Source organism: Camellia sinensis, chromosome 3, assembly GCF_055761805.1.
Source record: "Camellia sinensis isolate YWXY chromosome 3, ASM5576180v1, whole genome shotgun sequence".
In the NCBI taxonomy this organism is placed as follows: domain Eukaryota; kingdom Viridiplantae; phylum Streptophyta; class Magnoliopsida; order Ericales; family Theaceae; genus Camellia; species Camellia sinensis.
The window spans coordinates 208,126,121-208,198,209 of NC_138963.1; the positions used below are offsets into that span (position 1 = coordinate 208,126,121).

The following is a 72,089-nucleotide window of genomic DNA, read 5'->3' on the forward strand; positions in this document are numbered from 1 at the left end:
GTAAAATACTAATTTAATAAAATAATAATAATAACATGATTGATTTTAAATAATAATTCTATAGACATAAATATTCTCACTCAAAATCAAACTAATGATGTTTGAATACATACATTTTTAAGTAAGATTTTTAATAACAATTTTAATGAATTTTACTTAAATATCCAATGATGTTTCGATTTTAAAAGTTGTAATTTGTGAGTCCTTGTACTGATTTTGGAAGATACGAAGTTTATTATGCTTCGATGGATAGTAAAGGTAAGTTTATTAAGCTGATTTGAAATATTCAATTAACCTAATTATAATGTGATCATTTTATTTCTATTTTTTTAAAAAAAATTAAAAAAATGAGCATGCGTCATTGTATCCTACTGTTTAAGAAAGATCTTTGTGAAGTCACGAGTGTATCTTCTCGTTTACACAAAATCAAATTATTTTAATGCCTATATATTATAAATACAAATTCTTTTATATTATATGATATAAATGCGAATTAAAGAATAGTGTGTGCTATTCTAACATAAAAGTTAGACTTACTTTGTAAATTCTCAATGATGTAATAGTCTATTGGAATATCTAAATTAACTCTTTCTATTATATTTTTTTTAATTATCAATCAATTTTTTATTTTTAAATATCACTTGGGCCCCGTTTGGAGACTTACTTTTTTAGCCAATTAGCCAAAAAGTTACTAAATTAGTCAAAAAGCCAACAACTCATACCAAAAAGTTAAAGATTCTCTTTTCTCCCTACTTTTTCCACATCTTTTCGTAATTAGTCAAAAAGTCATCCCAAACATACAAGTTTTTTTTACCTACCTTTTTAGCCAAATAGCCAAAAAGTTACTAAATTAAACTGTTCCCAAACGAGGCCTTAGTATAAAAAGTAAAATTGTATATTATTTTCTGTAAAATAAATAATAAATTTCACATATGTTAGATAAAATGAGATATAAATATAAACTAAAAAACAAATCAAAATCTACTCAACGTGTAAAAACTCACTACTTATCCCACATCTACACTGTAAATTTGTTCAAAATAGGTACACCTAATACGAGAAGAATCTTTAATTATAAAATTTTAACTGCTACAACATAACACAACACCACTTTCAGATTCAGAGTTTCTATGCTCTCTTTTTGCACGCAAACTACGTTGGAAGAGGCGTTTTATTCCCTTTGTAGTCTCGGACGTAGGGATGGCAATGGGGATTAATGGGGGTGGATATTAATTCATCATCCCCATTCTCTTATAATAAATTTTTCCCATTCTCCATTCCTCATTCCCCATGGGTACTACCCTTTCCATTTCTTAATGGGTTTGAATTTTTCTCAACCCACTTTAATCCCCATTTTTATTTTATTTTTATTTTTTATATTTAATGTTAACAACTTTTTTTTTTTTTTTTTTTTTTTTTTTTTTTTAAGGTTCACAACAAAAGCTAAATGTACCTTCAATTTTTTTTTTCTTTTTTAATATATTTAATGTTAACAACAATTTTTTTTTTAATTTTTATTTTAAGGTTCATAACAAAAACTAAATATACCTTCAATCTTTTTTTCTTTCTTTTTAAATATATTTAATGTTAACAACATCTTCTTCTTTTTTTTTTCTTTTTTTTTTTTTAAGGTTCACAACAAAAGTTAAATGTACCTTCAATCTTTTTTCTTTCTTTTTAAATATATTTAATGTTAACAATTTTTTTTTTTTTGGGTAAGATTCACAACAAAAGCAAATAGATTCAAAGATAATATACGAGCTGAATAAGAATAAGTTCAGAATAAGTTAAAAAATAAAAATAAAACAAATAGGAATAACTTATTTAGCTTAATATACGAGCAATAAGAATAGATTCATATTATCTTTGCTCGTATAAGAATAAGTTCAGAATAAGTTAAAAAAATAAAAATAAAACAAATAGATTCATATTATCTTTGATTTCAGAATAACTTATTCCTATAAAAATATACGAGCTGAATAAGAATAGATTCAGAATAACTTATTCTTATTAACTAGATTTGAACTTATTTTTTTTTTTGGTAATATACGAGCTGAACTTATTCTTATATAATTTAAATATAGATTTTATGTTGTATAAATTGTGTGATAACATAAAACAAATAGATTCATACTCGTTAATTGAAATTTTAGAACAAACAAACCATTCTAAAAATTACAATACATAACAAAATAAAATAATAATAAAAAAAAAGATTTGAGGTATATTTAGCTTTGGTTGTGGATTTAAAAAAAAAAAAGAAAAAAAAGAAAAAAAAAAAAGAAGAAGTTGGTTGTGAACCTGAAAAAAATAAATAAATAAATAAAAGAAAAAAGATTGAATGTATATTTAGTTTTGGTTGTGAATCTTAAAAAAAAAAAAAAAAAAAAAAAAAAAAAAAAAAAAAACATGTGGGGAAATTAGTGGGTATCCATCCCCAACCCATCCCCTGTGGATATTCAAAGAATATCACCTACCCTACCCAATGGATAAGAAAAAAGGGAAAAACCCATGTATTTGGGTTGGGTCTCCATGGATACCCACAGAGTAGGTTATCCATTGTCATCCCTACTCGGACACTGGGTTTACCAATCTATCCATTTGTTGTTTTTAAGTGTTTTATGTTTATCTCTATTCTATCTATGCAATATTTGAATAATTAGTTTATATGATTATGTTTTTTTTATCTTTTTGTATGTATGAAAGAAATTTATAGCCCCAAACAAGGGTCGGTACCATGATTTCTATATTAGTATGTTTTTTATTGTATTCCTTTTCTTTTTTGCTTTTGTTACCCATCGTTCAGACTAATTTATGTGTGTCTCAACTAATTTCGAAACTTATGCAAAGCGTCTTCTCTAAGTAGATCAGACAAATCTCAAGCATATCGCTCAGACGTAATTCCAATGAATTGATAATACTTAATGAGAGTTAAACTTGAGATTTCGAGGAATTGTCCATGCCTCAAGCTGCACCCACTAAGACTTATTTTGGCAACATGGTTAAAAGTCAGTTTTTTAACTTTTTAGTTTTTTTTAATCACATTACCTCTTTATGTTTTTGCACATTTTTTCAAAAAAAATCAAAAAAATTAAAAATTAATTTTTAACCTACTTCCTAAAATAGATCTAAGTCACATCCCAAATCTATATTCTTACCACAGTAATATATAATAACCATTAATATAACTTAACCGTTCAAATTTAACCGTCACTTATTCTATTATTTTTCTATCAATTTAATTTTAAATTTCTTAACAACTATCTAAACGATCATTAATTTCATACTTACTATCATCTTCTCTTGACAGCATCTTTATCACAATATTGTTCTCATCCTTTCTGTACCTAATGCATTATTAACTTACACTCTTGACTATTTGATATAATTGAATATTTAACATAATGTGGATGTTTGGTAGAGTTTAAATCCAGTTTATTTTAGCTTTTAACTTAAATTAAGTGATTTTTGTGTGTTTGGTGTAACTCAAGTGATCAGCTTTTAGCTTAAATTAAGTCAAAAAGGTAATTATTCTTTGAGTGGGGGAGGAGGTGCTTTTCAAATTCAGCTTAAGCGCACAGCTAGAATTTGAGGGACAAAATGACTTAAATGCCCCTCACAATTTCAAATTATTACAAGTGTGCCATGTATATAAACCAAACACACTCATTTCTGTCTCTCACACGAACCAGAAAGGCGATTTCTGGCGAAGAGAAGTGATTTTCGATGAACCAGAGCTCTCTCTCTCTCTCTCTCTCTCTCTCTCTCTCCGTTCGCGATCTCTGACGTCGCGAGATAACCTGACGGTGACAATCGTGTGACAAAACCCTAGTTCGCTCTCTCTCTCTTCACAATCGACAGCGTGACAAACCCTAGTTCTCTCTCCCTCTTCACAATTGACACCGTGACAAAACCCTAGCTCTCTCTCTTCGTGATTGCGGCTAGGGTTTTGCAAGGGGTTGCTAGCGATGAGATGATGATGATGAGGAGGAGGAGGAGAATGAGAAGAAGGGGCTGCCGACTGTGGATGAGGAGGAGGCTGTCGGCGATGGGTGAGAAGGGATTGCCGACGATGGGTTAGAAAATGAATTAATTGGTATTATTGTAATGAATTAATAAATTAAAAAAATTAATTTTATATTATTAATTGGTATTGTAATGAAAAAATATCACAATTAATAATAATAATAATAATAATAATAATAATAATAATAATAATAATAATAATAATAAAGAAAATAAATACATAAATAAATAATTAAAATGAATATAAAAATAATAATATGTAATGAAATCACAACATTAATATAAATTAGAACATGAATATTAATTGGTATTAATTTTAATGAATTAATAAATTAAAAAAAATTAACAGCAAAAAGAAGACAAGAAAAAAGAAAAGAAAGAAGAGAAAAGAAAATAAGGAGAAAAAGAAAATAAAATAAACTAAAATGAAAAAAAAGTAAAAAAAGTATTATAAATGAAATCACAAGTCTTATAAGGATAAAAAAGACATTTACACAGTAAAAAGCTATTTTATAGCTTATTCAACTAAACATTACTTTGCTGATTAAATTTATATTACCACAGTTACACCAAACAAGTTAACAGCTTATATATATATATATATATATAAAGTCATAAGTTATAATTTGCTAAGTTATAATCTATAATTATTTTTTCACAGTTACACCAAACGGGGCCAATATCATAGTTTTAATTGTTGAAAGTGTTGCATCCTTTCTTTCACAGAAAGAATTTTTAAAAATTCTTTCAACACAATTCTTAAAAAGGATATATATCATATATACTTTATTACTTATTTTTTTTAATTTGTATTATGTTATGAATTTTTGTAACATGTAATTTTATGATAAACAATGATATTTGAAATTCAAAAAAAAAAATATGTATAACACTACTATGAAATTATGTAATTTTATTTTTAAATTACAAATCATCATAATTCTATTAAAAAATTACATGGCAAAATAACATACCTATGGATTCCTAATTTTAGAGTAAATTGAGGAGAAGAAAAAAAAAATTAAATTTTGGCGACAGAGTACACGATTTCCTACCTTTCCTAGCAACAATATCTTCCATCCAATCATACTACTGTTTAATGATGTAGTCATTAGATATATAAGCGTGTGATCACCTCCGATTATTACATGAGAAATACTATGTCTTCTGTTATTAAAAAAAATGATAATTTTTACATTATATGATTTTTTTTTTTTTTTCTCTCCATAATTCATAAACAAGATTGCTAGAAGAAAACAATCACATCTCAGGACACAGTGGTCATGCTATTCCTTGAACAGATTTAGAAAGATATTTGTAATGTTAATGTTAGGGTTAGGCTTGTTTCATGTTCAGTATAAGAGAATTTAAGGGGTCGTGGAGACTACAACATTCCGTTTTGATGATTTGAGTCGTTTACTTTTTAAAACTCATTAAGTAGAATATTCATCCAAAAAATCTAAATGATCGGACATCGACGCTTGTACATGGTTGCGTTAAATTTGTATTGCAAAAAATGAATGATTATTTTTTAAATTATATTTGTTGTCCATTTTTTTAAAATAAATATGATTCAAATATATAACTACTAATATCTAATTATCTTTATTTTTTGTATAAATATTCTAGTTAACGAATTCAAAAAACATAAATGGTTCTTATCACCAGAATCAATTCTAAAATGCGTCTATTAAATTCAAACACTCTCTCAAATTAAGACGACAATTTAAAAAAAGTCAAACCCTTAATATGTACTTAGGAATCCAAAATGATTATTTGTTATGGAAAGAGTTGAAGGTCCCATGCACGTACAGTGATTTGATTACATACAGAGACATTTAATTGTGTTTTGATTTGGATTGCAGAAAAAAGTGAGGAAAAAAAATTATTTTCTTTTTTCTTTTTTCTTTTGGTGTGTGTAGCAAATTTCATTTTATTTTATGGTTTAATTTATATGCAATATATCTTGTCATTTGAAATAAGCACATAATTCATACAGTCTACGAATTACAATGAACCGTCAAGCTTTTTGTTCAAGTGACAAAAACAATTAGAAACGAACTGCATATGAAATAAGCATGGAGGTCAAAGTGAATTTTGCTTTCTAAAAAATGACAAAAAATGTTTATGATTAGCATAATGAAATTACTTATGTATTTTAATTTATTTTCAGATAAAATAAAAATTATGTGCACATGAGCTCACCGCCAGTGGGCGAAAGTAAAATTTGCCCCTTTTATTCTACCACAAATCACTCCATCCAAACACAATCTAATTATGACTTTGGAAGTCATTGTTTGGTCTCTTGTTTACCGTTAAGTATAATGAAGGAGGAGAAGAAAAGAATGTCTGTGAAGGTAGGTCACATGCATGCATGATCAGGGTATAACATATTGCAACCGTCTGATCTAAGTTGGATGGCGATGATTGAACAAGGGTTAACAGTTAGGTAAGGAGATGTATGTGTGGGTGGGTCCAGACACACGTGTACATTGTGGTCCTCAATAGTACAAATCCAGCATAGAGGAATTTTGTTTGCTTAGTTAAGGTCAAAATCTCAATCATGGAGGCATTATTTGGGTGGACAACGGACAGACTCATCTTCTCCACTCAAATAAATCATAATATTTTGTGTATCTAAAGATAAGGAAGAGAGAGAGAGAGAGAGAGAGAGAGAGAGAGAAGCAAGCAACCATTACATAAAACAAAGACTTCACAGTCATCCAGCAAAGATACCTTTGGGTGGAGAAAACTTTTTCATTTTCTGCTTTTGCCACTACACCCATCGGCCACTCAAAATCTTATTCTTTCTCCAAAAGACAGAAGAAGAGTCGTGGGAAGAAAAAAAGCACACATGCAAACATGGTATGAGACAAAAACTTTACAATCTCCCTCTTTTTTTTGTGGGTCAAGTGAATTTCCTATTCTATTTTCCAGTTTTTTGGGTTCAACTCAGAAACAAATAACACTGAATTTGAGCTAAACAATGAAAATGGAGCTTTGGAATCAATCCATCTTGGAAAAGGCAACAGCAGATATCAACTCTATGTTTCAGTATTCAAGGTACCCTTACCAACACTTCCATTTTTCTAAGAAATTAATCACATAATATCTACATATACAGAATTAAATCATAAATATACAAAACTAAATCATAAAAAAAATAATTTAAATATACACATCAATACGATGACACCCACCCCTAGTGAAAATGACAAAGATATCAATGAAGGCGAGCCCATTGTTGAGACAAGTGCATTTTTGATGTTTTTATGACTTGATTCTATCTATGTAAACTTAATCTAATTAGCAGCATAGACAAGAATAAGAAATATGAGAAACCAATCTCATGACAAACCATGCCAAAACTTGATGAGATCAAAACCTTACACAGCTACATTGAAGAAACTTACATATATTAAGATGGTTATTTTCTAAATTTTTGAAACTGCGGTTTTTTCATTCATCAATTTTGAATTACAATGCAAACAAAAATAATAATAATTTTGAATTACAGTGGTGGAAACTACAGAAACATCAGTCTGCTTCTTTTCTGAAGGTTTTGCCTAGGAACGAATTAATGTTTACATGAACAAGTTCAATATCAGAATGATCACAGAAGTTTCTCCTATGCAATGAATCCTAATAGTACACATTCAACTTCCTATAAAAGGATATTATACTGTAGAGTGAAGACTGATCTCACTTGATGTTAGCTCTAGGAAAGGGACGTACCTGTAAACAGTTGAACATATTCAGGAGGAGGAGATGATTCTCTCAGTCGTGTAACCCAGTCAAGAGTGTATCAACATCTCATATGAATCTTCCAAAGGTGGTAGGCAGGCATGAAAAACCTCCCCGAGTCAGAAACTATTTTTCAATAACACTACATCAACCTGAATCTTTGATCTTCTGACTGGGAGCAAGGAAACATTAGGAAAAAATCCCGAATGGGTCCCAACTAAAATGTCAAAATGGATTGAAATGCTCAAACCGCTCAATCAGAGACATGAGTGGAATTATATGGTGAGAAGTTCTGCCTTCCCATTTGTGATCATTCCAGGAACAATAGTTAGTGCTTAATTAATGCTTGAGAAAGGTTGACTAGTCACTTCCGCTACTATACCTTCCAGCTGTAAACACCAGAACATGAAAAACACAAAAATAAAAACAAAGCTTCGTGACAAGAGGTTTTCACAGAATAATATGATTGAGCTGACATACCTCCAGAAGGTCTCTTCCCTTCCATGGCTTCTTTCTTCTCTTGGCAACTTACGCAAAGGAAAGGGCCATCCCAAGGCCGCACTTTTCCCGAATTTGAAACACCGGCATATATTGAAATACCCTCTCCAGGTTTCATCTCTACTTGACAAACTGCACACATGAACAACTTGAACACATTGCAGATTGGGTATTTTGTGTCCAACCTGCATCCAAATATGCACCTCATTTTATTAAAAAAAAATGGTATTTATTATCAATAAAACAACGCGACCAACACAATGAACACATTCCATGATTCTAGAAATGGAAGTTTTAAATTCAGCTAACAATATTGACTTGCTCTGTACAAACCTTTCTGAAAGCATTGCAGATCCATCCTCAAATATTTCTTCTACCACATCTGGCTCACAATATTCTTTATCAATTTGAGAAGATGACTCGGAGGATTTCTTACGAAACATGGACATAAAAACTCCTTTGCCGCCCTGCTTCTTTGGAGGTGGCAAAGGGACATTTGGCTTCTCTGGAAGTCGTACATCAATCACAATACAAGTTGTATCATCTCGAAGTCCTTTCATTCCTACAGCATCCTGCAAAATGGAGCAGAAGGGTGTAACTGGATATTTGAATAAGCAACAGACAATTGAAAATCATTAATAATAAATAAATAAATAACCAAACCAAACCAAACCAAACCAAGCCAAGCCTTAAGTCCCATCAAATGGGGTCGGCTGCATAAATTCTTTTTCTCCACGCGGCCCTATCAAAGGCCATTTCGTTAGTTAAATTAAGTAAATTCATATCTTTATTTACAACGCTAACCAACGTTAATCTAGACCTACCCGGTCCCCAAACACTTCCATCTACCGTTACAGTATCGCATCTCTTCATTACTACCTCTGTTGGTCTCCGTTGAATATGACCAAACCATCTCAATTGATTCTCTCTCAGCTTATCTTCTATCGGTGCTACTCCTACCCATTCCCGAATACACTCATTCCTAATTCTGTCTTATCTAGTCTTGCCACACATCCACCTTAACATTCTCATCTCAGCCACGCTCATCTTATCTACATGTTTCTTCGTTGCCCAACACTCCGTCCCATATAACATCGCTATAGAACTTACCTTTAAGTCTAGTGGGTATTCGTTTATCACACAGTACCCCAGACGCACTTCTCCACTTGCACCATCCCGCCTTAATCCTATAGGCCACATCCGCATCAATCTCCCCTACTGTTGTGATAATCGATCCTAAATAACGAAAATGTTCACTCTTAGACAGTTTTTGATTCTCGATCTTCACTTCTCCTCTGCTTTCATTGTTACTGTTACTAAATTTACACTCCATGTACTCTGTCTTAGTTCTGCTTATCCGCAATCCTTTAGATTCAAGAGCTTTTCTCCAAACCTCCAACTTTGTATTGACTCTTTCTCTAGCACTATATCATCTACAAAAAGCATACGCCATGGCACGTCATCCTGAATATTTCTCGTCAACTCATCCATAACTAAAGCAAAAAGATAAGGATTTAAGGTAAATCCCTTGGTGTAGCCCTACAGTGATAGGAAATTCATTTGTCTCTCCAGCATACGATCTAAATGTCCCTAATCACATCAATCTAACCTTTTGTCACCCCTTTCTTCGCTAACACCCACCATATTATATCCCAGAGCACTTTATCATATGCTTTCTCAAGGTTAATAAACACCATATGAATGTCTCTCTTTTTTTCTCTATACTTTTCTATTACTCTCCTCAAAAAATAGATCGCTTCCATTGTTGACTTGCCAGGCATAAACCCAAATTGATTCTGTGACACCTCTGTTATATCTTGTAATCGGCGTTCTATTACCCTCTCCCACACTTTCATTATATGACACATTAGTTTGATTCCTCTATAGTTGTTGCAATTCTGTACATCTCCTTTATTCTTATAGATTGGCACTAAAATACTCTTCCTCCACTCATTTGGCATGTTCCTAGTCAATAAAATTTTGCTAAACAACCTAGTCAACCAAGCAACCCTTTTTTTTCCCAAACACTTTCAAGCTTCAATAGGGATATCATCTGATCCTAAAACCTTATTTGATTTCATCTTCTTAAGTACTATCTCCACTTCAAAGCTCTTAATCTTGCGATAAAACCTATAGTCTTGGTTTATCATATTACTGGCTATTTCTTCCCCTATTGCCGTAACTCCATGTTTCTCATTTAATAGTTTCTCAAAATAGTTCTTCCATCTTTCCTTAATCTCTTCATCCCTCACCAATACCTTAGAATCCTCACTCTTGATGCACTTAACTTAATTAAAATCTCTTGTTTTTCTCTCCCGTATCTTAGCAAGTTTGTATACCCTCTTCTCTCCCTCCTTACTATCTAGTCTAGTGTATAGGTCATCATAAGCTTTCAACTTAGCCTCTCTCACTACTTTCTTCATCTCCTTATTAACCAATTTATAACTCTTAAGATTTTCCTCAGTTCTATGCTTTTGTCACTTTTTAAAGCACTCTTTTTTTGCCTTAACTACCGCTTGAATCTCTTCCCTCCACCACCAAGTTTTCCTAGAACTGGGTCCCGTTCCTTTCGACTCTCACTTCCCTTGAGATTCTTCTCATACAATTGGCCATCGAGTTTCACATAGTGTTAGCATCATCTTCCAAGTCCCAAGTAACTTCCTTATCCATTTTATTCTTAAATATTTCTAATTTATCTCCTTTTAGGTCCCACCATCTCTTCCTACGACGCCCACCATCCTTCCTAGCTTGGTATTGCCCTTTAAAATATAAATCTAGTACCAAAATCCTATGTTGAGAGGTTAGGCTCTCTCTAAGAATCACCTTACAATTATTGCATTTTAGGCAGTCCACTTTTCTCACTAAGAAGTAATCTATTTGGCTCTTAACTGACCCACTCTTAAAGGTTATCAAATGCTCCTCCCTCTTCTTATACATAGTATTGGCCACCACCAGATCAGAAGCCAACGCAAAATCTAAGATACTCTCTCTAGCTTCATTTTCTATCACCAAAACCGTATCCACCATGCACTCTTTCATAGCCTAGTTTATCTATGTCTACATGGCCATTAAAATCTCCACCTATAATCAGGTTCTTCCCTACGGGTATCTCCTGTAAGATCTCATCCATTTGCTCCCAAAAATCCCTCTTAGTCTGATCATCTAATCCTACTTGAGAGGCGTATGCACTAATAGGCCCCGTTTGTTTGGGGTTATAGGGAGCGGATTGGGATTGATAGTGAGGTGGGACTACTATATGGGGTGTTTGTTTTGAGAGATGGGGAGAGGACTCCTAATCCCTTGGTATTAGTAAAGGCCTTGGAAGGGGGATTGGGATGGAGGAAGTAAAGATGGTATTAGAAAAATAGTGAGGGAATTATAAATTTTTTTATTTTTTTTATTTTTTATATATTGAGAATTTTTTTTAAATATTAATGTTTAATTTTTTATATTTTTTATTTGTTTTATTATTTTATATAAAAATAATTTAACAATTCCTACACTAACAACTATCATCAAAACAAACACAATTTACTTAATCCCCTCACTATCAATCCTCTCACTAACAATTCCCTCACTATTAATCCCCTCCATTCTGCCTCTAAAAACAAACGGGCCCCTCACTATGAATCCCCTCCATTCTACCTCTGAAAACAAATGGGGCCATAACGTTCACTATATTCCCTCCAATAACTAGTTTAACTAACATAATTCTATCCCCTTCCCTAATGACTGCCACTACATTCTCCACAAGACCCTTGGGAAAAATAAATAAATAAAGAGTAAACAAATAAAAACTTCAAGTTGTTAGCATACTTTAACAATCTGTGAAGCTGCTGCATCTGGTTGCACCCCACGACAACAATCAAATGCTGTCTCCGCAGATAATGCATCCCAAACACCATCGCTTGAGATAATAAGCCTGCCACCAGCAGTTGATAGCTGCAGAAATATCATTAGAAAATTTAATAAAAAGATTTCTAAGATGAAACTTCACATGATTTACTATAGTTAAATTCAAGCTAATACAATAATTACTAATAATCAGAAGTCATACATATTAAGTTACTAATTTTCCCAAAAGCTTAAGCTGTTAGGACATGCCACAAATAATTATATCTTGATATTATATTATCTAGGAATATATCATAATATTACATAGTTATATATGTGCATAATTTATACAAAATTAAACAATTACTTTATACCAAATGAATCTTGTATCTAATTCTCTTACATAATTTATTAGACTACTAGACCATATTAGTTAAAAATCAGACAACTTAACAAACATATACCTTATCCTCCTAAGCAATCTGCTAATACATTTACGTATCTTTTTTATTTTTCATTTAAGTTTATGTGAAACTTCTATAGGATTATTCTTAATAATTGTATGTTTTTTAAGGATATAAGACATTTGGGTCAAATTCTCAAACTTCAAAAATTGTGTTTAGCAAATGTCCAAGAAGTGTTGGTTTTTGTTTTTTTTTTTTGCTGTTATTTTTGACCAAGAAGTGATGGACACGTCACAAAATGAATCTCGGACATGTCCGAAGTTATGATTTTTTTTATTTTAAATTTTGGACACGTAAAAAAGAGTATAGGACACATGTCCAAGCATGTCCAAGGAGTGTTGGTGTCTGACATGGATATGTCAATTTCTTAGAAATGTCTGTGCTTCTTAGATATTGGGCATACCTAAATTTCTTACCCACTAGATACAAGACAGTTGAGACCCAGCGGTGAATTAAATTAATATATTTAATTTTATGTTGCTTCAAAGCCAAGCTAAAAGAAATACTCAAAGGCACTAGCAGGTTGTTCAAGTTCTAAATGTTCCGAAAAAATTCCTCAAGAAACAAAGATCTGGAGTAGCTATCAGTGGTTATTCTTCATCGCCACGTTTCCAACTGTGGTTTTCACCTTCTGTTTCCAACTGCTCATGATAGACAATTAATAACACCAAACTGAAAGAGATAATGGATAATTATTTTGAGACTTTACGTCAACCATTCAAATTTCACTCATGTTCATTATAGATTCTAGAAGTCAAATTTTAAATATAAATCCAAGTCAAATCAATCCAGAATCGATGGTCCTAGGGAATGGCAGTTCTCTCACAATTTTGTAATTTTTGTCCCATAATTAGCATGACATTTAACAACTATCAAACACTCCTTTTTTTAGCTAATTACTAGAAATCGTGATTGGAAAACTGAAAATAAATTTAATGAGTAACAAGATATATCCTCATTAGATGACTTTAAAAAAGGATAAAACTTTTTCTAGACCAGAAGCCTTTGCTTGGGAAGGTATCCTTTTTTGAGCTTGACTTCCCACACAACAATTATTTTAATACTTTTTTTATCAGCCCAACCACTCACCAAACATATGTAAAAAGTCTTAGGTTGCGTTTGGTAGAGCTTTCTAACTATGATTTGAGAATAAGAGTTGTATTTTGAATTTGTAAGTTTTAAAATTATGATTTGAGTGTGGAAAATTTGTTTGGTGAAAGAGTTTTGAAATGAGTTTTGAATTGAGTGGGAAATTTTTGATGTGACATATGATATTTGATACAAAAATTTACAATTCATAACCAAACATACAACTCAAAATTCTATTAAAACATATAAATTTTTTTTTAAAATTTGGAAATTACTTTTTTCGAATATATAAAAATTAACATACGTCAATTGCAAAAAATAAAAAAAATAATTGTACTGTTCTGGTCAACCAGCCTGACGACCGGTGAGACGTCCGGTAGGACATTCGGTGGGACGACTGGTTAGTCAAAATTTTCCCGTTTTCAACCGCGTTTTCAAAAGTGAACATGGAATTAAGTTTTGAAATTCGTAAACAAACGCCGTGTTCAAATTAAGCTCTGGAACGTTAGTTCTAGAGCCGTAACAAACACAGCCTTACATTCTTAAAAACCAATTTTTTAACAAATTGAAACAAGATGGAACTTGAGTTGAATCTAACAAGCAGAACTTCACCCATCAGAAGCTAATCATCATTCAGAATGTGGGATCAGCAACAAAAGCTTTCTTGCCAATTCAGTCCGTAACATGTAGCTCTTCAGAGAATGTCACATGCTCATGAAAATTTGTAAACTAATAGGACATCAACTTGGATTGTGCTGCTCAAGGTCCAAATATTTTAATGATAACTGAGAATATTTCACTAGGTTCCCTGCTACCAAGGAAATTAAATTCCAACCAAAAATGCCTTTACTGAAGTTTTTACCACTATAATCTTGTGTCTTGAGCATTTCCTTGACATATTATTATGATTATCAATATTTAAAGATTCAACAGAGATTTGTGTTAGGACACAACAAGAGGAATTCATCAATAATTAAAGCCCATCATACAAAACTGTGGTGAAATTATTTGAGTAAACTAAGGAGTATACAATTATGTATTCTTCTAGATATCACAATCTATATAATTGCAAGAAAATCAACCATTCCAAAAAATAAATAAATAAATTCAATCACAGTGATCATGATCAAGAAAGGTGAAGTACAACAAATTCTGTTGATAACCTTTGAATTTGAAAGATTAGCCACCTCCAAATTATTAAAAAAAATAATAATAAATACCCCAAGTTTAGTCCCTATTGGATGGAGGTCTGGGAGGGTAGATTGGATTCAAACCTATCGTTTGGCATTATTAGCACGAATGTAAATAGAAAAAGCTTTTTCCCATTTTATAACAATGGAAAATAAAAGAAACTTGAAATAGAAGCAGATAGAGAGAATTATGGCTAAACTACAAAAAAAATTGTGTAAATAAAAAAGATGAGAAACAAACCTTCACTTGTTTTACATAAGGAACAGGGACAATGTACTCGCCAACATCCAAATCTCCAATGGAACGTGAAAGGCACAAGCCACCAGGCCAACATCTTAGAGGACCGATCTAACATGAACATGCCAATACGTCAATTTTCAAAAAATGCAAGACAAGACAAGCTTGGAACACATTAATTTTTTTATATTTTTACAAATTTATTGTATGTCATACATATGAATAATTTATTCAAAGTTAATGAAAAATATACAATATAATACTAACTACATCAAGATATCATTCAAGCAACCATTACATTCTAAATAATACAAACAATTATATAATATTGTAATACACAGGATGTTTTCATCATATAAATGTTTCAAAACATATTTGGAGTGCATAAGTTGTGTTCTGAACTTAGTTGCAGGAATCATGCAACCAGGTGGCGACTCTGAGTAAGAATCGCGATTTCGCGTTTCCTAGAAAAAAACATGTAAGAATCGCGTTTCTGTGAAGAGAAAAACGCGATTCAGTCCAACATGGGATCGTAAAGGGGAGAGAGAGAGAGAGAGAGAAACCCGGTCTCGCTGTCGCCTTCTCCTTCGACATTGACGTCGACCTTCGACATCGCCTGGACCTTCTACATAGACTTCGCCTTCGATCTGCTCTCGCCTCGCGATCTGCTCACCTTCGCTCTCACCTTCGATCTTCTCGACATCGCCATCGCCATTGCCATCGCCTTCGATCTGCTCACCTTCTTCTTCTTCTTCTTCTTCTTTCTCTCTCTCTCTCTCTCTCTCTCTCTCTCTCGTCGATTTGTATTATGTCTCTCCCCCTCCCATTTTTAACATATAATAAATATAATAAATAATATAATTTGTTATATAATAATAAATCTAATTAAATCAAATATAATAAAAAAAATAAAATAAAATCTATAAAATAAATCATCCAATTTTTATCTTTTATTTATTTTAACATAGTTTATTATTCCTTATTTGTTATATTTTTTATTTATAATATATATCAATTAAAAATAAAAATAATTATATAAATAAATTAAAAATATTATCAATAAAAATAATACCTAAGATAAAAATAATAAATATATTTAAAAATAACTATTTAACTCACCTTTATATAATAAATATATTTTAAAAATAACTATTAAAAATATATATATATATTACCGCTCCCCGAGGCGCTCCCAACCTAAAAAACTTTTATCGGCTCACGTTTCCTCGCTCCCATCCCCGCTCCCGCTTCGTGCAACTTAGGTTCTGAACAATGCATAACATTGTTATTATGAACAAAGTCATCACATAGGACGTGTTCAAAGGGTTTAACAAGTGTCGCCGAAGTGTCCACAAAGTGCTAGTAAAGTGTCCAATATTATGAATTTGATTTTTTAATTAAGAGACGTCGTGTCGGACACCACACACTTCCTCTGCAGAAGTGTCCGTGCTTCTTAGTCCATAGACAATAAAGTAATAAGTACATATAAATAATAATGATCTATTACAGGGAACATAGCAAAACCATGTTTCTCATTAACTGAAGTCAAACATGTTTTTTCTCTACACTCATGGTCATCATTATATGGGAAGACATCACCTTTCCCAAATAAGTACAAATAATTGGAGAACAAAATTCATGTTAACTTGTACATTAAATATGTTTACTTAACAACATTCTGCTTTTCAGATCACATGATTTTTGGTCCACTATGTAGACATGCCAGTGTAATTAATGATTTGTGGTTCTACTTATCCATAATTTGAATACAGTTCATCAATATGGGCATTCAAGTTTGTGTACTATAAAATATTAAGTGTACAGCTAAAATGAACTAAAAGTTATACCTCTGTACCACCACCAGTATTAAGCCGACCAACCTCACCACCACTTGCAGTTATACGTTCTCTCCTGATGAAAGATTAAGAGGTAAAACCTATGTAAAACATGACTCTAACTTGTTGCTAAAGCAAAAAATATATATAACTTACTCTTCTACACTGCATTCAAGCCTATGATCTGCTGACAGATAATATATTTCACCATCAGCCGATTCAAGTACACAACGAGAATCACCAACAGATGCTACAGTTATGAACCATCCTTCAATAATCATAAAGGTGACGGTTGTTCCTGAAGTTTGTGCTGAAATGTCATCATATCGATGTGTAAATACCATATACATTTGAGAGAGAGAGAGATAGAGAGAGAGAAGAGGGCTCCTACGGAATTTCAATAAGCAATTACAATCTATGAAGCATGGGTACTTCAAAAAACAAGTTGTACCCGTACCGGGTACTTACCGGCGTATGGTACCTCGTATGGTACTTCTTCATACGTACCGGGTACACGAAACACGTACCTAAATTTTTTCTTCTTAATTTTTAGCGTATCCAGACGTACCTACTATATACTCAAGCCGTACCGTACTTCAGTTGAAATAATTTTTTCTTCTACTATAGAGATAAAACCCCTTTAACTAGACTTCTTTTTTATTTTTAGTTTTATACTTAGCATGTTTTTAAAATTAAACTATGGTTTGTAAAATATATTGACATTTAATTTTGATTTATACATTTACTTTTGGCATTAAATGTTAATTATAGGTTAAATCTTAACAAATTAAACCATTTAATTAATTTTACATTACTATAAATTAAAAATAAATATTTTTTTACAAGCGTACCAAGCCGTACCCGTACCCTACTTTTTTTGAATTTACCGTATCGACGTACCCGTATCGTACCAGTATCAGCACTCATACTCGTACCCGTGCTTCATAGATTACAATTATAAAGAAAACCAATGTTGTAAGAAAATAAAACAATTAACTAAAATAGACATATTTTTACAAAATGCTACTTCAAAAAAAAAAGAAGCTAACATGGATGTTGATGTATATGAAAGATGAACTCAAATGATAGTGGAAAAAAAAGTTTGGGAGGGAAGCTAAATAAAATGTCCTTTGCTTTCTACTTAAGCTACATGATGGCCTCTTGACCGTGACATGACCAGACCAGTAATGGAATGTTAATAAGACTTAACACAAATCCAAATCATACCTCTCTCTTGAAAATCTTTATCAGTTTTTACAAACCCCGCAACCAAAGCCCTTGGCAGTGCTGCAATCCATTCATCTCTGTTAAGGTCAGAAGGAATACAAGCCAAAACATTATTTAGGAGATTTTCCTTAGAGTATATGGCAGCCGCAGGCCCATTGTGTCCATCAAATAGCTGCAGAATAAGATTCAAACCAAAAAAAAATTTAATCTAACTATGACGAATTATGAAGTAATAGCGGCAACTAGAATCATTGATGAAGACAGCCCAAAGACACCAGTCTCCTGTGATTGCAAAAGTGGGTAACAATTCATTGGTATCCGTCAAATGAAATGCACAAGCAAAAGATAGCATCAATTCTAAATTCCTCGAGAACAGTAGAGAATATTAGTACACTTTTAACAAAAACATAAAGTGAACTGTGTTCTATGTCATTAGTACCAATTTAGTGGATCAATATAAACCTATTATACATGCATAAGATACACGGGTACTAATAAGCATACAATATTTAACAAAATTCGGTGCCATTAAAAACGTCCCTTTAAAAATATATTTCTTGTCCAAGCACAGGATGACAGAACTCATAAATTCCTATATGAAGTCTATTTAAGAATCAAGAATTTACTTGACAATTGACATCATCATGTAGAAAAATCGACTGCCTCAATATCTGCCTGAACAACACAGGGACAGAAAATTCTAGTTTACTTCTTCAATTACCAAGTCAAAGGAGTGGTTCCCTATAGGTCAAGAAAAAGAAAAAGAAAGAAAACGAGGAAGGGAGAGTATATAATAGTTGACCTCTTCTTAACAAAACAAAGTACTGCACATATATGTGTATATGGTAAGGACTAATTCCTATAGCATAGATGCCGACGAAGACTAACAAAAACACAAAGAAGAAGCTGAAAATCCCCAAGGATGGATGCAAGAGAGAGTTTTCAAGGACAATTATGGAAGGAGAACCCCTGTAAATAGATGTACAAGAAACACACAACAAGAATAAGAAAATAGATAGAAAAAAGTCAGTTAGCCTAGCCCAACCAATAAAACTCAATGTTTGACTTGTTTTGTTGAGTTAAGATAGTGGCAAAGAAATGGAAATGTCGACAGCTAGCAACAATGACCAAGCACAAATTGCACCTTTTTCCCTTTATCTTTGAACATTATAAATTTCTGCCATAGCTCACCAATCAGATCAAATTTTTTTAAAAAAAAGCATACAAACTGTAAACATGCATACCCCCAAAATTAACCCAACTAGTTAATATGAACAATTGTTCTTTCAAACACTAAAAATCAAAGCAATTGATTGTCCCCTGGCTTTATACAGGCTAAACCTGCAATATTGATACCATAAGCCTTCTTCCACCAAGGTATCATACTATACTAAAAAGCATTAAGGCACTAGAAGGAGATTTCATTGAGTTAATTCAGACAACCACAGACAAATTCTAAGCATAGATACAGGATAAAGCATAACCACATTGGTTTAAAAACACGAAAAACATACCGCGAAAACAGAATATGTAAAAACCTCATCTCCTACAACGCGTTGGCATTCGGTCTTGACAAATGTGAAGTCCTCCCCTTTCTTGCTTTGGCTAGCCTGACCATGACAAATCTCTGGATTCTCAATCTTCTCATTCGCTAATTCGCGCTTTAGCAACACCGAAAGCGGCACCGTCTGATGTTCACCCTTCGAGGACATTGTTCACCTCCTTCAAATCCAAACCAACCACTCTTTAATCCTCATTCCTCCATGCGATTTTTTTTTCAATTTCTAATCCTAAACCAAACACATCAAACAAAAACAAAATCAAACAAACAAACCTTCTCACCAAATTACATAACACAACAACAACATTGCTTGATTTGGAATCAAATTATGGGGATCTTCAAAGAAAAACAATCAATTTATCACATACATAATTAAAATCAATCTGGATCAATTGACGAAGACAATAATTTAGAGAACAGGTTGGTGAAAGTCAAGTCAATGCGGATAAAATGTTTTCACTTTATGCGAGAATCGGGAGAACAATGACCGAGAAAGAAGAACAAAAATGCGAGAAAAAAAAAAAAAAAACAAACAAACAAACCTTTATCATGAGAAGAATATGAATTGATAATTAGTTGCAGAAATCAAAAAAAAAATACGCAGATCGCGAAGTCGATGCAAAAATATCATCGAAGAGAAAGAAGGTAGAGAGAGAAAGAGTGAGGAGCGCAAATGAAGGTGTTCGTCTATTTTGTTTGTGTGCAATTTTTTTTTATTTTTGGGTTTGGGTGTTTTCCCATTGTCTTTGTCATGTCATGTGCTAGACATTGCCAAAACGCACCGTTCGTTGGGATTCGGCGTTCACTAGCCAAATCTGAGCTGGATTCAACGTGCGCCTTGGCCCTACACGCAGCTAACTTGCGCTTGTGGGCGCGCTTTGGCTGAAAAGTCCTCCACTTTTTTCCTTTTTTTTATTATTTTATTTATCCATTTTCTTTTTCTATGCAAAATTATTCTGTTCTGTTTTTTGCTACGCGAAATTGTCAGACCACTTTTCAATCGAATAGATCCCAGCACCAACTGTATGGCCCGTGTGGATTCGTTTTGAACCTATTGTGATTATTTAGGATTCGGCAGGAAGGTTTGGGTTGAATTGAGATTATTTTAGTTATAAAAAGATAAAATAAGTTAAAAAATTAATAAGATAAAATATTATATTTAAATTATAATTATTTTATTTTTTCTTTATAAAAATTTAAAAAAATCAAAAAATTTATCCAAAATGAGACTTTTTAATCCTAAGTTAAAAAAGTCGAAAAACCAAAATGCCAATTCACATTCCAAACGAAGACTTAGATATCTGAATTGTAATTAAAGATTGGTTAGGATGATTTGTTAATTTTTTTTATATTTTTTATGAAATAATGTGTAACGTAATAGAAAGGTGATAGGACCCAAAAAAAAAAAAAAAAAGTGATGTAACCAATAAGATAAAAATAAATATGCTAAAATAATACACGTCAAATAACTCCTTAATTGACATTTGTAACAATTAAGAGTGTGCGGAGTGATTTGATTTGATTGAGAATAAAATTAAAACAAAAAAGTTACCGTCCCAAACATAAGAGCCCGAAATTTTTTGGATGAGGTGTATGTGGTGGTAAAGATTAAATTAATGTAGTATGGATGTAAGTATGAAATGAATTTAAGTCACATATTGATGCTTCGGAATAAATTTGCAATAAATTTTTTTGAGATTGTAATATTATTGAAATTAAAATCAAATCGAATGACAGATTGATAAAATTATTATCGGTAATCAAATTGCCATTTAGGCAATTTTAACCCATTAATCAATTGAAGAATAACTTCAAATAATTATCATTTAGAAAATATATAACACTAGCATATACTATTTTTTAAATGTATAATACCAACTAATTTTATATCATATTCTTTTATATACATGACATTAATTTACACTAAATTCCACATTTTATATCTCTTTCATATTGGTTTTTATTTTAATATTTCATTAAAAATAAATATATATATATATATATATATATATACATGTATATTAACTATAGGGAGACGGGACGGTTTGGCGAATTATAAATTTCAAGCCGCAAATTAACTCAAACTGAAATTAACCGACGGAACAATATGAATTTGACTATTTTAGCAAATTAAGTTGTATTTTATAGGATAAGCTTCCCTTCATATTTTATGTCTCTATACTAGGGCTAAGCAAGAAATCCGTAAAATCTGTAATCCAATCCAGTTCAGTCCAATTCGATAGGTTTGGATTGGTTTTTTGAATCCGTGGCTCGGTTCTGGATTGAAGAATTAAAAATCCGTAGTCCACGGATTGGTTCTGGATTGAACCCCACAGTTCCGGATTGAAACCGATCCGGACCGTATACACAAATAGTCTATATTTTTATTATACATCATCTCCCATAGTATCTTCTCTTATTCTATATAAAATCTAAACTCAAACCTAAACCTCCTATAATATCTTCTTTTATTACTTTTATTTTTTAGTTTTTAGTTTTAATTTATAATGGTCTAAATACTTATGGTGAAACCAGTTTTTTTATGATTGTTTAAATTCTAGAACATTATGTCGCTATTATAGAAAAACATGTTGCTATTGTAGAACTAATATAGCGCTGTATTTATTTTTTTATAAAATTAAAGTGTTATATATATATATTTTTGTTATTTAATTATGTGAATCCGTGGTCCTAAACCGATCCAATCCGTGTTGAAATGGGTTGGTTCGGATTGGTTCCAAGATTTAAACGGATCGGATTGGTTCCGATTTTTCAGGAACCGTAAATAACGGATTGGTCCTAGTTTTATCTCAATCCGGTCCAATCCGGACCATGCTCACCCCTACTCTATACCCATCCACACTCCTCTTGTGGATTTCAATACAGACTTACCTTAATGATCTAAGCTGTCTATTTCATAAGCTTCATAAAAAAGTTATTTATACAAAAAATTAAATTTATTGGACAACTATAAACACAGAAATGAATTACATTGTTTTTTTTATAAAATGAATCGTTTAAGTTTACAATCTTATTTGCTACTCATTTTATAAAACAAATTATGATTTATTTTTATATTTATAGATATCTGATAAAATTTATTTTTTGTATAGATAATTTTTATTACGGAACCTATAAAGCAAATGGTTTAAATTACCAATGTGAATATGAATTTAAGCCCGTAAAAAGAATATGAATAAATATGAAGAAATGTAAATAATATGAATAAATACGGAGAAATGTAAATGTGAAGGGAAAGTAACCCGTAATAACAACCATTTCATAATATAATGTTGAACAAGTCACCAGCAACATAGATAGTTAGAAAAATAAATAATAAAATTTATGTTATTATTGTTTATTTATTGAAAATATCATATTATAGTTTAACACTGTTTAGGAGTTGTTTGGCAATAGTTTTTTGGTTAAAAAAATATAAAAGATAAAATAGACTAAGATCTTGTTTGGAGAGTAATTATTTTAGTCAAATAATCAAAAAGTTCTTATAAATTATCACATTACTCTTTTTTCTTTTCTACACATATTTTCAGAAAAAGCTAAAAAGTTATTAAAATAGTTTGTTCATAAATAAGGCCTGAATAAGTCAATAAGATAAAATATCACATCTAAATTATAATCATTTTACTTTTTTCTTACAAAAATTTAAAAAATCAAAAAAAATAAAACTAAATAAATTTTTAATCCCAAACTAAAATAGATAAAAAAAAATTAAAAAACTAACTAAAAAAAAGCCAATTATCAAGGAAATGAGGTCACTGATGTGTTAAAGGCACGTCAGTGTCAGTGACTATTGTGCCTCAATTTGAGGTGTATTATAGGTTTATTTTTATGATTCAAATCGTTATTTTGTAGGGTTTATTAAGTATTTCATGCCTAAAAAAAATTATATTAATCGGATATCAATTATTATATGATCGATAACCAAAAAAATAAAAAAATAAGTTTTTCTTTTGAGAAATAGTATAAAAATATACAATTCGATCATATAGTTATTGATATCCCATTAATATGATTTTTAATAGACATGAAGTACTCAATAAACCTTATAAAATAAACAATTTAAATCATAAAAATAAGTATATAATACATCTCAAATTAAGACATAATAATTATTGTTGTACTTTTAACACATAAATGACCCATCTCCAATTATCAAACGGTAACTTAATTAATTTTTGTTCAAGTAAAATTAGAAGAATAAGTCGTGACAAAGATTGGAGGGTGAGATGTCACCGTTTAGTAGATTTCAATGCCATTATGTCACCCACGTCTCGCTTACCTGCTTTACTACAAACATTTTTGAGACTTTGACTCCACACAAGTATTAATCATCTTACTTGTTTTCATTTTTTTAAAAAATACTTTTTAAAAGATTTTATTTTTTTATTTTTTGTGTTTTTTTGTTTTTATTAAATTTTTTAAATATTTTAAATAATTTTTATACTTTTTAGACACACCTAACATAAATACACCTAAAAAGTAAAAAAATTGTAAAAAAAATCTTTTAAAAATTCACTAAATACTAAAAATATAAAAAAAATACAATAATTCAATACATTTTTTATATTTTTATGTATTTATTAATTTTTTAAAATATTTTTTCACAAATTTTTTACTTTTTAGATATGCATCTAAAAAAGTAAAAAAAAAAATGTTTAAAATTTAAAAAATATTCACTAAAAACAAAAAAATACGAAAACCAAAAAAATCAATTTTTTAAAAATTTAATCCAAAAAACTTAAACCAAACACACTGAATTATTTTCGCACTTTAATATTAGAATTTTAAATAGAATTCTAATGAGGGAAAAGAGAGGGAGTAGAGAGAGATTGAAAGAGAAGTGCGGGTTATTTTAAAACTTTCAAACATTATTTTTATTTTTAACAAAAAAAATTGAGCTAATTGAAGCTGAATTTTTATTATACATGTTAAAAGATTACATGGCCATATATTATTATTATTTTTTATTTTCAAATTTATATAATTATTAAAAAATTTACTATTAATTGAACCTACCGTCAACATAAAATTTATAAAAAAACAGAATAATTATTCAAATTGGCAAGAGCCAATCACCGAAGTTAATTGCCACTATATTTCTTGAGCAATAAATAAATTATAGCCAATCATTAAATTATATTTCTTGACCAATCAATATAAATTCATTAAATTATTTTCAGGTTATTTTATGACGTTGGTTAAAAACTAATTTTTAATTTTTTTAGTTATTTTTGAAAAAATGTGTAAAATCTTAAATAAGTTAAAAATCAAAAAATAAATTTTTACTATCTTTTCAGAAAAAGGCTAAGTAATATAATGGGTAAATTAAAAATACACTCATAATGTTTGCTTAAAGTACATATTGCTCCTTATAATTTAAAAAATTACAAATATTTTCTTGTTAAAATTTTTTATTTAACAGAATTAATTAAAAAAAGAAATTCATAATAACTCTCCTATACAATAATAAAATTACTTATATTATTAATTGAAACATATCTATAACATCATTAAAAAATTATTAATTGACTTGATAATTTATTAATAAAAGGAACGATTTGTTATAAAATTAGAAACCTCAAAAATAAAATATAATTTTCAAAACCAAGATGAACAATTTATATTTTAATCAAATTTCAAGAAGTGTATTTATAATTTATCCTTATATAATTTGCAAATGTAGCAAAGTTGGTGGCCCACATGTATCGCACCGATTTTTTTTTTTTTGAAAAGGTTCAGCATGTCTCGTATCAAGGTCAAGATTGAATTCACCCAGTCTAATTTATGGGTTTATTTTAAAGTTTCGTTTTGATAATTTAAACCGTTTAATGTGTAAAACTTGTCGATTACTATATTTCAATAAAAATTATTTTGATCGGATATCGAAAGTTATTTGATCGGATCATATTTGTATTTAAAAAAATGAACGGTGAAAAATAAACAATTGACAGAATTCTTATCCGATCAAATAACTATCGATATCCGATCAATATGATTTTTTTACACGGATATAGTATTCGACGAGTTTTATATATTGCGGTTCGAATTATCAAAATGGGGTCCAAAACTAGACCCATGAGCCGGACTGGACATGTCCAGTCTGAAGACCCTTTTGAGAAGCCTATTGTCCAGAAACCATGAAATAATTTTCTTCCTCTTCTGGTCTGGGCTCCCAAGTCTTTCCGACAGGCTTTGACCTCCAAGTGGAGGACACGGGGCGACCCGACGATCACTTCCGTAATCCTAGCCGCGAATTGAGCCACGTGCTCATCAACTTCATCATGGAAAAAATTATAACAAAAAAATGGCTCAAATATATAAAACTCACAAAAGTTTTTAAAAAAATTAAATCGATAGTTTATTTATATTTTCTTCATCTTTTCTTTTTCTTTTCTAACCCAAATATATAATCTAAACACAATTTAAAATATAAAAAGATTAAAACTCATAACCTAAATATCTTAATTTTATTCACAATGACTTCACAAGTTATATATTACTTTTTAGGGCAAATTATAAATACCTCTCTCGAGGTTTAATTAAATTACAAATATTCCTCTCAGATTTCAAAAATTACATTCCGCCCCCTAAGGTTTGTATTTTTATAACAATTTGTCCCTTAAAGTTTATATTTCATAACAAATTACCCCCTGATTTGTTATGCAAATATAACATTTAAGGAGAAATTTGTAATTTCTCAAATCTCAGGAAAATATCTTTATTTTAGTCAAATCTCGAGAGGGGTATATGTACTTTGCCCTAATTTGTAATTTGCCATAAACTCAATTTTATATTTAAATATATTTTGAGATTTAAATTGTGAATCTCTATTATTTGGTCAGCTACACAATAGAGGCTACATGGTACATAAGCTTGATGTTAAATAAGCTCAAGCTAGACCCAGAAAAAACAAGAAGAAGAAGCTCAAGCTAGCAGTCATACTATTTCCATTTTGCAATTTGATACGGGAATACAAATCCAAATCCAACATTTGTTTGCTGCATTTTATTATAAATTAAAAGCAAAAAATATACAAGTAAAATTTAAAAACCACCTCATTTATTAAAAAACAAAAACACTGCGGCAATCACAGTTGGGATGACCGAATTTAGGCAACTGCATGGATATTACATTCAACAAACTTCTACCTCCTTATTTCTAACACATAGGGAGACCATTCTACCCACAAACTTCTACCCACAAACTCAGAAGAACTTAAAGTCATTAAGGTTGCCCTGGTAAATTAACTGTACAATTTGTGTCAGATTAGTTCAAACCACCATCAAAATGAGAAATGCACAAACCTATTATTCCCTTCATGCTCCAGCCAAAAGCATTGCTCGCAAGTAGCAACAACACGCTTCAAACAAAACGCCAAGGACCCAATAAGTAAAGATATATTATAACCTTGAGCGACGAATGCATTTAATAGGATTCATGCATTTGATAGGATTGAGAGGCGAATGCCATCTTGAAGAAGCAAATGGTGGCCTATTCAAGGAGGACGATGAACTCATATCCCAGCCTTCAACATTCTTGGGAACACATACATCAAAAAGAATTTGACCGAGAACCCCATGAGCATTAATACTTGGCGGGTTGGAAAGAGGAATTAAGCCTTCTTTATGTTCATCCTGTGTTGATCCGACAACTCTGTCCTCATGATACTCCACTGAACTGGGCACGAAGAAGTGGTCATTTAGCTCGAGAGCAACTCTCTGAAAGCTCTGATTTGAATTCATTGCTGCTCTCTTCAACTTGTAAAATGGTTTGGAAATCTCATCCTGTGTGCCGTCGAAGCCCATTCCCTCTCCCTCAAGTTGTTTAATTCTATGAGAATAAATTATGGCAGCCTTTCCAAGTAGCTCAATCACAGCAGCCCTGTAGTCGATTGGATAATGCCGATAGTGACCTGTGCGAAGGCAATGAAGCAAGTGAAGAGGTGCCAGAATGATTTACGAAGACATGTGAATTTAGCAAATAGGACATGTCATATAATGCTATAACTAGAGATTATAAAGTATAAAATCTCCAAAGCAGTGCCATCTAAGAAATAAGTAAATTGGATACAACATATATTCAAATTCAAGATTGTCAATCAATCGTGAGTATGCATAATTCACTAATAACGAGTGGGGAAGAAGAGGGGAAATATTGGTGTATCTCAACACTGGGGCAGGATGAAATCTGGGTGCTATGATACACTGACACAGACACAGACACATACACGCGGATAAGCAAATTTTCAAAAAATGAGGGACAAGACACGCTAGGAATAAGGCTGCAAATGAACCGAGCTGTTCATGAACAAGCTCGGCTCGGCTCGGCTCGTTTAGTAAACGAGCCAAGCTCGAGCTCGAATATTAAGCGAATATTAAGCTCGTTTAGTAAACGAGCCGAGCTCGAGCTCGCATAAGCTCGGCTCGTTTATCTTTATTTAAATTATATAATAAATATATTATTTATATATTAAATAATATATAAATATATATAAATACATTATTTATATATTAAAAATATATAAATATATATATAAATAATCATATAAATACATTTTTTGTATATTAAATAATATAAAAAATATTTTTTATTTAAATATTTATATTTAAATAATATAAATAATATTAAAAAAAAATTATCAAGCCGAGCCGAGCCGAGCCGAGCTCGAGTTTCATTAAAATTAACGAGACGAGCCGAGCTCGAGCCCAGTTCCTTATCGAGCCGAACTCGAGCCCAGTTCCTATCGAGCCGAGCTCGAGCTCAATAAGTAAACGAGCCGAGCTCGAGCTCGAGCTTAGCAAAGCTCGGCTCGACTCGGTTCGTTTGCAGCCCTAGCTAGGAACACGCTTAATATATATATATATTTATTTATTTCTTATATGTAAAATTAAAAATTATTTATGTTAGAATTTCCCATCTTTACCTTCACCTACTCCACTACACACTCCACTTCACCTACCTCCACTTCACCACACACTCCACTTCACCTAACCCACTATCACCTCCACCTACTACCACATTTTCTTCTATATATAGATTGTATAATCAATCTTGTAATTACATCAATCAATCAATATCAATAATACATATATTTTTACATGGTATCAGAGCAGGTTTAGAACCTAGTATTTTCGCTTCCCCGGCGGGCGGCAACCTCACCTTAGCCGCCCGCCGGACCTCAACCTAGTCCGCTAAAATTCTCTACACATACCGTCACTCTTCTTCACCAATGTCTGCAAACAATCAGATCTCTCTGAGACATTTCATCGAACACCATGTCTGCAACAATGATGGGCAAAACACACACACACACCATGCAGGGGGGACACCCTTCATTACCAAACAGAAGGCCATCTCTTCTCCAACCAATTTTTTTCTCTCTCTAGACTTCACCACCAGCCCCCCGTATGATCTGATTGTTTCTGCACAGCTGCCTTATCCAAGAAACTAAAATCTTTGGTGTGATCAATCTTGCGGCTTCCTTTGATAGCAGATTCTGTATCAGCAATCTCATACAAAAGAGTCTTATCTGCTGGAACTCTAACCCTATATTTCTTCACAGAAGCTACTAGCACCTGACAGATTCTTGTCAGAGGGCTACCTCCGGGCTTCTGGTTCCGATACAGGCGAGTACCAGAAAAGAAACTTGCTACTGCCATTGTCATGGCCACAGCTGGGATTCCACGAGGCTTACGGTGGTTCTTGATTTAGATGAGACTCTAGTGTGTGCTTATGAAACATCTAATAGACTGTATCGGCCTTCTACCATTAGCACGGAATATCGTGAGCATGTGAAGGATCTGTCTTGCCTCTCACAGGATCTCTGCCGAACAGTTATTGTTAATAACAACCCATTCAGTTTCTTATTGCCACCAGTGACTGGAATTCCATGCATCCCCTTTTCTGCAAGACAACCACATGATGATCAGCTTCTGGAGGTCCTTCTTCCACTCCTCAGACACCTCTCTCAAATCCGGGAAACACATTTTCTCTCTCACTTTACTTTTTCCACCACCCACCAAACATCATCATCGCCATGACTGGGTCTGCCCCCTGTGCTTCTTTTTCTTTTATTCTTTAACAACACCACTTAGTTGGTGAGCCCCTTTCACACATGTTTTCCACTAAACCACATACCCATCACATTTTTTTAATATTTCTACTTTTTCGTTTTTTGTTGTTTTTTTATTTTTTTATTCATCACCCCACCTGGGCATGTCTCATCCGGGTGCTTATTTTTCTTATCTCTATTTTTTTTTTATTCTCTTTGTTCCCACCATGTTTCATCCCACTAGAGTATATAAAATATATTTCTATTTTAAAAACAATTTAACATATATATATATATTGTTTTATCTATTTTTCTTTTATTTTATTTTATTTTTATTATTCCACAAAAAAAAAAAAAAAAAAAAACAAACAAACAAACAAAAACAAATCCACAATCCATTCACCACCTCGGTTTTCAACCCGATCACAATTTTACACTAGGATCAACCCCGATCCCCATTTTACAGCAAAAAAAAAAAACAAAAAAAAAAACAAAAAAAAACAAAACAACAAACACACAAAACATCCACCCACACAGTGGGTTTTTTTTCTTTTCCCTTCTCTACTCTACTGCAGGTCTCTTCTTCTTACTTTTATCTTGGGTGTCCCGTGCCAGTCCGTTCTCCGTGTTTCCTTGTCCACCGAGCACGTTCACTCCCCCATACTCCTCCACTGCAGCATATGGCGGACCTCCAAAACGGAACATCACGGTGGCCTTCCGCTTCAGTTCCTTATTTTCCGCCTTTAGCACACTTATCTCTGCTCGCGCATCCTTATACATGCGTTGGAGCAGAGCCAGCTGGGAGTTTAAATGCTGCACCTCATTTGTCCTACTCTGCAGCCGGTTCGACAAATTTGTGACCGCCGTCATGCTTTCCACACATGCCTTCAGAGTATACTGATTTGCTTCCACATCCGACTGCACTGCCATTCTTTGCTCCACAGACCGCATCGGAAAGTTCAGCGGAGTAAACTCCGGGGCACTCGGTTGAGGTTCCAGTGCTACCGCTCCAGTTCTCTCTCTTGTTGACTCGTTGAGGTCGGGAAAGAGGGTGAGCAGACTCCGAGAAGACGAGGCCATTTTCTGGGCAACAAAGTGTTACAGACTAGTTTCTGGGCAACAGAGTATTACAGACTATCTCTCTCCGCAAACGGAACTATCTTTCTCAGCAACACGAAGGATTTTTCAGAGGTTTCTCTCAGTTTTTTCTCTGCCTCAGCCTCTGCCTTCGTCTTGGTTAAATAGCCGAGGCTGCCACGCGCATCGCGCGCCTCTTGACGCCCGACAAACTGGCACGCCTTTTCATGGCACATCTTTTGATAAAGTGGACACACCTTTTGATGGCACGTCTTTTGATGGCACGCTTTTTGATGGCCCGCCTTTTTATGAATTGGGCACACCTTTTGAGGGTGCAACTTTTTAAGGGTCCGACAAGACTCTGTAAACTGTCCCGACATTGATTCCGGTTAGCTCCTTTATGGGTCCGACAAGACTCTGTAAACTGTCCCGACATTGATTCCGGTTAGCTCCTTTATGGGTCCGACAAGACTCTGTAAACTGTCCCGACATAGATTCCGGTTAGTTTCTACAAGGGTCCGACAAGACTCTGTAAACTGTCCCGACATAGATTCCGGTTAGTTTCTACAATGGTCCAGCAAGACTCCGTAAACTGTCCCAACAACTGTCACCACATTGTCTGCTATAACGGTCCGACATGACCCCGTAAACTGTCCTACTACATCGGTCCGACATGACCCCGTAAACTGTCTTCTACAACGGTCCGACATGACCCCGTAAACTGTCTTCTACAACGGTCCGACATGACCCCATAAACTGTCTTCTACAACGGTCCGACATGACCCCATAAACTGTCTTCTACATCGGTCTGACACCACCATACAGAGTCCTCTACAACGTTATGACACCCCATACAGTGTCTTCACCAACGGTCTGACACGACCATACAGTGTCTCCTATCCTTTTTTATTTTTATGTATTTTCTTGTTTTGTTACTCTCTCCAAACTCAAGTTGGTTCGTTTCTCTCCTCCTTGAGTTTGCGGGGGGCTGTTAGAATTTCCCATCTTTACCTTCACCTACTCCACTACACACTCCACTTCACCTACCTCCACTTCACCACATACTCCACTTCACCTAACCCACTATCACCTCCACCTACTACCACATTTTCTTCTATATATAGATTGTATAATCAATCTTGTAATTACATCAATCAATCAATATCAATAATACATATATTTTTACAATTTATTTTTATTTATTTACTTTAATATCAAATTTCATTTACAAATTAATTTTTTTCTACAAATAAAAATAATTTATTTTATGTATGTTTAAGTAGAGCAAACAAGAATACCCAAAAAATAAAAAATAAATAAATAAATAAATAAAAATAAAAGAGGAAAGGAAAAAAAAAGAAAGGGGTTTTTTTGTTAATATATATATATATATATATATAATATCAGGGATAGAAGGGAACAAAAAAAGAATAGAACAAAGGAGAGGAGCAAGAGAGATGGTCACGTAGAAAGAAGAGAGAGTTGAAAAGGCAGAGTCGATGAGTTCAACACAAGCGAGAGAGAGAGAGAGAGAGACGAACAAAAGAAGAAAAACGAAGAAGAAAAGAAGAAGAAAAATAGATTTGAAGAAACGAAGACAGATTCGAAGAACATACCTCGATTTAGGACTTCAACAGGTTCTTCTTCACCCTCTCTCTCTCTCTCTCTCTCTCTCTCTCTCTATTCAATTAGTTAGGGTTTTTATCTCTCTGTATTCAATGAGTTAGAGTTTCTCTCTCTGTCTCTAACGTGTCCACAACGTGTCCAAGCGTGTCGAGCTGGAAAAATTCAAAAAGAAAAAAGGGGACGCGTTAGGTAGAGTGTCTGGCACGTGTCCACTACGTGTCCGACGCGTGTCTGGGTGTATCTCAACATTTACACAAGTCCATAGAGAAATCCATGTCACCCTAGGTTTTTCTCTTTTTGGCACAAATTTTGATATATGAAAATCTTGAGGCAAAAACGAAATAAATGCCCATCAATCCGGTTTGTGTGTTTTAATGAGTTGCTGAAGCATTGCCAAAATAGTTGTGACAGGGTTTCAAATAGCCTTTTTCTCACCATTCTTGCAGCTCTCCACCAAGATCCAGTGTTCATCCTCCTAGGCCTTCCTTTCAGTCCACTTCACAACAAACCACCATTATGCCCAAAGGGAATAAAAATGAAAACTAGAGAGTAAAGGTTACTGGAAAATTCATTATTTGTAACACTCATTTCTTCAGCATTAAATTTGCATTTCAACAACATTGACAGCATAAAAAAATTCCTCATCGTCAAATACCTTCTGATATTAACACCAGTAATTGAAACCGCATAATGGGTAATGACTAATGAGGTAATAACTTACAAAAAGAATGAAAATAAAAAAAAAATAAGGTTAAGGAACAGACCTACATGAGGAGAGCTATTCCATTTCACCAGTTTGACATCTGCACCAAGGTCTTGTAGACGGTGGGCAAAATTGCAAATTATTTGATAGGGAGCAAGATCATCATCTTCTGAACACAAAATGAGATACGGAGCCCCCATGCTCTGCATAGGAATGATAATGAATAGCTTGCAGAAAAGGAAAGCAACAATTTTAAATAGCAATGCATCTGATCAATAATTACCACAGAGGAGTACAGAGTCTGCCAATACTCAGCACGTTGTGATTCAAATCTGCTAAGGCAGACGGTGTCCAAACCAGAAGCAATTCCATTTGCAATCCAAGATACTAGTCGTGGAGGATGGGACATCTTAAGGACAGTTGGGTGAAGAACAAATCGAGTGCCCAAATCACTGGTAAAATCAACTGGACTCGAATCGTAAATGTGGCCAGAAACACAGTCTCTAACCAATTGATACTCATCCTTCACAAGAAAAAAACTATAAGATGGACAAAAGTAGATGTACTGAAGTTCTTTAATCCTAATGAGAGAAACACTAAATAAATGATTCCCTGAGCCGAACACTAATTGACATCCTATTTTGGTCATTTCATGTCATATATCTTCCTAAACACCAAGTCAACGGGATAATGTGAAAAGAAGAAAAAACGTTGGATACCGGATCGAGTTGTGCTTCACACTTTCCCTCAATTATCTGCAATTAATGAGAGGGGGGGAAACTGTCATACTTAAATAAATGAACAAACAAACAAAAAAAAATGTCAACATTCGGCACATTATCATGCGAACATCCAAGCCAGAAACTTACCTGAAGAACCTTGTACATGCAAGCTTTTGGACCACCAGAAAAAGATGCAAATACAACAGGACATGGCCTAATTTTTAACTCCTTCACATAGAAGTTGAAAATGAAACATAATTAGTGACCTTAAACTCAATTAAATTTCAAACAAAGATAAAAGATTTCAACAGAGAGAGAGAGAGAGAGAGAGAGAGAGAGAAACAAAGAAAAGGTATTTCCTTTAGCATTCAAGATAGCATTGCAAAAGGGCATGGAAGCTACATCCTTATGGATCCAGGGAATGTGGAAAAGCAAAATGACAAACTACATTAAGTAATAACTCAAATTTTTAAAAATCATTTTAGACTTCTATTCAAGCCACAAGGTGTGTCAACCCTAAACAAACTTTGCATGAAAATCTAGCCCTTCCATTCAAAATATAAGAAATTGAGAGCCATCCAAGCATGGTTGGTGAACTTCATGTGACTTAGTTCCACAGGAAAATAAGAAAATTAAAGAAAAACTTCCATAGCACTGACCTCAACAAGCTCATGAAGAATTTGAAATGCCAATGCTGTGGCTTTGTCAGGGAAGAATCTGCAAATACCATTGATGTTAATCTCATAACGTCCAAATATAGATTAACTAAACTACTAAATTTTTTAAAATATTAGTAAAAATTACTAACTTGATGTTAATCTCATAACGTCGTCAATAGGAGACAAAAATGGAGTGCATTGGCGGGGAGTTAGTTCGGGAGTTGTGGGGTGGGAGATATGTGGAGTGGGTAGTTTTACCAGCTTTGGGTTCAGCTGGTGGTGTCTTAATATGTTGGGATAGTAGGGTGGTGGTGAAGGAGGGGGAAGAAGTGGGGGGATATTCTTTGTCTTGTCTGTTCCGGTGTATCGAGGATGATTTCCAGTGGATGTTCATAGGGGTGTACGGCCTAGTGAGGGGGGTGGATCGGAGTGCCTTTGGGGAGGAACTTCAGAGTATAGCTTTTTGGCAGGGGGCGCCTTGGTGTGTGGGTGGGGATTTCAATGTGGTCCAAAGTCCAAAGGAGAAGGTCGGGGCAAGGTGTGTGATGGGGCCTATGAGGGCATTCTCTTCTTTTATTGATGAGATGGAGTTGATTGATATGCCCTTACAGGGAAGGGGTTTTACATGGTCAGGAGGTTGGGCAATGTCCCAGATTGATAGATTTTTGGTTACCGGGGATTGAGAGGAGTACTTTTCTCAGATGATCCAGATGAGGTTGCAGCGTCCGATCTTGGACCATTGGCCAGTGCTATTGGATAGTGGAGGGTTCTGGCGTGGCTTAACTCTGTTTCTGTTCGAAAACATGTGGCTGCAAACAGAGGGCTTTGTTGACAAGGTTGTAGGCCGGTGGGGTAGTTATACTGTGGTGGGTTTGCCTAATTGTCGGTTAGCTCTGAAGCCGAAACTGCTCAAGTCTGATTTGAAATGGTGAAATGTGGAGGTGTTTGGTTGGTTAGAGGCTCAGAAGGCGGATACCTTGTCTGTGATACAAGAGTTGGACGGCAAGGAAGCTGAGGGAGATCTTTCTAAAGCAGACTTGGTTTGTCAGAATGGGGCTCCAAAGGAGTATGGGCATATTGCCCATATGGAGGAAATTAGTTTTCGTCAGAAGTCTAGATGTCTGTGGTTGAAGGATGGGGACCATAATACAAAATTCTTTCATCGAATGGCTAATGCTCATAGGAGGTCGAATCAAATTGGGAAAATGTGTGTTAATGGGGTGATTTTGTCTTCAGAGGAGGAAGTTAGGAGTGGTATAGTAGGTTTCTATCAGAATTTATTCGGGGATGAGGGGGAGATGTGGAGGCCGGGAATAGATGGGGTTACTTTTGATACTATCTCAGAGGTGGATGGTCAGATGATGAAGAGACCATTCACAAAGGAGGAGGTGTTGGGTGTTTTGAGGAGTATGCCTAGGGATAAGGAGCCAAGGCCTGATGCTTTTTCTATTGCATTTTTCCAACAGTGTTGGCGGGTGGTGAAAACGGACGTCATGGCCCTGTTTGAGCAGTTCTACCAGACAGGGCAGTTTTAGAAGAGTCTTCATGCAACTTTTATAGCCTTGATCCCTAAGAAAGAGGGAGAGCAGGATATTTGAGATTTTCGGCCGATTAGACTGTTGGGCTGTGTTTATAAGCTTTTAGCCAAAGTGCTGGCCAATAGACTTCGGGGTGTGCTGGAGGGGGTGGTGTCAGAGTCTCTGAATGCTTTTGTAAGGAGGCGTCAAATTTTGGATGCTGTGCTTGTAGCAAATGAGTGTGTGAACTAGCGTATTAGGTAAGGCAAGGAGGGTACTATCTGTAAGCTGACTATTGAGAAGGCTTATGATAATGTGAATTGGAAGTTTTTGCTCTATGTGTTGGAAAGAATGGGTTTTGGGGTGAAATGGAGAAACTGGATGAAGTTTTGTATATCTACGGTGCAGATGTCGATATTGGTTAATGAGAAGCCGGCTGGTTTCTTTCCTACATAGAGGGGTTTGCGGCAGGGAGACCATTTATTTCCTTTACTGTTTCTTTTGGTAATGGAGGCCTTGAGCCGAATGCTGTCTAGAGCGGTTCTAGGGGGTTTGACGTCAGAGTTTGAGGTGGGGATGAATCCTGCTACTCTAGTGGTTTCTCATCTCTTCTATGCAGATGATACGTTGATTTTCTGTGATGTGGATGCAGTTCAAGTTGGTCACTTGAGGCGTGTGTTGTTGTGTTTTAAGGCGGTGTCTGGGCTCCGAGTTAATTTGGCAATGTCAGAATTGATTCCAGTGGGTGAGGTGGTTTCTCTTCCAGGATTGGCAACCATTTTGGGCTGTAGGGTGGCTACTGTACAGGTTTCTTATTTGGGGCTTCCCTTGGGGGCTACTTTTAAGGAGAAAGGGGGGTGTGGGATGGGGTGGTAGATTGAGTGTAGCGACGTTTGGCGGGTTGGAAGCGACAGTACTCATCTAAAGGAGGGCGGATTACGTTGATTAAGAGTGTTCTTTCTAGTATACTGACATACTTTATGTCGGTACATGTGCTTCCGATGACAGTTGCTAAACGGTTAGAAAGGTTGCAACGGGACTTTTTGTGGAGTGGTGGGAGGGAGGGTTTTCATTATCACTTGGTGGCTTGGGATATTGTTGGTAGGCCCAAGGCGGGAGGAGGTTTGAGAGTTCAGAGGTTGGTTGTATTTAATTGGGCTCTTTTAGGGAAGTGGTTGTGGCGTTTTATGGAGGAGAGGGAGAGATTGTGGAGGAAGGTGGTGGCAATGTTTTAAAAACCGGACCGGTGAACGAACCGGAAAAGGCATCGGGTGGACGGGTCACCGGTTCAACCGTCGGGTTGAACTGGAATCAAACCGTGACGTAATAAATATATTAAAATTATATTTAAATAAAAATATAAGTAATAAAATTAAAAATTAAAAATATTAAAAATATTAAATTATCTTAAATATTTGTCCTAATATTTTTTTTACTGAAAAATATAATAATATATTTTAAAATATTATTAATTTCAATTTTGGAAGATGAAATCAAATATTTAATATTCCCTCCATATGATTTTAATTCAAATAATTTGATTGAAAGGAAAGCAAAAATTTTGGAGGGATATCAAAATTTCAATATTCCCTCCAATACATTTGATTGAATCCCACATGGATTTCTTGAGTTTTTTTGAAAGAGTTTTTTTCTTATAAATAGGTGAAGACTTTCACAATAATTTCATCAAGCTCTTAAAAGGATTCCTCACAAGAGGAGACCCTTGAAAAAGAGTTTCAAATTAAAATTTTCTTATATTCTTATATTATATATATATATAATAAGAAAGAAAGAAAGAAAATAAAAAAAAAACAAAGAAAAAATTAAAAAAAAAAATTGTAACCGGTCCGGTTCGATCAACCCGTGACCGGGTCGACCGGTTCACCGGTTTAACCGGTGGGTTCACCGGTTTTCAATAAATAGGCCGGTTTTTACAGTTGGCCGGTTTAAGGGGGCTGACCGGACCAGAACCCCATCCGGTCACCGGTTCAACCGGTTGAACCGGCCGGTCCGGTCCGGTTTTTAAAACCATGGGTGGTGGTGGTAAAGTATGGTTTGGATAGGGGGGAGTGGTGCTCGGAAAAGGTGGGTCATTCTCATGGTCGGGGTTTGTGGAAAGGGATTTGGAAAGGGTGGGAGGAGTTTTGGGGTCTGGCCCGGTTTCAGGTGGGGGTGGGGGATAGGGTTCGCTTTTAGCTTGACAAGTGGTGTGGTGCAGTGTCTTTGGCTAACATGTTTCCTTTGATTTTTGCCATTGCTGCTGATAGGGAGGAGACGGTTGCTTCGGTTGGGTATAGACAAGGTCAGTCGGTGGTTTGGAATGTTCATCTTCGTCATGATGTTCAGGATTGAGAGATGGATCAGTTGGTGGATCTTTTGGGGTTTTTGCATAGGGTGAAGTATGAAGGGGTTACGATGGATCCTTTGGTGTGGGATTGTCCAAGATCTAAGGGGGTTTTCTCAGTTTCATTGTTTTATAATGCGCTAGTGAGAGGTGTTGATGGTGTCTTTCTTTGGAAGTGTATCTAGGGTATTGGATCACCTTCTAAGGTCGGGTTTTTTGTGTGGACAGCAGCTTTGGGTCGCATTTTGACTATTGATAATCTCATTTGTCGGCGGCATATTTTGGTTAATTGGTGTTGCATGTGCTGTGGGGATGCGGAAATAGTGAATCACTTGCTTCTTCATTGTCCGGTCACGTATCGGTAGTGGAGCTTCATAGTTACTTTGTTTGGTATAGTGTGGGTGCAACCAGAGTCTGTGCTCGTTGTTCTTCAGAGCTGGGGAGGGCCTAGGGTTGGGAAGCGGCGTCGGAAGGCTTGGGCTCTTGCTGCCCATTGTCTGCTTTGGCTGATTTGGTTGGAGCGTAATAGGCGTGTCTTTCATGATGTGTGTCGCTCAGTTTCTTGGTTACAGAGTAGACTTTTGTTGGTGTTGCATAGTTGGGTTACAGGCTTAGTTGATCCCAATGTGTTAGTTTTTGTAGATTTTGTGGAGGATTTACTTAGGTAGAGTTGGAGGCCCTTGAGTGGATTGGTGTATTTGTTGTATCGTCTTGATGCTTTTCTAATAGAGTTTATTTATTTATCAAAAAAAAAATGTCAATATATAAAGAAAAATCTGATATTCAACTTCAGGATTAATACTTTTTTATCAAAAAATTCCTCATTAGCTGATTCTGATGCATTGTGTATAGGTATGGCATCTTTCATCATCACATTCTTCACAGTTTTCCTGATCTCACATGGCCGATGCTTCCCTTTTGTCCAACGTGCTAGCATTGGGCACATACCGTCTGTCCATTTGTATAACATCCTCATCAGTAGAATATTTACAACATTTATCATCTTCCACAGCTGGCAATTCCATTTTGGCCCTTGCATTGAAGTTACAAACACATACTCCTTCCATCCCAAAATATTAGTCCCTTATTCCATTTTTTGTTGTCCAAAAATATTAGTCTCTTTTCAAAAATCAAGTACAAAAATAATATAAATTTTCTATTTTGCCCTTCTTTTAAATTCATTAACATAAAAAGTACAATTATGACATCAATATTCCCAAAAAATATACTAACAAAGGATAATTTTGGAAAATTATTTTTTTTAAAGTACAATAATGTACTACCAAAAAAAGTTGGATTCCCTAGAAAGGACCATTATTTTGGGACGAAGGGAGTAACATTTATCATCTTCCACAGCTTTCCTAAGGTATTTGTTTCTTACGCAAAATATTAATGCCATTATCTACGGATTTGAGCACACTTCAAACACTAGCAACCATGTCTAGAATTCCATGAGGTACAAAAACAAAGGAACACCATTTTTCTTCCATCTTGATAATGGAGTACGTGATAGCAAGACTTTGCACATAGCAGCAACCACTGGTAACTCCCATTTTGACAGACAATGGAAACAGCTGCTTCTACATATCATCTTGTATTACAAAACAATATACCTACCCAGCAACCAGGAACCAAGCTCCCAATTATGGTACTTCCAGCTATGCATTGAGGCGTTGGATTGATGGCATTCTGAGGGCATAATTAGTTCTCATTCCTAGGTTATTTGTTCCATCAAGTGTCTTCGCTGACCACCACAACTACGATTCTCAACAGCCTCAGCACTTAATTGATGACTCAGAGTCTTAAAGCCATGACTTATTGAAGAGAGGAACATTCACTCATTACACAGGACATATCACCATACGCAAAAACCATCAAGAGCCCATGTAATGAGAAATTATCCTAAATTCCCTTATTACTATTTTCTTATTTTTCTCCCTTTCCCTTTCCTTCCTTTTCCTCTATTCTATCATACAATTTGTACTCAAATATTCCCTTCCCAGTCTTTTCCCATCTTGTCTTGTCTGGTAACAACAGTCAAAAGTCAAAATGGTGCTTGTGACAAATGCTCTTTTAGCTAATATTGTTTTTGTTCCGGGAGTTACCAAGGTACAAACCATACCCTCTGACCTATAGCACACATGGTGTGACCTTGGAATAGTAGGGGACACTTTGTCTCCGATTTTACATGTAAAATGATCATGGGTCTGAGACCCATCCTTTGTCATTAGTATCCCAGTAAAAATCCTCTCTAATGATCATGGGTCTGAGATCCATCCTTTCCTCAGCATGATGCTAACTATCAACATGTCATCCTCTCCAATCACATTTCTGGATGCCCACAACATCAAAAGCCCAATATTCACAAATCCCAAAACCCATAATTAAAAATTATTATTAAAATCACACACAAGCACGCACACACAATATCCCCCCATTCGAAGTCAAACTCAATCGTACCCAACAAGGCGTTCAAAAGAAAACACTGAAACAATTATAAACAACAAAAATCATTGATATAAACAATACAAAGAGAATCGAAAGGAGAAAGTAGAGAATTGAGAGGAAATTGAACTCACTGATTGAGGAATTGGGAATGGCAGACAAGGGAATTCCAGCCGAGAGATGAGTAGAGCTGGACATAGTTGTTCAAATGCCTCTCTTGACTCGACATCCACGCGAACACCACCACTATTCCTTCCACTTTCCCACCTTCTCTTCTCCCCCAATAATACCTTCCCCCAAATCCCCACATCTTCTTCTTCACCCCTCTCCTTTCCTCTCCTCTTTCCCTCACTTTCTCGGGAAAATTGTCAATTCGATTTTCCTTTTCTAAAACCTACAGCTTTGAAGTTTTCATCGCAAAATCCAAAGGAATGGGAGAGCCAATGGAGGGTATGCGATTGTTTTGTCTATCTATATATTCATGGATAGATATATTATTGATGATTATTATTTGCAGTTTATATATAGAGAGAGAGAGAGAGAGAGAGAGAGATGACAATGAAGTTGCAAAACTCAAACAACTCTGGTTTTTCTTCCCTACGACTATTGACCTTTCAAACCCTGCACTCTACCCACAAATTGTGTACCACGTGTACCAGGTTTGGTTGGGGTTAAAAGAAAATTTAACACCCACCTCAATATTTGGGATTGTTTTGGGAAGTGCAAAAATAAAATAAAATAAAATAAAATAAAATAAATTAAAAAATAATTTTTTTTTGTTTATTACAAAAAGATGAGTAAAAAATAAAAGAGTGATGTAAGGTTTTGTTTAGTAACAGGTTATTTTAATAATTTTTTAATTTTTTTAACTAAAATAAGAGATTAAAAAATTAGTATATTTGAGATTATTTTTTGATTTTTTTATAAAAAGATGTGTAAAAAGTATAAAGAAAATGAAATCTTTAATTTTTTGTATAAATTATTGACTTTTTAATTTTTTTTAGTAGCTTTTTAATTTTTAAACTAAAAAGTGATGTTATAAAACCAAACTTTACTAAGTTAATAATTTGACCTTTTTAGATACTTTTTAAAAGAATAATACTACATGTACTAATTAATGTACACACTAGTATACTAACAGATAATGTTACATCATTTGTATAGTTTTTTATATTTATAACTTGTATAATAAATGTGATCAATGATAATAGGGGTTTTTTTTTTAAGGTCCTTGATATTATGATTTTATAGCATAAAGGACATCAAATATTTTTATGATGTCTAAGGTCCATCAACAATATTTTCATAATGTCTAAGGTCCCTCAACCTTGATCCAGAGAAATTTCAGTCCAGAGAAAATTGGTCCAGAGAAATTTCAATCCAGAGAAAATTGGTGCAGAGAAATTTCAATCCAGAGAAAATTGGTGCAGAGAAATTTCAGTCCAGAGAAAATTGGTGCAGAGAAATTTCAGTCCAGAGAAAATTGGTCCAGAGAAATTTCAGTCCAAATTTCTCTGGAAAATCTAATTATTCTCAGAAAATTTTCAGATCTGCTGCTACTTTTAGCATGCAAAATGCCCATGATTTTGTTTGGTATTGATTAGTACTCTTTCTCTCTTGCAGTTTTTCCCCATTGTCTTAAGTTTATGTCCAGAGAAAATCTGTTGGTTTTATAGGAAATCAAAAAACTAAGGATAATGAAAGAAGCTAATTTTTGAGACTGCAGAATGTTACTGAGAACAAGATCATCTTGTTCAAATGGTAAGCTAATTTCATCATGTCTAAGGTCCCTCAAGTTGTTCCAGAGAAAATTGGTCCAGAGAAAATTAGTCCAGAGAAAATTCACATCACAGAGAAATTTGGTTCAGAGAAATTCTGACTTTCCAGAGAAATTTTACAAATTTCTCTGATTTGAGAAAGGAAGGGAACATTAGAAAATTGATCCAGATAAAATTTCAAATACATGCACTTACATCCGTTGTGGTTCAAGGTAAAGCACAGAAAGTTGAACCATCTAATGTGTTTTACATATCAGTTAAACAAGTCTTAAAATAAGAGCACTTCCAAGATTGTAGAGAGAAACCTAAGTTCATGGCCATACCATTCTAATATTTTACACAAACCAGCTCTTCCTGGCATGATTTGCAGATCACAATGAGATACATTTTGTTTCTATAGACATTAAAAAAAAAAAAAAAAAGGAAACTCCATCCAGTCTCCTCTTTTTCAAGGGTTGTTTCAAGCTACTCTTGACCCTACTATTGACCAACAAAAAAAATCAGTTAGATACTTGAGCAGCTGCCAGCAGGAATTGACATGCACATACATGAATGGGTAGTAGACTAGTAGTTCATTCATTTGCCAAACTATACACATTTGACGTGAATTAGAGCTTTACTGATTACAGTGACTAACAAAGGCAATAGATTCCTGTTATGCTAAAATAGGAAGTTCTAAAATGCACATGTTGTGACTCATCATATATAATGAAACAATTTGTTCAACAGGGTAATGCCCAAATGCAAAAGACTGAAATACAATAATTGATCTTCATTTTCATCTACTAGGGAAAATCATTAAAAGCAGTTACAATCAGTCAACAGACAGCTGTGAAGATTTTCAATGAAATTGACATTAGTTGAATTATTGTATTTTCTGGTCCAGAGAAATTCAAAATTTCTCTGGTTGCATGGTTAGAAAAGAAGGTAAACTTAATCAATATTAAAGTTGCATCACAAGTTAGAAGTGAAATTTCTCTGCTTTGAACTAAAATTTCTCTGGGTTGGTCCAGAGAAATTCTCTGGTTTGAACAGAAATTTCTCTGGTTTGGTCCAGAAAAATTCTCTAATTTTAACTGAGCTTTAACACGATCTGGATCAGCAGTTGGCTGGTCAATTTTGTTTATGACTGGGATTATTGTCAGGTTCGATTCAAAAGCAAAGATTAAAGTTATCAACAGTTCACTCTATTAAGTGAATAAACAACAATAGCAACCTCTATATATATATATATATATATATTAAAATGTGTTTTTGTGCAAAGAGAAAACACTTTCGATTGTTTTTGTACACAATCTTTTCCCACACAAACACACATTAATATGTGTGTTTGTGTGGGAAAAGATTGTGTACACACCTAACTTTTGGCATAGTGCACAAAATGGTTATCCCGACACTTGAAACCATAACCTCGAGGTTATTAACCCATAAAAAACAAACAAAAAAAAAAAAAACGGAATTTGGCAGAGCAAGACAACGAAAATGATCAGGAACTCTTCATTGAATTTTGAATATAACTATCACTTCAACATAAAATTCTCACTGAAACTTTAGTGATGCATGTATAATTTAATGGAAGGTTTTGATTTAACGTGTTTTAATATTTTTTTAGGTGCTTTTCTTGCTTCTAATGTACTTTAATTTTATTTATTTAACAGGCCTAGCTTCTTGTTCCTCTCTGAAAGAGTTATACTTGGCTGGAAACAAAATCAACGAGGTCGAAGGTCTTCACCGTCTCCTAAAACTAAATGTCCTCGATCTGCGTTTCAACAAAATCTCCACAGCCAAATGTCTCGGCCAACTTGCTGCTAACTACAATTCTTTACAAGCGATCAGCCTAGAAGGAAACCCCGCCCAGAAGAACGTCGGAGACGAACAACTCAAGAAATATCTGCAAGGGCTTCTGCCTCATCTGGCTTACTTCAACAGGCAGTCCATAAAAGCTGGCACTTTGAAGGATGCGGCAGACCGTCCGGCTCGATTGGGTATTACTGCCGATCGTGGCCTTAGATTGGAACATAAGAGTTCGCGGAAGGGAAACCATGGTACCTCAGTTCACAAGACGTCGTTTTCTTCATCAATTCATGGTCAGAAAGGTCAAGCCACAGTGTCACCAAAACACTTTCGATTGATCAAGCTCAGGACAACGTGGATGGAGAGGGGATGGGGTGAGGGACCTCAGACTACAAAAGAAAAGATTGTGGACCTAATCCATTACTAAAAGTTGGATAGGGACCTTAGACCGATTTCCCCATGATAATATCATAATACTAGTTGATACACTAATATATATACTAATTGGTGCATATAGTATCACCGTTTTTAAAATGATTTGATTTGATTTGATTATTTTATTGATTTTGTGTAGACCAGGGATTTATGTGTAGACCAGGGATTTATATCAATTTGTATCATTTTATAAAAATTTATAAAATATTACATTAAAAAGTTAATGAATAACATGAGGGGAAATTGTGAAAGTTATTCTGTAAATGTATCCTCTCTAATTTTTATTACAAAGCGTGTATTATTGTAAATTGTCTTCTAATGCGCAAATTATTAAAAGATAAAAGTATTTAAAAATAATGTTTTGGCCAATTCAATCTACTTATGTAAAAAAAAATTATTGCATGAAATGCTGTTTCTTGTCCTACATTGCTGGCTTTTATAGATATCAAAAAAAAAAAAAAAAAAAACTCATTAGAATGAGTAATTCTCTTATTTTTCAAGAATTTTACATTAATTATGTGTCCATTCAATAGTAAAAGATTAAATGAATATATAAGAGTATTTTAGAAAGATGATTAAAAGTTAATTTTTTAACTTTTTTTATTATTTTATTTGAGAGGTGATGTGACCTAAAATAGATTAAAAGTTAGCTTTTGATTTTTAACTCATATTTTCAAGATGAGCCATAGTCTTAATAACAAGAAGATGATGAACAAATTAAAACATTCCATTAATTAGATACATAAACATATAATTTTCTTAACGTATTAAATAGTTTCTATTTTAAAAGATCGTATTTATGGGTCACCTCACCTCTTATCCTACATATGTACCTCTTATCCTATATATGTGTGACTCCAATGTTCTAAATTTTGGTGTTTCTAACACTATTCTTGTCTTATTGAATTGTCTATTGGTGTTGATACGAAGCCACCTACGTAAGATTAAAGGGTTGTTTGAGATGATATAAATAAGTGTATTTTTCATCTTTTTACGAAAAAATATGCAGAAAAATAGAGAAGTGATGTGATGAAAAAAAAATAAAAAGATAAAAAGATGAATTATTTAGGGAATGCCAAACCAACCCTACCTTTCCATTTTTGTTTGTATGTCGCCATAGGCATATCCTGTCTGCGAAATCTATTTGGTCGGTTTATGTTAAAAGTATGTGTATTTCAATCATTTATTTTTAAAAAATAAATTAATCTCATAATTATAATTACATAATCTATAGAAAAATAATATATTGAATCAATTTGATTTTTTTTATATAAATAATCTATGCATAGAGCTTTAAAATTAAGGAATCAAGTTATCCAAATGAGACTTACAATCAGTTTAAATGCAAAAACAAGATTTGTGGTAAGTTTAAATATTCAAACTTGATAAGCTAATTCTTTTCATTGTTTTTTGGGTTTTTTCTAACGAGTGAATAAAAGACGGTTAAAAAAAAGGGGATTTTTTTTTAAGATCCCTAATAATAACAATTTAGAGGCTAAAGGACACACAAAAAGATAGTGATGCCTCACGTCCCTGAAACAACTTGGCGCGCGTTTTTAATTATTTTGTGGACCAAAATACCCTCGCCAAAATCAACACAGAACCAAACTCATTCCGACGTCTCAGTTACATTCCAAACATCCAGCATCTTCACGAACAGGAGACCAGCAGAATTAGGGTTTCAACATCATCTGCACCATCGACATTACAGCTTCGTTATCCTCTCCAAAAATCATTCCCATTCCTTCCTCACAAATTTCTCTGACCTACGTTAAAGCTTCGTTTTCACGGCTCATCATCATCTCAGTCCATCTTCGTCACGTCGCATCTTCATCGCGGACCATATCAGCTCATCATTCAAGTTTCATCCTAACTCTGGTCAGTTTTTCTACAATACAACTAGATTTTCTCTGGAAACACAGTTAATAGCATTTTATAATAACCTTTCATAAATTAGGGTTTCAATTTCGTAATAAAAAGCTACCTGCATTTGAAAAAATTTATTTCTGTGTATTTTGAACTTATTCTTCAACATGTTTGTTTGACTTTATCTGTAAATTTCTCTGGCATTTGAATTTCTCTAATTTTTGATTAATGTAATTTTCTTCTTTCAATTTTCTCTGGCAAGTTTATTTTCACAACAATTTTTTGTGTTTTTATCTTATTCTTGAACATGTTTCTGTAATTCTGTCTATAAATTTTCCTGCTCCGTAAATTTCTCTGTAATATGTATTTTTAATTGCAATGTCTATCTTAATCTAGAATGTCTATTGCTTTCTTGCCTCTATCTTAAGTTTCTCTGGTATTTATAATTTTCTCTGACCACATCACATCACTTTCCTCCCTTGTGTCTTTGTCATTTTAAATTTTCTCTGGAATTTTAATATTGTGGACTGGAATGAATGTTTCTTCTTGGAATTTTCTCTGCCATATGTACTTTGAGAAAAAGTTATTTCTCTGAATTTTGATCTTATTCTTGAATATGTTACTGTCATTTTGTATCTGAATTTCTCTGCTTTCTAAATTTCTCTGGAATATGTATCCTTCTCTGCAATGTCAATTACACTCTTGCCTCTGTCTTAAGTTTCTCTGGTATTTATAATTTTCTCTGGAATGAATGTTTCTTCTTGGAATTTTCTCTGCCATATGTACTATGAGAAAAAGTTATTTCTCTGAATTTTGATCTTATTCTTGAATATGTTTCTGTCATTTTGTATCTGAATTTCTCTGCTTTGTAAATTTCTCTGGAATATGTATCCTTCTCTGCAATGTCAATTACACTCTTGCCTCTGTCTTAAGTTTCTCTGGTATTTACAATTTTCTCTGACCACATCGCACCACTTTCCTCCCTTGTGTCTTTGTCATTTTAAATTTTCTCTGGAATTTTAATATTGTGGACTGGAATGAATGTTTCTTCTTGGAATTTTCTCTGCCATATGTACTTTGAGAAAAAGTTATTTCTCTGAATTTTAATCTTATTCTTGAATATGTTTTGTCATTTTGTCTCTGAATTTCTCTGCTTTGTAAATTTCTCTGGAATATGTATCCTTCTCTGCAATGTCAATTACACTCTTGCCCCTGTCTAAGTTTCTCTGGTATTTATAATTTTCTCTGACCACATCGCACCACTTTCCTCCATTGAGTGTCTCTATCATGGTTAATTTTCTCTGCTTGTGTATGTAAATTTTTCTTGCATTTTAATATTATGAATTGAAATTTTCTCTGGAATGGAAATTTCCTCAAGAATGTGTAATTTTTTTCAGAATGTGCATTTTTCTCTGGTATGTTTATTTTGTTCAATTCTTGATTTCAATATGGTATACTTCTCAGTGCCATGTTTACATTACTTTGTTTATTTTATCTTTGCTAATTGTGGAATGCAAATTTTCTTTCACTTGCCATGTTTTACTTTTTTCTATCATTCATTTTCTCTGGTATGTTTACTTCTATCTGTAATTTAAACAATTATTGAAAATTTCTCTCCCATGTTTATGATGCTGAGTTGATTTTCTCTGACATGTCAAATTTTCTGTAATTTTCTCTTATCTGTAATTTTCTCTGGCATCTCCAATTTTCTCCCTTATCTGTAATTTTCTCTGACATTTCCATTTTTCTCTGGGATTTAATGTTGACATCTCTATGCTTTAATCATTGTCTAGAAATGGCAAAACGTAAAGGCAGTGAAACACCGGAAACACCAAGCAAAAAACAGAAACTGTCTCAGTCTTCTTATGCACAAGGATCAAAAACCAGCAGCAAAACACTAGAAACACCAAGGAAGCAAGAACAACTCTCTCAGTCCTCTTATCATCTAAGATCAAAAACCAGCACTAAAACACCACAAACTCCTTCCCAAAACACACAAGTCCAAGCTGATGAAGCAACTAGCATCCAGATGAGTACCCTAACTTCAAAAGACTCAAGCTCAAGGGGGAAAAAACCTGTTAAACTCCACAGAAAGAGAGCTCACTACAGCATTCAATACCGATCCAACCTCTCATCTGTCGTCTCCTTCTTTCAAACACTTAAATTCAGTTCAAAACATCTTCTAGAGCTTCAAAAGACCCCATTCTGGTATTTGATTCAAGCTCTAACCACTGGAAGGATGGATCCAAAGAAATCTAGGAAATCCGATGATGATGTAGTTGCCATAATCCAATGTTACAATGAAAAAATAAAAGCATTCACAGTTGGGAAGAAGAACCTGACCTTTACAACAAATGACATGACCTTGATTTTTGGTTTGGAAGGAGGTAAAGGAGCCATGTCATTAAGATACTCTAAAAAGCCAAAATCTGCATTCCTCAGGAGAAGATTCCAAAAGGACACAAGGCTCACTGGTCCTGTTCTTAAAAATGCCTTGGTCAAAGCAATGAAAGGCAAGCAACCAACTGACTTCAAAGATGTAGCAATCATTGTTACATTGTACTTGTGTCTCACCCTATTTTTTGCAACAAGTGGGAATTCAATAGGTTGGGTTTTTATAAAGTATGTGGAACCTCTTGAATCAATGAAACAGTATGATTGGCCGGAAGCAATCACATCAACATTGATTGATTCTATCATGGCATTGCATAGAACTCCAGAAAAAGTTACGGGGTGTGTCATTGCATTGCTGGTAAGTATAATATCCATTCAAATTTGCAGTTATCATACTTACAAATTTGTGCGTTTACAAAATTTTATTTACTTTCATTTTCATCACAGTATTGGCTATGTGAACATGCAACTATCATTGACTCAGAAGACAGTAACACAACAGACTTCCCAAGATGTGCCAAGTGGAACCTTCAAACCTTGACGAAACAGCTGCAGAAGACACCAGTCCACTCTCTTGCACCTCGACAGGTTAGATTCCTATTGCTACCGAAATCTCAGTGAAATTTCAAAAATTTCTCTGACTACTGCTTTGTTTCCCTCCTTATGCATTGATTGATTAAGATTAATTTTCTCTGAAATATCAATTTCTGTTTTCTTCTTTGTTAACCACTGGTCTATTTCTGCCATTGTAATCAATTTTCTCTCCCATCCAAATTTCTCTGACCACAATTGTAACACATTAACTTATATGCCCTGATTCATTTTCTCTAATATCTGAATTATGTTCTTTGTCACATAATTTTCTCTGGCCCATCAAATTTTATCTCCTTGTGTGTAATTTTCTCTGCCCATAACTTGTGTGCCTTGCATCTTTGATTAACACTGTTTATTCCTACCCTTCTAATGAATTTTCACTGGAATTCAAATTTCTCTGACACAAATATAGTAAAACATTAACTTATAAACACTGTTTATTTCACTGTTTCATAATTTTCTCTGCCCCATACAATTAACTCCATGCCTCTAATTTTCTCTGGCCCAATACAATTTTCTCTGAAGTTTGTTTCCAATTAGTATCATTTAGATGAATTTTATTTTCCTTATTTGAATTTTTTCTCTGAGTGAATTTTGTAACATTTCTCTAATAAAAGAGTCTCCTGTTACAGATTGATAACAAGCAACTAGTCAAAAACCCATCTGAGGAGTTTTGTCTTGGCAAAAAGACGAAGAAAGAATTAAAAAAGGCAATTGTCATATTCAAGGAGAAATTACAAGATCCATCTGAAGATGGAGGGAATGAACAAAAAGAAGAAGAAACCACCAAAGAAACCAGCAATGGACAAGAACATCAAGCAAGCAGCACAGAAGAAGAAACCACCAAAGAAAGTGAAGAAATAGAACCAGAAGACAAAGAACAAAATGAACAGAAAGAAAATGATGAAGAAAGTGATGAAGAAGAAAATAATGAGCAGATGGACCAACAACATGATGAAGAAAGTGATGAAGAAGAAAATGAACAGAAAGAAAGTGAACAAGAAGATGAAGATGAAGATGAACAAGAAGAAGAGAACAAGGATGAAAGTGATGAAGAAGAAAATAATGAGCAGATGGACCAACAACATGATGGCATTTGTGGCTCAACAATGCATCAGCCTGAAGAATTTGAGGAATCAAAGGATGCCCAAATTGCTGATCTACGTCAAAGACTGAAGGCACTGTCTCAATCTAAAAAAGAAGAAGACAGAAATTGGATGGAATTACTTGCTGAAAAAGATATTTCAATAAGAATCCTGACATCACATAACTCAGAACTTCAAGAAAAAGAAAGCACAATCCGAATGAAACTAAGGATGTTGGAGGTTGAAAAAGCAGACGATGCAAAAACAATTCAACAGTTGAGGTGTTCAAATTCGGAGCTTGAAACTGAAAATGCCAAATTGCATGAACAAGTTCAAGAACTATCTGTCCAACTAGCAACACAACCATACCGAACACCAACACAACTTCAACCACAAGGTCAGTGAAAATCTTGAGCCACAAAAAGTTATGTCCTTGTGCCATCATAACTCAGAGAAATTTCTATTTATTATAATTTTCTCTGTCATTGGTAATTTTCTCTGGAAGTTATATCTCTCTCAACACATTAGTTATATTTCTACTGCTCATTTCATTTCTCTGTATATTTTCTTATTCCATTTTTGGGGCTTGTTTGATTTTCACTGTATATAGTTGGAATGCAACTGGAACAACAACCAACAACCCAACAAGAGCAAATCCCACACAAACAACAACCGAAACAAAAGAAGAAACTCTATGGTAACTACAAAATATTGAATTAAATAAATTTACATATTGAAATATCATCTGTTGCTTCAGAGAAATTTCACTTTTCCTAATATTTTCACTGCCTACAGTCAAAAAAGATCCAACCTCAATGATAAAAAATTTAAAGGCAAAAGAAAGGAAGGAAAAGCAGCATGATCCAGAATTCCAATATCCGAAAGTTGCGAAAGTGACTAGAGCTTCAAAACAAGCTGCAAAACAAGTTGAGCAAAGCACAAAGGACAAAGAAGTGCTTGATGCTGATGCATACGTCTTGCCTCAACCTATAAACATCACAAAATCTTGGGTCTTTCCACAAACTCTTCCCATTTCAAGATTGATAAAAGATCATATAAAAGACATCTTGCAGCACATATCAAATGTGTCTGGGCTTGAGTAAGTACAACAAACAAAATAGAACATAACAAACAACAAATTACAAACTTATGTTGCATTAACAACAATTCAATCCCTTCTTTGTCATCTTGTAGAGCTTTAATTTGGACAAGTGAGTTGAATATCATTACCTTTGAAGACATTGGAAACCTCATAAAGCAAAAAGAAATTGCCAACAATGTAAGTCTTTCCCTTTCATCAACATTTCTCTGCAATGTTCCATCAGCCTTTATAAAACAATATTACAATTATAAATCATATTTTTCAGGTCATTGATGGCTATGGAGAGATCCTTTTGGCTGACCAAATCAGAGAGAAACAACAACCAACCTCATTTTTTTTCACATCCATGTGCTTAGTATGTTACTACTATTTTATTTGATTTTCTCTGGAATTTACTTTCTACTTTCTCTTCTTAATATACTTCTTGAAGTCAGTTGTGTCACTAACAAAACCATTTTTTGATTTTCTCTGAGCACAGAATTTCATCAACATGACAGAAAATCAAAGTTTTCGAGTGTCCTTATTTGACAAGTATATTGAAACAGCATGGAGGAACTATAGGTTCCTCCATTTCCCAATAAATACTGGAGGTAATGAGAAGTCCACACATGGAAATCACTGGACCTTGCTTGTCCTGGACAAACAAGACAATTTATGGAGGTTCTACAACTCATTGAGGCCAAGGAGGGATGATGCAGAAGACAAATATGTCAAAGATGCAAAATAATTGGTAACGAGTGCAAATTTCTCTGATCCATCATCATCTTTATGTGATGATAATTTTCATAGAATCCCATTGACTTGTCCGTAAATTTCTCTCTTATATAAAAATTATTTTTTTGCAGCAAGATTACGTGGAGAATTTTCTGAAAGCTTGTCTTGAAAGAGACGCTCAATCACAACCCTCTTTCAAATTAATTAACTCACAAAACACAAGTTATGACTTTGAGTATGTCAACAATGCTCCACAACAAGAAAGCGATTCGTAAGTTTCATACATCTATAAATAAGATAATTTCTGTTGCATGTTTCTTAAAACTAACCATACCTATAATTTGTATACAGTCTGGATTGTGGCCTCTTCGTCTGCTATATAATGAAACAATATAGCAAGCATGAACCTATCAAATCCAAATTATCCACACAAGAGATAAGGTTGATGAGGGCAGAACTCATAGAGAGATTTGTGACCGAAGTTGGCAGGTCATGGACTGAACCAATTGAAATACCCCCAGAAGAACCACAAATGTAATAGTGAAACTAGTGAAAGGAAGACAATGTACATATCCACACAGAGAAAATTGTTTCACATATATGTATATATCCTTTCTTGTTCATACATTGAAGGAATGATGATCCTTGACGTATATGTATATATCCTTTCTTGACTAATCTAAATTTCATTTTTTTTATTTTTATTTCGACTAATGTAAATTTCAACAATTGTCTACCAGAGAAAATTGTCTGCAGAAATTTCTCTGGTATAAACTACCAGAAATTCACAGAGAAATTTAACTTGTATCGTCCCAAGGGGATGCCTATATGATCATGTAATCTGTAAAACTTTGTGTTGGTACAAAACAATCATCAAACTCAACAAAACACAAAGCACACAATAATTTTATCTGCCACTGGAAAATTTCATTGCATGAATTTCAAATTTCAGACCACAATGCCCATATAGTTTTCTCTGTTGGTGAAAAATTTCTCTGGATGAAAATTTCTCTGGCTTTGACACAAATTTCTGAGTTCAAGTGAGTCCAGAGAAATTCTATCCTGGTCCAGAGAAATTCTCAACTCAGAGAAATTTTTTGAATCCTCTGTCTGCTGTGCACATTTCTTGAAATGACTGATATGAAGCTACCAGAAATTTACAGATAAATTTAACTCCTATCTCACCAAAGAAGGTGCCTATATGATCATTCAATCTCTAATGCACTGTATTAGTACAAAACAATTATCAAATTGAAAAAACACAATCCACACAGTACTTTAGTCTGCCATTGTCAAATTTATGTGGATGAATATGAAGCTTCAAAACACAACACACAGAATTTTCTCTGCCATAGGAAAATTTCTCTGGATGAATTTTACAGGTACTACAAACCCACTGCCTATAGTATATATCAACAAACACACTTTAACTCATATTGAAAAATTTCTCTGGATGAATTTGATTGATATTATTATATACACTGTCCAAAAAATAAATTTCACAAAACAAAATACACAAAGTAATCATCAAATGTATTATTCCATCAATAAAATGTATAATCCTCAACTATTTAACAAAGGTTCCTTGCATGTCCTCTTATTATGGTGACCAATACTCTCACAACGACTACACTTAATCACCCTTTTAAACTCTCCAGTAGAAGCAATTCTGTTCTTCTTCGGCCTCCCAGCAGGTCTCTTGCTCAATGGAGGTAAAATCATAGCATCTTCAATGCTACACACAGGTTTTTCAACAGTTGGAACTGGGCCAATCGAAAAGGAGTATGCTTGACGATACATATCAGCATGAAAAAATGGTTCAACAAATGAATTCAAATTCTTTCCACTCCTAAAAATTGCAGCAACAGCATGTTGACATGGATACCCATTTATTTCCCATTTTCGACATGAACAAGTTCTCAACCCAAGATCAACCATAACCGAAGGAAAACAATGCACTTCAAAGACATTATCAGATGATAAACTCACATTCCATGTCCTCCCGTCCAAAAAAGACTTCTCCAACACACTATCCATACGAGGACACAAAATTTTATTCCATTTACTAGAGAGCAGCCTCCTATCAGACCTCATATTCATGATTTGCAACCGTATCATGTCCACCAAATTTGTTATTGGCAAGTGCCGAGCTTCTCGTATCCATGAATTGAATGACTCAGCAACATTTGAATACATCTCACCATAACGTTTCCCTGCAAAATATGCATCACTCCAATTTTCATATGGTAAACTTCTCAAGAAAACACTCACAATGTCTCCTCCCTCACTTTTTAACTCATTTAACTTGAAATGAAATGATGCCTTTGTTGGAGCATATGCACATTCTGAAAACTTGGACACAATCGTCTCCCTAACCAAATTTGTGTTTCCACATGACAACTTATCCCTCAAATTTCTCTTTAGATGTTCCAGACAAAATCCATGAAAGCAGTTAGGGAAAAACCTAGCAATTCCCTCCACAATTCCACAATGTCGATCTGATATGAAACTTATCACCCTTTCTGATCCTAATACTCCATATAAATGTTCAAGAAACCAACACCAATTGTCTTTATTCTCAGCATCAACAACAGCAAAAGCTACAGGAAAAAAACCTACAAAACAAATAGGAACAAGCATATTAGGTACACACATGCAGAGAAAAATAGAACAATAAACATCCAGAGAAAATTCACACATTGGCAACATCCAGAGAAAATTGAATAAGTGACCAGCTACAGAGAAAATTCACACAATCATAATATACAGAGAAAATTCACTTAGTGACCACCTACAAAACAACAGAGAAAAATAGAACAATAAAACAACAAGAGAAGTTTGACACTGCCAACATCTAGAGAAAATTCACACATTGGCAACATCCAGAGAAAATTGACTTAGTGACCAGCTACAGAGAAAATTCACACAATCATAATATACAGAGAAAATTCACTTAGTGACCACCTACAGATACAATTCACACAATGACAACATCCAGAGAAAATTCATACACTGACAAAAATCCATTGAAAATTCTCACAGTGGCCACAACAATAGAAAATCCACACAGTGGCCAAAACCAGAGAAAATTCACATTCACTCAATTCCTACATGTATAGAAAATTCACATACTTAGATAAAAATAGATATATTTACAATTACCTTCATTCCCATCTTTCCCCGTTGCAGCAAGCATAACTCCTTTGTATCGTCCTTTCAAAAATGTTCCATCAAGAAAAAGCAATGACCGACAATATTTGAAACCAGCAATGCATGCATGAAAAGCCACAAACACTCTTTTGAAACGCTTGTTATCTTCAAAATCTAACTCAAAACGACTCCCTGGATTGTTCTTCAATGCCTCATCAAAATACCACCGTAATTGATCAAATGACAAACAAGAATCCCCATATGTACTACATTTTGCTTTCTCAACACTCAACCAACCACAGTTATAACTAATTGAGACCCCATACTTGTCTTTCATTCCTTTCACAACATCCACTGGACGAGTTAAAGGTTTTGCACTTACCTCTTCAAGTATCAGCCCAGAAACCAAGCTGGAAGTCATCCTCGAATGTTTACTCGTACGAACCGCCACACCACACGTATGTTCATTGTTCAAAGTCCTTATGTAGAAGAACCCATTTGTTTTTTCAACAGAAGCATGTACACGCCACATACATCCCCTTGATTCCTTATATGCACATTCTGCCGTAACCCTCAGCTTGTCATTTTTAACATACGTAAACTAAAAACCAACCTCAATAGCATACTTGCATAAAAAAGTACGGAACTCAACCACACCACCCTCAAACTTTTGTCCAACACTCGTAATATTATTCCGCCAACTAGCCGACAATAACACCTTTTCTTGGTGAGAACAAAACTTAGAGAGTGAATTCCTTTCAACATCCACCAGCCTATCACACTCACCATCCACAACATCTACCCAATTAGACCCCACTTCATCCTCTTCATCAGAAGTACTACATCTACTAACTGAAACATCAACTATATCAACACCACGTGCACAAACAACCCTCAACATATTCAGAAAATCAATATTATTTCGAACCATACAATTCGGATGGCCCAAAATAGAATATGAAATACACATAGTCTCAGGTTTCAAATTCTCCCATGTTTTACACAAAATGCCAACCAATTCCTCAAAATTCAATTCGCATGAAACATTAATGACAATAGTATCATTCCCATATTTGCACAGCAACAACACTGCACTGTCCATTAAAACTGAAACAAAAAACAACAAAAAAAATCACACAAACACTTCACAATAACAACATCTCTGGTCAGAGAAATTTCTAAAAATTATAATTTTCTCTGAACTTAAAATAAAACTCCAAAGACATCTACAAACTGATATTCACCTTCAAGATGATAAAAAACAAAATCACAGAAACTTAATGAATCACAGAGAAATTTACTGCTAACAATTAAACACAATTATAGAAAAAAAATCACATAGAATACAAGTCCAGAGAAATACTTTTCTCTGAACTACAAACTGAAAGTGAGTAACAAACTTACAATTTTCTCTGAACTACAAATACAAGTATAGAGAAATTTATGAACTTACATTGACTTTCTCATATTCTATCTCCATTACAAACTTCTAATAATATGTCCATATGCACTTATAATTTCCTCTGGACTACACAAACAATAGTGCAGAAAATGAAATTTCTCTGGTTTGAAAAAACATAGAACACAACTATAATTCATCATCATGTTGATAAAAAACAGAGCACCAAAAATGAACTCTAAACATCAAAATCACCTACACTGTCAACACTATCTGAAATTGATCAAAAAAACAAAGAATGAAAAATTAATTCCAAAAATAAAAATCAACTCTATCAAGCTGGCCTCTCTCTAAACAAAAATCAAAATACATTTGGAATCTAAATCGAAAACAAACCTAATCCAACTCAACTCAAAAACCTACGCGATCAACACACTGTCAACACTCTTTCAAATTGATTAAAAAACAAATAATAAAAAATTAATTCCAAAAATAAAAATCAACTCTATCAAGCTGGCCTCTCTCTACACAAAAATTCAAAACAAATATCAAAATGCATGTGCTATCTCCATCGAAAACAAACCTGATTCAACTCCACTGAAAATCTACGCGATCAATACACTATCACACCACTGAAATCTCCGACGAAATCTCCGACGAAATCTACACGATCGTAGCAATCTTTCTCGTCAACTCCACTGAAATCTCCGAAGAAATCTCCACCATAAAATCTCCACTGAAATCTCCGACGAAAACTCCGACAAAATCTCCCCTTCAAATTCGGTTTCCAAAATGTATCAGTTAACTCAACCATATAATATTCAAACAAATTTATGTTATAAAGGAAGGGTAATTTAGGTACTTTATAACCTAAAATAAATTTGAGGGACCTTAGCCATCAAAACATATTATAAAGGACCTCTCCTCATATCAAAAGTAGAGGAGGGACCTTAGGCCAATTTTTCCTAAAAAAAAAAAGTGAATAAAAAGAAAATATTAAATAAAAATATTTTTTTATCAATTTTCATTTTTTTATAAAAAAAAATTATCACGCATTTATATTAAAATAAATATAAACAGCAAACAAAACAAGAAAAACAAAAACAACAGTTGCATTTGGTTTACTTTTGGAATTGTGATTCTAATAAAAAAAAATTAAAACTATTTTCAAAATTCATAACCAAACACATAACTCAAAATTCAATTCAAAAATTATTTTCAAAATTCATAACCAAACACACAACTCTTTTCAAACCTCTATTTAAAAAAAAAAAATCAATTTTTTTTATTTTGCTTTTTAAAATTATTTTTAGAATTATGATTTGAGTGTGGAGTTGTGTTTTGAGTTGTGAGTTTTGAGTTGTGAGTTTTGAGTTGAATTTTGAAAAAATAAAAATTGTTTGGTTATAAGTTTTGCAAAAAGTTTTGAGTTATATTTTTTAGGGTCTGGCTTTAGTCCAGTCCGCCATCGGACTGGACCGTGTTGTTGGGCCCGTTGGGGCTCACCACGGGTCCCGTTTTGAAAATCTGAACCGTTCAATGTGTAGAGCTCGTCGAGTACTGTATAATATTTAAAATCACGTTGATCGGATATCGATAGCTATGTGATCAAATCAGTTTTGTATAAAAAAAATAGACGGTGAATAAATTAACGGTTGATAAGTAACTGTTTTGATTACATAGCTGTCGATATCTGATCAACGTGATTTTTCACAGATATATAGTACTCGACGAGTTCTACACATTGAACAGTTCAGATTTTCAAAACGGGACCCGTGGTAGGCCCCCATGGGCCCAACAGCACGGTCCAGTCCGATGGTGGATTGGACCAAAGCCAGGCCCTATTTTTTAATATGCACTGTATTTCATACAATTGTGCACTACATATTTTTAAATATTTAAGTTGTGTTTTTAAAAAAAATTTAAAATTTAAAATTTTTTCTTTTATTTTATAAATATTTTTTAAAATATTTTAATTTTGTTAATATTTATAATTTTTTTAAACTTTTTTAAAAATATTTATTTTTTGAGTAAATTACACTGACTTCCCCTAAGATTTACCTTAATTACAGGGACCTCCCTTGTAGTTTCAAAAATAATATAGACCTCCCTTACTTTTGTAAAAAAAAAAATAGTTAGATTCCCCCTTCCCGTCAAAAGAGCCTTAATGACGTTAATTTAATAGTGGAATTGATCATAATACCCTTCAAACCATTGTCTTCCACAAAGACCTAACCCACTCTGTATCATCACCATCCTCACTCTACTGTCTATTGCCGCCATTGTCTTCCTCACACTCTCTTCCCAAACCTCTCTCATTAAAAACCCAAAACCCAAACCAACAATAACTCCTTTTATATACACCCAAATCGCTAACTTAACTTGCGATGGAACTCTCTATCTAGACCTTTTCACATTCCCAGATCTCTACAAAGTTAAACCAAATTAATCACATTCAGATTCTTAAATCCAAGAAAACACACAATAGATAAATATATATATATATATAGATACACAACACCATTCAGAACCATCATAGATCATTAATGAGCATGAAAGTGAAAGAGAGTGGAGGAAGGTGACAGCAGGAGATATCATGGGAGGAGAGAAGGAAACAATTTTGAGGTCACCGATTCAGATCTCTCCACCATTTCTAGATTCGAACCCAACCTCTCCGACTGTACAAAACCAAATCATTGTCAGAGTCTTCATCTTCGACTTCGCCACCAGACCACAATAGTGGTCTAGATTTAGGGTTAGGATAGGTAGATCTACAGATCTGCAGATGTTGGCATCAGATCGGTGACGGCGAAAAGGCAATGTGAAGGTTTTTTATGATGGTGGACGATAGGGAATGAGGTGTTACAGCGAAGGAAGGAATACTACGATGGTGGTTCTCTAGTCATCATTGTTCGTAGGAGAGATCATTTTGCAGCAGCGATCGCAGGAGAGAGAGAGAGAGAGAGAGAGAGAGAGAGAGAGAGAGAGAGAGAAAGAGAGGAGAGAGGCGACGATCTGCGGCGAGGCGAGAGAGGTAGAGCACAGAGAAAGAGTAAGAGGGAAGAGAGATGGAATGGTTGGGTTTCGACCGTAAAGTCATATATATATATATATATATATATATATGTGTAGGGGGTAAGGGTAGTATTGAAATTTGTAGAATAAATATGGATGACATCAACAGAATCTATTTGAATTTGAACGGATGGGTAACAAAAAAGGGTTTTTGTATATTTGTTTCAAAAGTAAGAGGGGTCTGTGTTATTTTTGAAACTACAAGGGAGGTCCTTGTAATTAAGGAAAACCTCAAGGGAGGTCAGTGTAATTTATCCTTATTTTTTTAAACTTTAAAAAAAAAATTGAATCACTATATACATCTAAATCATAACAAATTATTTGGCTAATACTAAAAAAAATAACAAAAATTATTTTTCAAAAAAATTAAAAAATATTCTTTCAAAAAAATATAAAATAAAAAACAATTTTAAAGAACAAAATAAAAATTATTGTTTTGAATTGTTTTTTAATGTAATTTTAAAAAGAGTTTTGAAAAGAATTTGGTTATGAGCTTTATAAAGAGTTTTTAAATTGAGTTTTGAGTTGTCCTAAATAAGTGCATTTTTTGTCTTTTGGACTAAAAAATTGAGGAAAAAAATATGGATGTTTGGGTTAACTTTTTGACTTTTTATGGAAAAATGTGTATTAAAAAATTATAAAAATTGGTTTGTAGGGAAAAATTAGGATTGTGAGTTGTGCAGCCGTAATTGTTGACTTTTGGTGAATAGTGTTAACTTTTTAACTTTTTGAGTAATTTTTTGACTTTTGGGCTTTTTCTTATCTTCCCAAACTTGGCCTTATGTGTTTGGTTATGAGTTTTGAAAATAGTTTTTGAATTAAAGTTTTGAGTTATATATTTGGTTATGATTTGAGTGTGGAGTTGTATTGTGAGTTTAAAATATTAAAAAAATAAAATATTTAAAATAAAAATTATATATTTAAAATTAAAAAAAAAATTCAAAATACAACTCAAAATTTAAAAACTCAAAACTCAAAATACAATTCAATTTTTTTTTCAAAACTCATAACTAAACAAATTTTTTATTTTCAAAACTCAACCTATAACTTCACACTCAAATCATGATTTTAAAACTAAATCAAATGGAGCAAAAAAAGCTCTAGAGGGTGAAACAAGAAAAATTACACAAACTACAAAAAAATCATCAATCTTCTCACAAATATAATTTTTAAAAAAAGCCAAAATCTATATCAAAATAAAACCCAAATCCGTCCTTGCCATCGTCTCTATTGCTGCTCAACTCCTGCAATTGGTTTTCCAATCAGAGGGTTTGGAGCTGTCAATCAAAACCAGAAGTTAAGATTCACATTCACTACTAGAAAAAGCATTTTTGGTGACTAAAAAAGCACCTTTGGTCGCTAAAAGTATAGGTTTTGGCGACTAAAAAAGGATTAGTAGCCAAAAGTATAGGTTTTGGCGACTAACAATCTGTTTGGTCGCTGATATAAGGCTTTTACCGACTAAAAATATTTTTGTAGCTAAAAGTAAGGCATTGGGCGACTAAAAAGATGTTTGGTCGCCAAAAGTGATGCTTTTACCGACTAAAAAAATTTTAGTAGCCAAAAGTGAGGCATTGGGCGACTAAAAAGATGTTTAGCAGCCAAAAGTGAGGCTTTTTGGCGACTAAAAAGAAGTTTAGTCGCCAAAAGTGATAATTTTAGCGCGGGAATTAAATTTTTTAACGACTAAAAAAATTAGTAGCCAAAAGTATAAAATTGGCAACTAAAAAGAAGTTTAGTCGCCAAAAGTGGTCTCTATTTTTTTTCTACTAAATAATTTATTTTTACATAAATTATGTTCAATAAAAAATAATTATCTTTATATATATACTTTTATATTAATACGAGTCTATGTACTATATAAATAATATATGTTGCATATATAATCATATGGTGTTATAGAGACGTAGCGGAAAGAGTGTGTTGTATTAGGTTTATGGTGTGAGAGCTTGATGGTTTGAATCTCCACAAGAGATGAGAAGGTAGTGAGTGCAATTTATTTTTTTTCACGAATGAGCTTTTGGCAACTAAAAGGTTTGGTCGCTGATTCCTTTAGTATTGGTCGGTAAATGTATAATTCAATTTTATATAATTGACTATTGGCGACTAATAATTTAGTAGCCAAACATTTAATTTTGCCGACCAAGTAAAATTTAGTAGCTAAAAGGTAACATTGCCGACTAAAAAAAATAATAGCCAAATGTTTCACTTTCAGCGACCAAACACACGTTTAGTCGCTAAAACAATCGCCGACAAGGTTTAGGTGACTAACTTGGCGACAAAAAAATTTAGTCGCTAAATGGTATCAGCGACTAAAATGCGACCTTTGGCGACTAATATTTTGGTCGACAAAACTGTTATTTATTGTAGTGATTGTGCTAAATGAAACTTCTAATGGTTGTTAACTGCTATATGTTCCCACAACCTTGCAGTAATCGCTATGTTTAATTGTCATCGTTTGGCATTGGCTATTTTATGTTGGAATTTTTTTAGTTTGATTTTTTTAGCCTCATTTGATTTGACTTTTTTTAATTTTTATAAGAGAAAAAATATAATGATTATGATTTACATGTGACATTTATCTTATTGACTTATGTAATTAATTTAATTTTTTTATACTTTTTTAGCCAAAACTCTAAAACCAAACAAAGTTTAATTCAAGTAATGCTTTAAGAAAGGACATAGTATTATTTGAGTGGTTTGGGAGCTTTATCATCGAGTCGTAAATAAGGCCTTTTAAAAAATTCTCCCAATCATGAGGTTTTCTTTGATGGTGTAGTTATGTTGTGGTTTGGGAGCTTTATCATCTAGTAGTAAATAAGGCCTTTTAAAAAATTCTCCCAATCATGAGGTTTTCTTTGATGGTGTAGTTATGTTGTGTCTAATAAACGTAATGTGTCATGCTTGAGCCGTGATCTATGGCTTTATTTGGTAGAGCTGTGGGAAAGTGCTTATACCTTATGCTTTAACAGCTTATAGCTTATAACTATGAACATAAGCTGATTTCTGACTTATAAATTAAGTATCTCCCGTCCCACTCAAAGAATAAGCTGATTTCTGACTTACAAAAAGCTATAAGCTGCATTGTTAAGCTAAACCAAACACATCAAAATAGTTTAAATTAAGCTGAAAGCTGAAATAAGCAGCTTTTAAGCTGCACCAAACAGGCACTATATTTAAATATTACAATTATTTCATCTACTTTCTCCATGCTGCATTGAGTTGAGTTTGTTTGTTTGTTTTTTTATTTTATTTTATTTTATGATCAACTTTATGTATTTATTGTTCAGAATCAAGAGATTTTTGTTACAAAACATATATGATATATGTCAACCCATATGAACTAAATTTCAGGGATCAATGTTTAGTGTTATAGACTGTTTTATTTTATTGCAAGTGTACTAAATTGTGTAAATAATGTTTTGTGTCAATGGTTGAGCAACAATGAAAAAATAATAGCTACACTTTATGTTAGCGTAAATTGAATTTGTGTGCATAGTTGAGCATCTTTAACTGGTTCTCTTCCGTTTAGCTCCAACATCTCTTATCAGATATATATTAGTGTAAATTTTAAGTGATTAATACCCAAAGGCATTGTGGAATGTAGAATTCTTCTCTACAGGGAACGTGAGGTAACTTGTCCCTTCTTTTACTCTGCCAAGAGAAACGAAAACATTACTGATCACTCCCTAGTCGAAAGGACCTTCCGACAGTCAAGTTAGAATACTGTTTGCCATGAGAATTTGTATTTAAAAAAGGGTTCTTGGATTGCCTCTAGTCTGTATTGTTTATTTCACCTGTTTCACATTTATAGTTTTCCTGACTTAAATCTCATTCGTTAGATCAATATTTGATCTGAGGGTTTTGTCTGCTGCTGACTCTGGTCAGGCAAGTGATCAAGTTGCCTTTGCTTTTGATCGTTGGATCATCATTTTATGAACAGCTTAGATTATGTCAGAAGCTAATGGCTAACTTGCCAATCGTTGTGTTCATTAGATCAGGTTAATCAAACGAACTTACCGTCTAACAGGCCTGACCTATATTCATGTTTTTACTGTCTTGATGTTTACACCAAAAATAAACACTAAACTAAATCTAATTTCTTACAATAATGGTAAATCCAGGTATTGATCCACAGTGACAATTATGAAATTAAACTAATTTAAATGCTAAATTCCTAAATTAATCTTGATGAAAAAGATAGTTGTTCATAACCTAATAATAATTAAATTAAACAAAGCGATTAAACTAGCGATTAAAATTGAATTTGGAATTACTGATTGTGGAAAAACCTAGGATAATGAATTCACCACTAGTTACATAAATAAGGCTTCAATTTGAGACTCAATTATGTTATGGTTCAAACGAAACAATACTTCGCAACTACAAGTTCAAAGCATTTATCAAGAAAATCATCACATTCAATGTACGGGCACGAACCATCTCAAGTAGTACGAATCGTTCGCTCTAAACTAGGGTAGCGACACGACTCGTCCCTCGTAGTATGGTTCGTCTCATGCCTTGAATATGAAAGAATAGAAAACCATTCTATGAAAAGTATTCAACTCACAGAAAGCAGAATACTTAAAGAGCTAATGAAAAATATATATTTGAAATTTCTTAAACACCATACAATTTGTTCAAACCTTTACATAATCAAAAAGCAAAGAGAAAACCTAATTACATAACTAGAGTTTCATCAAAATCCTAAAAAAGAGAGCCTAGCCACTCATGCAGAAGTGAGAAAAGGTAGATGTAGAAGAACCATCCATGGAATAGCAAGCTTGAGAATCCTCTCTTCCAAACCCTAGCCTCTTCTTTCTCTTGGAATTTTTCAGAACCCTAATCCAGCATTTTTTCTGTCTTTTTATACCTCTATAATTTTTCCCCACATTCAAAATATCAAGCAAACTTCCTGAGGTAGGGCTGTACGTGTGAGAATTTCCACCGCACGTGCGGCGAGGGTTTCGCACATGCGAGAATGGGCCTCCGCACGCGCAATTTCTTTAGGACCTGTTTGGCTGCGATGGATGGGCTTCACGTGCAAGAAGCATTTTTCTTCGCACTTTCTGCATTTTTGCTTATTTTATGCCCCCACTGTATCCAACCTGATTGATATTATATATACATAAAATATATAATTAGACAGGCAAATAGGATTAAGAGATCCTAATTATCAACCGAGTATTTTCAACTCCTGTGGTGACAATTCCCAGGCATGTGATTCACATTGTGGTTGTATTTGTTAGATAATGTCTCAATAGGACCACATAATTAAATGTGGTGTTATCATTTATAAGAAGCCTACAATTTAAGTGATTCAATTTAGTTAATAGGCTTAAGGGTATATGTGTTATGGACCTAATGTGTAGATACTAGTTGTATAATTTCTATTTCTATGAGGGGCAGAAATAGAAATTAAAACATATTGGTTAAAGTTGGTTTTCATTCCTTTTGAACTTCCACAACCTTTCAGTTTTGAAAACCAATAAATAGAAATTAAAACCAATAATGGTTAAAGTTGGTTTTCATTCCTTTTGAACTTCCACAACCTTTTAGTTTTGAAAACCAATTACAACCTTTAAAAGGTTATGGTCCCTATTCCTTCCCAGGTGGAAATAAGAACACTGCCATTTTTTTCTAAATCCTCTCAAGGAGAAACATAAGGCACCAAAGGGGAAAGGATTAGGATTAGAAGGCAATAACATAATCAATAACAAAGAGTTCATTGATAATCACGCTTCCGTTTAACCGTTCATCAATGGATTCAGGTATGTCATTTTGTCTTGATTTCTTGATAATACACATGGTAAATGATCCAAAGTGTAAGGTTTATGTTCTGAAATTTATGTTTACAGTATTTGCTTTTCTTAATTTTTTCTTTGTTTGGTTATTTTCACCATTAAACCAACTCCCCAAACAGCGCCATGTGTATGGTTTTTCTTTTTTTGATTAGGGGACAACTGCAAGGAAAACAAATTAAAGAGATTAGAAACCAAAAACAAAACAAATTACCTAGCAGCCAAACAAGCCGCGATGGTCTTGACACCCAATCCAATGGGAGGAAATTTCGAAAATGAGATTGAGCCACCTAATGAACTGCTTTGTTTGTTGATTTGACGCTCCATGAGAAAGAGAAGTCACCTATGTGTATGTTTGGTTCATTCATTTGAATGAATGCTCGTCACAAATTTGTTAAACATGTGCATCAAAAATGATAGCAGATTATTGGTTAGAATTTTAGTTCACGGTATCGAGTTGTTAGTTTCTTTGATTTCGATCTCTTTAGAATTTGAATTTCTACTAACCGGACTATATGAGGCAATCAAACTAAGGTCAATTTTGATAATTAGGGGGAAAAAAGTTAATTTATTGGTTTATTGGCTTAGAACACCGCTACGGAGCTCGAAAAATCAATGGCTCGAATGGCTCGAAATTCCAAAACGACGTCGTTTTAGGACTTTTTTTTATTCTCTTACCGGTAAGATAATATTTTCCGTATCATCCGAGCCATTTGAGCCTCAGTTTTTCAGGCTACGGAGCATTTTTTATTAACTTATTTGAATCAAATCATTTCTCTATTTTTTTACACATTTTTTTAAAAAAAAGTTTAAAAAAATCAATAAGCCGACTTTTTTTCCTAATTGTCAAAACAAGCCTAAGGGATCATTTGGGAAGTGTTAAAAAAAATTTAATATTAAAATACGAGAAAAAAATCAAGCACTCTTTATGGTTTGAAAATTTTGAAAATAACTGCATGGGTTTTCAATCTGTAATTTTTTACTTTTAGTAATTTAAAAAAAATTTAAAAGATAATTTAATAAAAAAAATTATAAAATCAACTAATGAAATTATTAACGCAAGACAATAAATTATACGAGCCAAATTGAGGTCTCGTTTAGGAATATATTATTTTAGTAATTTTTTAATTTTTTTTGGCTAAAATATGATGTAAAAAAACGTTAGTATATTTGGAATGACTTTTTAATTTTTTATGAAAAGATGTGTAAAAAAAAAAATATTTAATTTTTTAATATAAATTATAATTTTTTAAATTTTTTTAATAATATTTTGACTTTTAAATTAAAACGGTTATAAAACAATCCCGCTACATACACCCAGTGACGTGGCAACCCCCAGTGACATGGCGACCCCCAGTGACGTGGTGATGAGATGGCAGCTTATGTGTAAACACAGCTGGAAAAAAAAAAAAAAAGGAAAAAAGCGGGAATTTCTGGCTTCCCTCGTCTTCCCTCGTATGTCCTAACTCTCGCCGCCATCCTCGTCTGTCTTCCCTCGCCTATCCTCACCTCTCCCCGCCATCCTCCTCCTCCACCATAGCTCGCCGGGAATTTCTGCAAAAACCAGTGGCTAGTCTTTCTCCAGAAGGATTGAAATTCTCCGTATGGGTTGTGGAAGTGGGTCTCAGATGTTAACTCATTTCTTCAAAAGAATGTGAAATTTCCTCCTCCTCCACCATATCAGATTACTAGCTCTCATCTATCCTCAGAATTCCTGTAATTTTGGTCTGTCTGGTTTTGCTCTGCTCTGTCTCTGTCCATCAATCTGGTTTATGAGGTAAAAAATCAATTTCATATGCTAATCTTTCAGTTATATGCTAATTCTGAAATATGAAATATAATTTGTAAACTATAATCAATCTGTCATTTTGGACAAGAGTTATGTTTTTTAGGTAAATCTGTTAACTGTGGACAAATCTGTTAACTGATCTGACTAAGTTGGCTACACTAGATTGACATAGTGAAACATCACCATTAGTGAGTTGGCTCTAGGTGGTAACCGTCATTGAGTTCCAACTCCGGCACTCTGTTTGGCTACAGTCCGTGGGCCTCCAGCCAAGAAAGGCATGCTTGGTAGCAAAAAGATAATCTGGGCATTATGCTCAACTAGAATATGCGTGAAATTGTATCCCTCAACATTTTACTTGCAACCATAGCACCATTTTAACCAAATACAATTTAGTTAATTTTTATGAGTAATTGTGCTCAACTGTGGTAGCAAACTTCATAATCTGTAATCTGTAAGCTTGGTAGCAAACTTCATAAGCTTGGTAGCAAACTTCATATAATTTCCATAATCTGTAAACTGTGTAGTTCCATAATCTGTAAACAGTTTATATAAAATCTGAAATATGAAGTTTAGTTCCATAATCTGTAATGATATTTGTTTAATTGTTATTTCAGTACGCAAAGTGGAGAAATGGAGGTTGATTCAAATGTTGAAGGTGAGAATCCTTTAATAAATGAGGGCGAACACGTTGAAGAACCTAAAAAGGGTATGTGTTTTAGCTCAAGGGAAGAGGTGTACACATTTTATGGCAAATATGCTAAGCATGCCGGATTTGCTATAGCTCATAGAGCACAACATTTTGGAGATGATGGGCAATTGCTAAACTTTGCAATTGAATGTTCTCGAGCGAGGCAGAGAAGAAAGACATCAGAACTCAACCCTCTGAAGCCATGTTTGTCCACAAAAATTGGTTGCACAGCAAGGGTACGAGGTAGTGTACAAAAGGATAGGAGATATAAACTAACCACAGTTAACCTTGAGCATAATCATGATTTGATTCCCACCGACTCACGTCATTTTGCAATGAATAAGAAAATTCTTACTCCTGTGAAGAGAAGATTAGAAATTAATGATGAAGCAGGGATTGAGGTGTCTAAGAACTTTCATTCAATGGTTGTCGAAGCAGGGGGATACGAGTCATTGACATTTGACGAGCGAGACGCAAGAAATTACATTGAGAGAGCTAGAAGGTTGAGGCTTGGGGAAGGTGATGCCGAATCACTTCAAAGTTATTTTATGAGGATGCAAGCACATAGTGAGAGATTCTTTTATGTGATTGATATTGATGACGAGTTTCGCATTAGAAACTTGTTTTGGGCTGATGCAAGGAGTCGGGCGACTTATGAAGCATTTGGAGATGTCGTTTCATTTGACACAACTTATTTGACGAACAAATATGACATGCCATTTGCTCCATTTGTCGGAGTTAATCACCATGGTCAGTCCATTTTGCTTGGTTGTGGATTGTTGTCTAGTGAAGACACTAACACATTTGTTTGGCTATTCAAGTCATGGTTAAGTTGCATGTCAAATCATCCGCCAAAAGCTATCATAATTGATCAGTGTAGAGCTATGCAAAATGCTATAGAAATTGTGTTTCCACAAGCTCGACATCGGTGGTGCTTATGTGTAACAACCCTCATACTGTTTACTGATTAAGGACTGATTGATTACCGATAATCACCGATTACTTCTAAACGGAACTGATAACTGACTGATAATCGAACTGAATGAAATACTGAACTGACTGACTGAAATTGAAACTGAATTGACTGAGTATATGTTAGTTAATTGCATTCTATCTGTTTGATTGTCTGATTATCTGTTCATGTTTATATGTTTAAACTGCTAATTGAAGGCCTTATCGGCGGCCGAATTAGAAACCGATTGATGTTCCGTGACCCTCATAATTAATGTGATTTTATGGTATATTTATCTGAAAACTGATTAGGTATGATTAAATTAGATTAAAATAAGCCAATTAAAGAGTTTGACATATTTACCATTTTTGCCACTATCTCATATACACACACTAGAGCCTTATACTTGAATCAAAACACATTTGCTCAGCCATTTTCTTGCCTCAACCGACCTTAGAGAGAGAGACTTGAGGAGTTGGTTTTCATCTTAAATTGCTTGGAATTGTTTGAGAATTGAAGTGTGATTGCTACTTTGAGCTCCTAGACCTTGAATACAAGACTAAGGTAGGACATCCATCTTATTGTTGCTGTTCTTGAGTTCATTATTGCATGATTCATGTTAATTTGTAGAGCTAAGTCATGATTTGGTTCATTAATGATGGATTGAAGATCATTTCTTGCATGCATGTTGGTATTATTGCATTTTGAGGTTGATTACATGGACATTAGTGCATGCATGCTCATATTGTTGTTATAGACCATGTTTCCAACTGGTTTGAAAAGAAATGAGCTCATTTGATCAAGCTTTGGAGCTTTAATTTGGTTTAAAACTCATACATGACATGTTTGAATGTTGTTCTTGAAAATGGGTTTGAATGTGGTTTTAATTGACTCACCTTTGGGGCTTGAATTCATAAATTGAGCTTTGAAACTTGTTATACATTGAATTTAATGATGTTTTCCAGAATTTGGGCCCAAGAGGTCGAGTTTGGAGTGGTTGAATGCTTGGTTTGAGCTTGGAAGGCAGATCTGGAAATTCCAGATTTGGCTTCCTCGCTCGAGCGAAGGATTCCCCGCTCGAGCGAGCACCTTTGTCCAGGGCTCCGCTCGAGCGACCATCGAGCGACGATCGCGCGTAAAATTTCAGCATCCAGTACTTTTACTGTTTTGCAGACCGCTCGAGCGAAGGATTCCTCGCTCGAGCGAAGCCTTTGATTTTGGACTTACGCTCGAGCGTAGAAAGTCTCGCTTGAGCGAGGCTCCTATTTTCAGCAAACTTTGCGAAATGTTTTCTAAGTGTATTTTTGCATCCTCATCCCATCCTAGGCATTCTTAGGCCTAGTTTAAGACATTTAGATGAGGATATCGTTGTAGAACACACCAAGGCAAATTAGGGATTAAGTTATAAGATTTCCCAACTGTGTAGCTTAGTGTGTTCAACCTGTGAACTGTGTAGGGTTGGCAACTGGGGAGACACGCTCTAGCATACTGTAGCCCAGAACTCTGTGAGTAACAATTGTGTAAAGATATGTTCAACTGATTATCTTTTGAATACTGAACTGAACTGTTTACTGAACTGGTATTATTTACTGAATGAATGTATGTCCTTTATTTCTGAACTGTACTGTGGCATCCTTAGTACCTACGGTTTACTGTTACTGTTACTGTTACAGAGATCTCTGTCGGTTCCCTCGTGGAACCACTACTGTTTACTGACTGATGGCCATCATTACTGTTCGGTCTTTTAAGACCTACTGTTACTGTTGTGCTAATGGATGTACCACATATGACTGTTTACTGTACTGAACAACTGAAATACTGATTGAATTGAACTGTTTTCATTACTGTAAGGACATTCATTCTAAACCCCTTTACGCTTTATGTTATTCACTGGGCTTTAGCTCACTGCTCATATATATGTAGGTGTACAGGCACCAGATCGGAGCTAGGAGCGTCAGGGTAACTCCAGTTTTGTCAAGCCAGCCTTTGCGCCTCACTGCGAGGTTCCGAGTTGCCATGCTATGGCTTGGGGGTGTTTTGGCTGTTTTCCCCCGCCTGCCTTCTGTACTGTCTAACTGTTCTGTATAGACTGACTGTTTACTGTACTGTTATACAGGGATTAGGTCCCTGTACTGTGTGACTGTAAATTTTGTATAGACCGTACTGTTTTGTACAGACGGAATGTTTTCTATACTGTTATGTAGGGTTGAGTCCCTAGTTTGAATGGATGTGAATATTGTTCATACTGTTCTGTACCGTTTATGTATGAATGCATGGAAAATCTTTTGCATACAGACTGTCACAGCTCATTGGACATTGTTTAATTACTGTATTGGCTTCCGCCAGGCCCTGTACTCTGTTTTACTGTATTTCTGTTAAGCAGGCCTTCGGTAATCTCGGATTACTGGCCGGTTACGGTGCTAAACCCATAGGGCCGGGTTTGGGTCGTGACATTATGGCATATCATGAAGAAAATTCCGGAGAAGTTGAAAGGATATGCTCAATATGAAGCCATAAAGTTGGCTATGCAAAATGCAGTTTATGACTGTTTGACAAGAGCTGAATTTGAGAGTAAATGGGAAGAGATGCTTGCAACATTCAA

General features: G+C 33.9%; 5 protein-coding genes and 2 long non-coding RNA genes across 9 annotated transcripts in view; 3 read left to right on the forward strand and 4 right to left on the reverse strand.

Annotated features, from left to right (window-relative positions):
* The first annotated feature begins 6,597 nt into the window (after window positions 1-6,597).
* LOC114261947 (uncharacterized) lies at window positions 6,598-8,201 on the forward strand. The gene is made up of 2 exons (XR_003629176.2): window positions 6,598-6,891; window positions 6,964-8,201. It is a non-coding gene; the product is annotated as an uncharacterized LOC114261947 (long non-coding RNA).
* On the reverse strand, window positions 7,457-20,493 carry LOC114270327 (putative protein phosphatase 2C 12). 3 transcript variants are annotated; one of them, XM_028211794.2, is made up of 10 exons: window positions 20,249-20,493; window positions 19,660-19,935; window positions 18,146-18,317; window positions 17,075-17,228; window positions 16,931-16,994; window positions 15,087-15,194; window positions 12,085-12,210; window positions 8,602-8,840; window positions 8,251-8,453; window positions 7,457-8,159 (listed from the first exon to the last, which is right to left on the reverse strand). In XM_028211794.2, the coding sequence occupies exons 2-10, from the start codon at window positions 19,855-19,857 to the stop codon at window positions 8,131-8,133; spliced, it is 1,293 nt and encodes a 430-aa protein (XP_028067595.2). In that variant the 5' UTR covers window positions 19,858-19,935; window positions 20,249-20,493; the 3' UTR covers window positions 7,457-8,130. The 3 variants fall into 3 exon arrangements, with proteins under 3 accessions (XP_028067595.2, XP_028067594.2, XP_082778185.1); XM_028211793.2 differs by having other exon boundaries at window positions 20,075-20,410; XM_082922059.1 differs by having other exon boundaries at window positions 19,660-19,867; window positions 20,249-20,406.
* A 6,211-nt stretch (window positions 20,494-26,704) lies between these two features.
* LOC114270330 (uncharacterized) lies at window positions 26,705-41,512 on the reverse strand. Its single transcript, XM_028211795.2, has 7 exons — window positions 41,006-41,512; window positions 34,566-34,623; window positions 34,054-34,134; window positions 33,904-33,939; window positions 33,468-33,707; window positions 33,246-33,387; window positions 26,705-27,639 (listed from the first exon to the last, which is right to left on the reverse strand). Exons 1-7 carry the CDS (start codon window positions 41,179-41,181, stop codon window positions 27,128-27,130), a joined length of 1,245 nt encoding a protein of 414 aa, XP_028067596.1. The 5' UTR covers window positions 41,182-41,512; the 3' UTR covers window positions 26,705-27,127.
* LOC145823064 (uncharacterized) lies at window positions 39,124-40,593 on the reverse strand. Its single transcript, XR_014365174.1, has 2 exons — window positions 40,044-40,593; window positions 39,124-39,377 (listed from the first exon to the last, which is right to left on the reverse strand). It is a non-coding gene; the product is annotated as an uncharacterized LOC145823064 (long non-coding RNA).
* A 7,027-nt stretch (window positions 41,513-48,539) lies between the features above and the next one.
* Window positions 48,540-52,646, forward strand: LOC145822188 (uncharacterized). The gene is made up of 8 exons (XM_082918787.1): window positions 48,540-49,496; window positions 49,586-49,726; window positions 50,365-51,214; window positions 51,428-51,514; window positions 51,613-51,916; window positions 52,012-52,096; window positions 52,185-52,274; window positions 52,398-52,646. Exons 1-8 carry the CDS (start codon window positions 48,540-48,542, stop codon window positions 52,644-52,646), a joined length of 2,763 nt encoding a protein of 920 aa, XP_082774913.1.
* A 1,421-nt stretch (window positions 52,647-54,067) lies between these two features.
* Window positions 54,068-57,890, reverse strand: LOC145823065 (uncharacterized). Its single transcript, XM_082922061.1, has 2 exons — window positions 55,796-57,890; window positions 54,068-55,248 (listed from the first exon to the last, which is right to left on the reverse strand). Exons 1-2 carry the CDS (start codon window positions 56,313-56,315, stop codon window positions 54,197-54,199), a joined length of 1,572 nt encoding a protein of 523 aa, XP_082778187.1. The 5' UTR covers window positions 56,316-57,890; the 3' UTR covers window positions 54,068-54,196.
* A 10,587-nt stretch (window positions 57,891-68,477) lies between these two features.
* The window catches only part of LOC114308956 (protein FAR-RED IMPAIRED RESPONSE 1-like), a 5,032-nt gene continuing 1,420 nt past the window's right edge, over window positions 68,478-72,089 (forward strand). Inside the window, exons 1-2 of the mRNA XM_082918788.1 lie at window positions 68,478-69,285; window positions 72,026-72,089. The exon at window positions 72,026-72,089 is cut by the window's right edge and continues 52 nt beyond it. Of these exons, the coding sequence (XP_082774914.1) occupies window positions 68,478-69,285; window positions 72,026-72,089 (872 nt within the window). The remainder of the gene's footprint in view (window positions 69,286-72,025) is intronic.

Bases quoted from the DNA above. Each gene is read 5' to 3' on its own strand.
- LOC114270327 (XM_028211794.2), bottom strand. From the start codon at position 19,857: ATGTCCTCGAAGGGTGAACATCAGACGGTGCCGCTTTCGGTGTTGCTA. The intron at 18,318-19,659 runs GTATGTTTTTCG...CTTATTCTGCAG, and splicing joins TTACATATTCTGTTTTCGCG to CTATTTGATGGACACAATGG. The intron at 12,211-15,086 runs GTTTGTTTCTCA...ATATTTCTGCAG, and splicing joins CTTATGTAAAACAAGTGAAG to CTATCAACTGCTGGTGGCAG.
- LOC145822188 (XM_082918787.1), top strand. From the start codon at position 48,540: ATGGCAAAACGTAAAGGCAGTGAAACACCGGAAACACCAAGCAAAAAA. The intron at 49,497-49,585 runs GTAAGTATAATA...TTTTCATCACAG, and splicing joins GGTGTGTCATTGCATTGCTG to TATTGGCTATGTGAACATGC. The intron at 51,215-51,427 runs GTCAGTGAAAAT...CACTGTATATAG, and splicing joins AACACAACTTCAACCACAAG to TTGGAATGCAACTGGAACAA.
- LOC114270330 (XM_028211795.2), bottom strand. From the start codon at position 41,181: ATGTGGGGATTTGGGGGAAGGTATTATTGGGGGAGAAGAGAAGGTGGG. The intron at 33,940-34,053 runs GTAAGTTTCTGG...CATTAATTGCAG, and splicing joins GCATGTACAAGGTTCTTCAG to ATAATTGAGGGAAAGTGTGA. The intron at 33,388-33,467 runs GTAATTATTGAT...ATTCCTATGCAG, and splicing joins AGACTCTGTACTCCTCTGTG to AGCATGGGGGCTCCGTATCT.
- LOC145823065 (XM_082922061.1), bottom strand. From the start codon at position 56,315: ATGTGGCGTGTACATGCTTCTGTTGAAAAAACAAATGGGTTCTTCTAC. The intron at 55,249-55,795 runs GTAATTGTAAAT...TTTGTTTTGTAG, and splicing joins GGGGAAAGATGGGAATGAAG to GTTTTTTTCCTGTAGCTTTT.